This window comes from Hyperoodon ampullatus (assembly GCF_949752795.1).
Source record: "Hyperoodon ampullatus genome assembly, chromosome: 15".
Taxonomy (NCBI): Eukaryota; Metazoa; Chordata; class Mammalia; order Artiodactyla; family Ziphiidae; genus Hyperoodon; species Hyperoodon ampullatus.
Window position 1 is genome coordinate 84,201,166 of NC_136928.1, and position 72,089 is coordinate 84,273,254.

General features: G+C 43.8%; 2 protein-coding genes across 2 annotated transcripts; one reads left to right on the plus strand and one right to left on the minus strand.

Moving 5' to 3' along the window:
• Positions 1 to 5,396: 5,396 nt before the first annotated feature.
• RSAD2 (radical S-adenosyl methionine domain containing 2) lies at positions 5,397 to 18,581 on the minus strand (the record flags this gene model as incomplete). Its single annotated transcript, XM_079721539.1, has 6 exons — positions 5,397 to 5,561; positions 7,311 to 7,343; positions 10,091 to 10,240; positions 12,296 to 12,525; positions 14,015 to 14,176; positions 18,233 to 18,581. The coding sequence occupies 6 exons, from the start codon at positions 18,579 to 18,581 to the stop codon at positions 5,397 to 5,399; spliced, it is 1,089 nt and encodes a 362-aa protein (XP_079577665.1).
• Positions 18,582 to 27,401: 8,820 nt separating this feature from the next.
• CMPK2 (cytidine/uridine monophosphate kinase 2) lies at positions 27,402 to 40,666 on the plus strand (the record flags this gene model as incomplete). Its single annotated transcript, XM_079720698.1, has 5 exons — positions 27,402 to 28,076; positions 29,441 to 29,555; positions 30,509 to 30,710; positions 37,210 to 37,443; positions 40,549 to 40,666. The coding sequence occupies 5 exons, from the start codon at positions 27,402 to 27,404 to the stop codon at positions 40,664 to 40,666; spliced, it is 1,344 nt and encodes a 447-aa protein (XP_079576824.1).
• Between the last annotated feature and the right edge of the window lie 31,423 nt (positions 40,667 to 72,089).

Sequence of the window (72,089 nt, forward strand, 5' to 3'; positions counted from 1 at the left end):
TTCCCTGCTTTTGCTCCCAGCACCTCAGAAGTGGCAGTTGGGTTTTAGCCTTTTTGTATCTTGTTCATAATTTGCCCCAACTGTGCAAGTGCGCCGTTACTTTTAGTCCCTGTAGTTTCTTTTTATTCCACTGCTGTAGGAGACATTTGTCCAGGTGCAAGCATTTAGGTAAGGGGATCCCAGGTCCCAGGTCCCAGGTCCCAGCCTATCTCAATGACATCAATACGGATGGTTTTTGCTACGCTATTGAGGGGACTTTGGGAAAGCCCCTAGGCCATCTCTGATGGGGGGGTGATTGCCAGGGCACCAACCATGTGATTAGGGGGTTACAGCTTTCAGTCCCACCCCCAGACCTCCAGAGGGGGAGTTCAATCACCAGTGGCTAATGATTTAACCAGTCATGCTACGTAATGAATCCCCCATAAAAACCCAAAGGGATGGAGTTCAGAGAGCCTCCAGTTTGGTGAACATGTGGAGACTGGGAGAGACTGGTGCCCCTGGGGAGGGCATGGAAGCTCTGGGCCCTTTCCCCATACCTGGCCCCCTGCACCTCTTCCATTGGCTGTTCCTAAGCTATATCCCTTCACAGTAAACTGGTAATCTAATAAGTAAAATGTTTCTCTGAGTTCTGTGAGCTGGTCTAGCACATTGGTCCAATCCTAGGAGGGGGTCCTTGGAACCTTCAATATAGCTGGTCAGTCAGAAGCACAGGTGACAACCTGCAGTTGTGATTGGTGTCTGCATTGTGGGGAGGGGTGGGGAGGGACAGTCTTGTAGGACAGAGCCCTTAACCTGTAGAACCTGATGCTACCACCAGGTAGAGAGTGTCAGACTTGAGCTGAATTGTAGGACATCCAGCTGGTGTGGGAGCATTGCTTGGTGGTGTGGAAAAACTCACACATGGGAATTAGGAGCAGAATCAGACAAGGATGGGACCTCCCTGGTGGCCCAGTGGGTAAGACGCCATGCTCCCAATGCAGGGGGCCCGGGTTCGATCCCTGGTCAGAGAACTAGATTTTGCATGCATGCCTCACCTAAGAGTCCTCATGCCACAACTAAGAAGTCTGCGTGCCGCAACTGAAAGATCCCACATGCCGCAAGGAAGATCCTGGAGTGCCACAGCTAAGACCCAGTGCAGCCTAAAAAAAAAAAAAAGGAATCAGGAAAGGACAAGCCGAGATGGCCCCAGGTGAAAACATAAATCACTTTTGGGCAGTCCCCCAGATTCTCCAGGAATGAGCTTGCACAGAGAAGCTTTCTTTTCATTATTATATGTATATTTTCTAGATAAAGTGAATTCCCAGAGCACAGGTTGCACTCACATTCATAATCAAATACGTAAACAACTCAAAAATGAAATCCTGTGATTTTTTTTTTCAAATTAACTGCGGTTTTTAGAATATCATTGAATCTCTTCTCATCTTTTTGTGTGAATTGTTAAGAACTGGTTGTTCTCATTAAAGTGTCAGAATGCTAATTGGCTTTAAAACCCTTCATAAGATATTAGTGGAAAATAAAATTGAGTAAGAGCTCAATTCTATTAAAACTATGCATTACTGGACATATGCATGAAATTAATTAGCAGTTGCCTCTGGGTGATACAATTATGGGTACTTTTTATTTTCTTCATTTTGCTTTACTCTGTTTTTCAAATATTCTCCAAATGCATATTCTTTTTAGAATCATGGGGGAAAAATGTGGTTAAAGTCTTTCTGGTCTTTCAAACCCAGCTCAATGGCATCTGAGTTGAAATTGCTATGTGGGTTTTCTGCGTAATTTCCCATCCTTTTCCCCTGACTGGTATGACATGTGCCAGCAGTGGCTTGACACTGGGTTATGTACCCCACATGTGGCTGTCCGTGTCCCAGCCATGATGACAGAGGACCTTGGCTGCCCCTTGAGTCTCTTTCAGTGTCTTCAAGCCCCTGGATTTGACCTCTGTCCTGGGGGCTGGAGCCCAGGGTTGGCATGTATCCAGGATGGGAAAAGGTAGTGAGAACATATCCTTCCTGAAGAAGTGAGTGCTTGAAACAGGAGATCAAGTGCAAGGACATGTCTGAGAAATGCCGCATGTCCGAGGAGGACCAGTCCGCGTCTGGAGGATGTGAGGTGGGCATTGGAGCCAGGGATGTGGAACTCTTAGCTCCCAGAGCCAGGAAGCAGGCGGGAGGGAGAAACAGGCTGACAGGGGAAGCAGCGGCAGGGCCGGCCTGATGCATCTAAGGGGACTGAGTGGGCCGCTCGGAACTGGGTGCTCGGGGGGAGCTCTGCACATCCTTGGACTCCGGGGTGCCAGACGCCTGCCCTTTGGACTGCTGACCAGGTCACACTCAGAATGGTGGTTCTACGACCACTCGTACCCTGGGCTGGTGCTATTCCTGCTGCCTGTCTGCAGGAATTCATTCCTTCAGAAGGGATCAAGTTTTGGACACTGGGCCCCCAAGAGGCTGGCTTTCATTTTAGAACACAAGGAACTTTTTCCCCAGGGGCTCACCTCTGCTCTATCTTGTTGCCCAGTGGGATGGTTGAAATGTGCTTATTAATTATTGATAACCTTCTTGATTCTTAAAGTGTGCTTGCCTTTAGCGAGGGTGGTTTGTAAAAGCATGTAATTACTTTAAAACACACACCAAGGAGAGACTTCATTACATTGACCCACTGAGAGTGAAGGTAGTGTACAAAAAATACTTTAATGTATTATAACATCTTACAGTACAACAGACCAGTAGTCAAGAGCATCATATATGGAGAAAAAAATATACATATTTACATATATTTCCCTAAAATAAGAATGTCCTAAATATACTCAAGAAAAATCTTAAAATCTTATTGCATGATTAGTCTTCAACTAATCACAGTGAATGAAACAGTCCTTTCAACAGAAGAGCGGCCTACGGGATGAATTATTGCCTGATGGAGCCTCATTGAGAATTTGTCCGCCTGTTTTAGTATCATGATTCTCGCTACTGATCCAACAACTAGACTCCAAACTCCAGTTTGTCATAGAATAGGAGCTGACATTTCAGATGATTCAGCCAAATGATCTCATTCATCTTCAAACTTAAAACAGGCAACTTTCATAGCATTTATCACTAAATAACAGCGATGGCTCATCCTTTCTAAACCAGTACGCTGTTACTAATGTCTGATCTTTCTAGGTTTCTGAAGACAAAATTCTATTCATAGTATTACAAGCTAAACTAAGGAGTAATTGAAAGCACCACAAAATACTTGCCTTTAACACTTAAATTGAGATACCTCACTTAAATTACCTTTTATTTTCCTAATAAAAAAGAATATGTCTCACAAAACTGATACACATATTTAAAAACTGAAACTATAAAGCAAAATGTTATATAATCCAAGCTTGAATTTTACTCTAATGATAAAAGTCCTGACTTCTCCCACTTAAGAAAAATGAGCCTTTGAATATTTTAAACATGAAGGCTTTGAAAATTCTCTCAGTGCATAAGAAAGGGGGTTGTGGTGTAAAAACAGCTGGAAAGTGCATTTTAAATAGCTTATTTGTTTTTCTCTTTTTCTGATTTTTGTTCATTTTTTTATTTTATTTTTTTGTTTTTTTCTCTTTATATATATACATATATATATACATATATTTTTTTTTCTCAAGTGCACTGTTTTGTTTTATACTTCCCTTTGGGGAAAGAGAAATGCAGTTTCCCTCAGCTCGAGAGAAATTCACTTCAACTCAGAGGATTTGGGCTTCAGATTCAGATTTTGTTTCAGATTATAATGATTGAGCATCTACTGGATACCACACAATGTCTTCTGTGCTTTCACATACGTGTCCTTTCTCTGTGGAATAATGTAATGGTCAGCAAAGTAAACTCATGTTAAGTAAAAAACAAAAAAACCTGTTTTATGGTTATCTGATCATATTAAGGTCGTCATGGCTTAGATACTATCAAGACCCATAGAGGAAAAATACTTTCTAATTCTTTTGTTTTTTTCCTTAAAAACATAAAATAAAATGGAAAATACATGACAACCATTCTATCGCAGAAGACACACAAACGTATTTCAGTTGAATTACAGTGATTTAAAATTTGAAGTAGGAATATCTTTTCTGAGAAAAATAATCACATAAACCAAACTTTCAAAATCACCAAGTCTTGAAAAAAGATTCTGAAGCGGAATTTCTGCATGGTTGCATAACGGAATCAGGCAACATTTAAATGCCACCTAGTGGCCAACGCTGGAACGGCAGCCGGATTACAAGAGTTCTTTGATCAAAAAATTGTCCATGATTTTGCTTTTGTAAAACAATGATAGGAAATTATTTCCCAGGAAATGGGATACTGTCTAGGTTTCATGAACAAACTGCATGTGGTATTTCCAAGAGGAGAAGATTTTGTTCTTGACCCAATTCAAGTGACATTTTCCCTCAAGCTCTTTCTTAGCCTAGCAAAGGAAGGCTCTGGATCTTATACTGACCTAGATTACATTCTTATTTCAAGTGATTCAAGATTACATTCTTATTTCAAGTGATTCAAAGTTAAATGGGAAATATTATATTGTGCCACAGCTTCATTTACAGAAAATTCTGGTTCATCCTATGCTCTTGGCCACACCCTTTGCTCCACCTTTGCCTTATGCTTTTGCAGATGAGTTCATGCCAGTCCAGGAACGTGTCACTTTTCACGGACATGGGGACAACCAAGAAAATAAACTCATGTGCTGTTGCTTGACAGACTCAGCAGATTCACACAGCAACCCAAGCCCTGACCCCATGTCAGCTTCATCACTAAATTTAAAGCACACCTTGGTTTTGTTAAAATCTTGGAAGAGAAAGGGGAGCAGCAGAGATCACTCACATTCCTGGAATAGTCAGCGTGGGTAGGGGCCATGCAGAGCCCCGGGGAGATGAGTTATCTCCTTCTAGGTACTTATCAAAGCCTGGTAAGATGATCATTTCTTATTCTCTGAAACATGTATGGACTATTTCTAAACTTCTGGGTAAAAAGTCCAAGATTGCAGTGATATAAAGGCCAACAAAGAAAGAGCCTCACCACAAGCAGAAATAATCGGGGGAGATAATTTGTAATTTTTCCAGATGGGAAAATAACTATCAAATGAAAGGACTAGAAAAATGACTTCAAAATGGAAATATAGGAGTCACAGTAAACACTACTCAAAAATTAAATCCATAATAAGCTACTTAACTAAAGTTAATGGTCTTGCATGTTGTAAGGATTTCAATTTTCCCAGTTATTTCCCAGTTATTTATCTGTTCAGTTACCACAGGCAATCAGATTCCACGTGCGACTGAAATCGAAATTGGGGCCGCTGGCGGTGCCTACGGGAAGCAAGGCAGCCATGCGCTGAGTGCCAGGGCGGTCCACACAGATGGGCTGAAGGTTGTTCAGCCTTCAGCTTTACCAGTCCAGCTTCAGGTCCGCCTTGCTCCATACGTATTTCCCTCCTCGCTTGAGAAACATCTTTTCATCAAAGCCGCTGAATTTTATAGCTTCTTCTACGCCAACATCCAGGATGGACGTGGAAGGATCCTTCCGCCCGTTTCTGCAGTTCACGAAGCGCATCTAGGAAATTCATGACAGAAATTGGGATATTTCCTGTAAAACCCAATTCGGGGGATCAACTCCAAATGACTTTTGATGTTCCGCTCATTTCAACAGATGTTTGTGGACAGCTGTGAACCAGATGCTTCACTGGGGACGTTGAACTCTGGGGACACCATCTCTGTACTCAACCCCAGCTCCCATCACCCACGTGAACACCTGAGACCAGGTAAGGGCATGATAAACAGAATTATATACACGTGCCTGTCCCTCCACTGGGGGGCGGGGTAATCAGGAAAGGTTTCCAAAAAATGTTGCCATCTAGGTTATATTTTGAAATTGTAAGCTAGAGAGAACAATATCATAAAAGCCCAGAAGCGTGAAACAGTACGGTGAGTTTAGGAAATATCAGGTAGATGATATTGCTGGAGTGAAAACTGTGTGTGCAGGAAAAAAAAAAAGGAAAAAATTGTAAATTAAAAAAAAGTGTAAAAGCTTCTTTTAAGAAAGAGAGATAGCATGCTAAGAAAGGTGCTACAGAGGCGGGCAGGTCCCACATCAAGAAGAGTAGCACATGCCCTGCTAAGGGTCTTGGTTTTTATCCTAAATTAAACATCTTACAGACAGGAACCAGATCTACACACCTCTATGACCTACGATGGTACACAGCATTTTGTAGTAACACTTGTTGAATCAAAATGTTCTTAGATTGCCAAAAGTAAATTTTGTTCCCACTCTATTTATTCCAGCTATACAGAAACCAGAGAGTTTGTGGAGGAACATTGGTCAAAATCCCCAGCAAAAAAAAAAAAAAAAAAAAAAAAAAAATCCCCAGCCAGTCATGGTATTCCAAACATAAATTCCGTTTGACTTTTCCTCTCTACCTTGAACCCATGAACTGAACATTTGTGTTACCACCCTTTCCCCTCTTCTCCTTAAAGAAAGTACATATTGACAACAAATGAATGACTGTGAATCATCAATGATTAACTTGAAAATAATAAAATAACAAAAGTCACAGTAAGCATTTCTCGAAACACCAAATTCAGTTTAAATATGGAAAAGCCATGGTTCTTGTTGGAGCTCATTTCTTAAAAACAGATCTTTGAATGGAATTATTTGTCCAGTGCTAGAAATATTGGCAAAAGTTTATGAACTGGGACAGAAAAAGAAAAGAAAAAGAGACAAGGAAAGGGAGAAGTGATTTCTTTTTCAGTTTGGAGAATGATGGCGTATCTCTGCCTTTGGAAGGCAGTGGGGTAGGAAGGTACCAGTGGCTTTTGGAGAGGAACTGTAACCTCTTCTCTCCAAAGCCAAGAGCTGTCGGTCAGAGGACAAGCTGGCAGCATCTGAGGTATTAAAGGCAATAACGTCAAGTGTGACATGTCCTTCCTGCAAAGATCCCTGGGTGCCCCTTGACCAGAGAATCCAGCCGAAGATGGCATAACAAAGGACTCTGCTTTGTGTGATGTCAGCTCCGTGGGACAGCCATGGATCCATAGCCATAGGGAAAAGACCATCGAGTGTGGGTGTATGCAAACACTGGGATCAGATTCAAGCCAATGCCTGCCCAGCCCCTTAGCTCAGAGATGGACACAGCGAAGTAAGGGCTCTATAATATTAATGTTAGTCAGTGACAATAAAAATATGAAATGCTGGCCAAATAGAATGAATATGGACTAAATGGTTATGCTGATTATAACTCAACCCTGACCTTGCTGCTGAATGAATTTTTAAGGGGTCATTTTATAATGCATTAGACATACTCACATATTCATCCAGAATAAGGTAGGAATCTCTCATCTGCAAAGCAGAAATTACACACCAATTTAGTTTCAAGCATATTTTTCAGTATGTATGCTCAACTGTCTGTCTTACCATGTTTGTGCGTTTGTGCTTTATTATTTCTTAAATCTCTTGAGTGTCTTTAGATGCGTCCCTTACAAGGTGAACCATCTGCCAGTGCCCCATACCCACCTAACACTCATCTTCGAGCCATCTGTTTGTGTCCATTCAGATTCCAGCAGATTCTAGCAGGCTGGCTTCTGCCCCATGCTGGAAGGGTCACATGCCACTCTGAAAGCTCCGCTGACAGTGAAACCCCCAGGCTAACTTCCTCATTTCCTCCAGCTCTGGTGAACCCTGTCCTTCATTGTTCAATATTCCCTGTGTCTGCCATGCCTCTGATGGACCCCCTTTTCAGTGAATAAAGCAGAATCCCTTTAACGTTATTACCTGGGAGCTTATCTGAGGATTTTAATATTACTTACATTACTTGTAACTAGTTATGCCTTCTATAGGTATATAGAGAGTGTGCCTACACTCTCATAGGAAGGTATACCCTCTATACGTACCCCATATAGGTAGGAGTCTGCAAACATTTTTCTGTAAAGGGCCAGAGAGTAAATATTTTCAACCTCATAGACCATGTGGTCTCTGTGGCAACTAAAAGCCACTGTGGACAATGCTTAGAGAGCAAGCGTGGCTGTGTTCCACTGAAACCTTCCTTATCGACCTTGAAATTGCATTTCATATACTTTTCATGAGTCACAGATGTCATTCTTGTTTTGATTTTTTTTTTTCCAACCATTCTTGGCTTGCATTCTGGGTTTGTCCCACGGGCTGTAGTTTGCCAACTCCTGTACATGGCCAGTTCGGGACCTTGTTCCTGAATGTCTGGAGGTGGGCCAGGCATCAGCATCACCTGGGAGCTGGTTAAAGTGCTGAATCATGGGTCCACCTCAGACCTGCTTTCTGGTTTGCAAACTTGGGAGTTCCCTGGGTGAAACCCTACCCACGTCAGAGGTAAAGTGAGCTGACCTCACCAGTGCAAGGGAACCAACATACAAAGCTTGTCTTGGGTGACCTGCAAGAAAAGAAGACCTTAGCACCCTCTGCTAGTCTTAAAAGTTTATAGAGAAGCCTGAGCTGGGTTCAGTTACATGTACCATCCAGATGGCCTCACCGTGGGAGTGTACGTCCTGAAGGCAGAGGAGGGGTTAGGAGCCTCCAATTGTCCCAGTCCAGCTCTGGGTCAAATAGTGGTCACCTCGTCTCAATAACTTCCCCAACCCTGTTGACTCTAAATCTGTATTTTAGCAAGACCCTGCCTGGAGGGTTGTCTGTACAATGAAGTGTGAAATGAACTGACTAGTAAGCTTCTCAGGCTTTGGAGTTATCCAAACCCCAGTTTGACCCTTGCTGGGCTCTAAGGGAGGTGAGTTAACCCTGCCTCTGACATGGGTTAGGTCAGCTAACTCTACCTCTGTCACAGGTAAGGTCAGCTAACTTCACCTCTGACACAGATGATGTCAGTTAATATACCTCTGACATAGATGAGGTCAGTTAACTGTACCTCTGACACAGATGAGGTCAGCTAACCACGCCCCTCATGTAGGTGAGATCAGCTCACTTTACCTCTGACTTTAGTGAGGTCAGCTAACCCTTTCTGTCATGTAGGTGAGGTCAGTTAACCCTATGACTCAGCCTCAGAGTTTCTAAAATGGGGGTAATATTTCTGGCTCATGAAGGAAGCCTCTGTGAAGTGCTCAAAAAGCAGTAATTTGTGACATATTTTCTTTGATCTCATATTACCTATGTAATTAAGACAAATTTTAAAGAGTCAAATAAAATAGTGTATAGATATGAGTATCCTCCTCTGTTCTCTGTCTTCTTTTCAAAAGCTGCTCTGACCCCATTCAGGAATTTTCTTATTCGTACTCTGGTCAACATTACTCAGAAGTCTGAAGTATAAGGAATGAATCCTTGCTCTCAAATTTCTAATACGATGTAAGCATATGAGGGAGAGATTTTGCTGCATGTATATTCTTTGGTGGAAGATGGGGGAAAGCTTTTGATTTTTAAATACTTTAAAAATAATAAAACTACCTATTTTAGAAAAATTTAAAGTCCAAACAGTTATCAAGGTAAACAAAAATGACTGATAATCCCATTATCCCAAGATGACCATGGGATGTGTACATACACACCTTTTTTGCACATTAGGATTAAAGGTCAAATGGATTTTGCCTATAGTTCTTCATTTGTACCTAATATTATATCATGCAAATTTATCCTTGTTCCCTAATATTCTTTGAAATAGGTTATATAGTCAGTATAACATTCCATACAGGGAACATGAGCTTACCTGTTCTCTGTATGTTGAATATCAGGCTACCTTCAATTGTTTACTCCTGTCCCTAACGCTGCAGCAATGTAGCTTTGAATAAGTTCTTTTTTCTTTAGCTTCTGAGGACACACTGATTATTTACTCTGTCTCTGAGAACACCTGGAAGCTCCAAACTGTAGACATGCTTTGGCTGACACTGTTTAACTGACATGATACGTACATTTGGACTAACAGGGTGGATCCAATTTTTCACACTGGAAACCTAAAGATCTAGTGAACCTTCCACCTCAGCCCTGAGACTACTCGCATCTCTCCACGCAAACCCTCCGAAGCCACAGTGTGTGAAGCCCTTGGTGGAGACACTTTCCTGTTTGGAGCTAAATGTGTGATGGGGAACAAAATAACATTTGCTTCATACAACCTTCTGGTTAGACTCGGGCACCAGGCAGGGCACGTCTTTGTGGCGGTCCAAGAATGCTTCAAACTCTTCATCACTTATCACGAACGGTTCTGCTTCTCTCAGAGCATCTTCTCCAGAATTCTCACCTTCAATTATGAGGCATTGGAAGACCTGAAACACAAGTGTGGTGTTGACTTTGTGAAGAGCTTTGCATCTCTTTTTGCCCCAAATCTCATTTCTCCCTGAACCTCTCCTGAGCAAAGAAGACTCCTCCAACTAGGGAACATTCTAGAAAGACACTTCTCTGGGGAAATGAGAACATGCCCTGAAATTTAGGGATATGGTACTAGAAGCCCAAACATTCCCCAAATATAAATTTTTTAAAACTGGTCTAAATTACATTTGATCTAGTCTTATAACCTAATATTTTCAGACTACAAAATAATGGTTAACTGCAAGCCCAGGGCCTCCCGCGGAGGAGGCTGCCTGGGGGACCAGGTTCTGAACCACGTGAGCAATTGCATAACAGTTGACACCTGATCCAGGTTTACATCAGTGTGCATCCTGCAGACCTCAGTGATCTGATGCAAAAACTGTTTTCTAAACGGACAGCAGCTAATCCTCTCCCTCCAAAAAAGGTCAGAATTTTGAAAAGGCAATTCTGGAGTGAATCAGGCAAGTGGAAGCCAGAGTAGGAGTCGAAAGATTGGAGAAAAGAGATAGAGAAGAAGTGACAAGGAGCCATGAGCAAACCAAAGCTATGAGAAAAAATATATATAATACGTATTTATAATATATAAGTATAGCACATGAGTGCTGACTGGCAGGGGGCTCTAGAAGGGAAATCTAAGAGCTTGGAGCTTAGCCCTCTGGCTCTCCTCCGACGCCTCCACACAGTGGGTCATAGCCTGGGGTCCTCCCATCACCCCTGTTTCTGTAGCTGTTTTCAGTTCCTCCTGGACCTGGGAGAGTGGCTGATATTCCAGCTTACATACATATATAACCAAACCTCAAGTTCAACATACAAATTAAAACTTTTTAAAGTAAGAAACGTTTCTTGTTTCCCATAATCCACTTCCACATGTTACAGGATAACCTCAGGAAAATAACACATTAATCCCTTTCCCATCTCCACAACCCTTCTCTGAATGCTAACGTGGGATTAACAGCACGTCCCAGGCAGCTTTGATAGGAAAGGTTTTCTTGGTGCCTAGACAGGAATTCCTTCCCTACCTGTGGAAATTCTGTCCCTCTGTCCGAGCAGGAGCCAAATACCTCCTCCTACAGGAAGTCTTCCTGGCTCTTTGGCAGAAATAAACCTTGCCTGTTTCACCCTGCCACATTATCCCAGCATACATAGCTTTATATTGCAAGAGTTTTCTTTAAATCTTTTACTTGCTAGAATTGAATTCTACATCTTATCTTTAGTTGCATTAGTCTGGGGTCAGGCACAGACTTTGGATACCTGCATAGCAATCATCAGGGCAGCTTGTTAAGAATACATATTCACACAAACCCTCCTGCTAATCTGTTTCAGGATAGTGGGTATAGGATGAGGCCCAAGAAGCTGATTTGAAACAGTTCCCTGAGTTCATTCTGAAGAACAGCCAGGGGCAGAAACCTTCAGTTTATAATTCTTTGTAAGCATCTGTGCATGGTGGGTGCTGTAAGTCACTTTGAATTGGCTTACGCATATTTGAACCTTAGACTTTTTAGTAGCCGATAGTGGGGCTAAGTCTTAAAGCACACATCTGGGTGAATGAATCTTGGGAATGAATTTCACTACCACTTGGGGATGGCCTTTCTCCCAATAGCTTCTAATAATTCTATGAAAAATGAACTAAAAGAATTTATGAAGACCGCATACCCATTTATAAATAAGCCAAGAGTTTTTAAGACAAATCAGTCTTATTATTTTAATAAACACATACGAGTTAGACTTCCTATGAACATATTCTTCAGAATATCTCCAAGCACTTCTCATATTCTTTTATATTTACTTTCACAATTTCCCAGAAGGAAATCAGTTATAAGGGGGAAATTGAGGCAAAGAGAATGTAAGTAGTTAACGTTTAGCAGAGCTGAAAGAAGGACCAAGGGCCTGCTTTCCCAGCTGGCTCTCTGAGTCCATAGTTCTCTGTATCCTTATCATGTCTGGTTTTGCCGAAGCAAGTCTCTCCTGACCGTTCTCTTAATTACAACCAGCAAAAGCGACACAGTACGTACCTTCCAGCGGATGGGGTTCAGGGCTTTAATCTGTTCCTTCATGTCCTCGTCCACGTTGAATCGATTGATGACAGAATTTATCTTGAAGGCCACTCTGTAATCTTTGCACCACGTCCTCAGTTTTTGGAGATTTTCCACGTGGTTCTTGTTTCCTTGACCACGGCCAATAAGGACATTGACCTGCTCATCAAAGCTGTCGCAGGAGATGGCGAGAATGTCCAAATATTCCCCTGAGGGAAAACCATCACCATTAGGCTTTTCCATCCAAGGATGCAGACACAGGCCTTTAAGCCAGAGGTGGAGAATTGGAGCCTTATGGACCACATAGGTAGACATAAACATTTTGTTTGTTCCTCCAGACATCTAAAACTATTTCAAACTGTTTGCAACTATTTTTTGGGGGATAGATTTAACATAGAATGTAGATTTATGACGTATCTTTAAAAATTTGAGCATACGGCGACACTAACCTTGAACTCCCAAATAGGACAAAGATCAACGGAAGTTCATAAGTGGCTGTCCACGTGTCCACTATTAATAGTCCTTACACTTCCTTTTTGTCCCCCTACCACTAATGATCCTTTTTTTTTATGCACTTCCAAATTCACTAATTTGCACCACCTCTCCCGTACAACATTTGAGCTTTTGACCCAAAGGTGCAGCAACCCTCCTGGTCCCTACTCTTTATACCATATTGACAGCATGTGGAGCCCATCCTGCCCTAACCTTGTCTTATCTCTCTGAATCTGGTTCCCAAAGCTTACTTTTGAATTCTGACCCCCTCTTTCACTGAGTGACTCCCTTCACGGTCATTTTGATGTTGACCCATTGCCCTGTGGTCTTCCTGTTAACCTTCCTCAGGTGGGCTGTTCTACCCACATCCACACTCTGCAGATCCACATCCACTTCTTCATCTTGGAAGGAGGATTTTATCAGAGATCTCCTGTGCATGCCCTCAACAGATCGCAAATGCAACTACCCTTTGGATGATTTCAAGGCTCAAACAACTTACACAAAGCAAAGCACACTCTAAGAGTTCAGTTAGAACTGTTTCCCCAAATGATAGTAGTAAAAATAGCTAACATTTTTCAGGTGCCTCCTAAATTCCAGGTACTGCTCTCTGAATATTAACATCCATGTAAAACTTAGCTTCCCAGTCTTAGGACCAGGTGTTTGTAACCCTGGGTTGTAGAGTGGAATCCCTTGGAGCATCCCAAGTTGGCCTGTCCACATACCACGAGGCTCTGATATAATTAGTCTGCAGTCCAGTCCCAGTACAGATATTTATAAAGTTCCTCAGTAGCCAAATATGCAGCCAAAGGTGAGAACGACTGTTTTAGTCTAATCACTTAATTTGTACACGAGACTACTAAAATAGAGTTATTTCCGAAAATACTTTAAAAATTAAACAAGAATAGCAAACGATAAGGTCAGGGCTTGCAAAACTGTACAATGCGTTAATTCTCCCCACTAGCGGCTGAGCTAAAACTAGCTACACTGATAATGTATGTAAGAGTTCTGAGGCTAGTCTGTTCTGTTATCTGCCTTGCCATACTTGTTTACTTAGAGCCCTACCAGCTTGAAAAGAGATTAGAGTAAGCCCACTTGTTTCTTCCTCCCTTTGGATCCCCAGAGGCCTGGCCTAAAGTCCGGGATGGAGGGAAATAGAGCAACAGATAGTGACAGAGGCGGCAGTCACATGCCACGCGAGGCTCTCACCGTAGTTCTGGAACCACCTCTCCTGGATCAGGCTCCCGTTGCTCACTACGCTCACGCTGGGCAGTTGCAGCTCCTGTTTGCAGAACTTCACCAGCTGGCCAAGGTATCTGCCCCGGTCGTGGAGGAATGGCTCTCCGCCGGAGAAGTTGATCTTTTCCATACCTGGGACAGACAGAGCATGGCTTTTCCTTCTATTTTTCCACTTCACCAACATCCATTATTATTTTAATGGCAAAAGTAGTATTTTCTCAATGTAATAGAATGAGATGAGAGAAAAATGGAGCTAGGATGTCCACCCAAGCTCCAAAGCCTTTGACCTTTCTAAGTGTGCAGGGTCGCCCTCCATCCTAGCTTTCCCAGCACAGTCCCGGTTTACGGAGGACCAAATCTCATCAGTTGGTTTTTTCTAGCACCCTCTTTTACTCTCAGACGTTTCTAAAATGTGGCAGTGGTAAATGATAGTGTCTCACTATTTATAAGCTAACATGCTAGGAGGTGGCTTGTATGATGAACATTATTATCCAATAAAAATATGATTCCCCAAAAGTGTGGTTAAATAGGGACAGATAACTAGAGAAAGTGAAACAGTGTATTGGCCAGTGGTGTAGCCCGTGATGAGTCTGGGGATTAGGTTAGAGGGGATGAAAGAACGAGAAAACTGAAGGAACAGGATGTAGAGATGTTGCTAAGAGCTCAGATGAGGAACAATTGATTCACGGTGGTGCCAACATACAAGCCATCCTGTCACAGCACAGATCAATAGCTGATGCTCATGATGGCTGAGTTCTATTCAGTCTGCTCTGTTTAAAAGCCAAAGAAGTGGGCTTCCCTGGTGACGCAGCGGTTAAGAACCTACCTGCCAGTTCAGGGGACATGGGTTCGAGCCCTGGTCTGGGAAGATCCCAGATGCCGTGGAGCAACTAAGCCCGTGCACCACAACTACTGAGCCCGCACACCTAGAGCCTGTGCTCCACAACAAGAGAAGCCACTGCAATGAGAATCCCGCGCATCGCAACGAAGAGTAGCCCCCCTCACTGCAACTAGAGAAAGCCTGTGCACAGCAACAAAGACCCAACTCAGCCAAAAAAAAAAAAAAAAGAAAAAGCCAAAGAAGTAAATAATATATTTTAGAAGCATCTTCAGCCAGAGCAGTAATTTTAATTTTAAATGTAATGTACATTTATTGTTTAAATTTAAAAATAAATTTAAAATTTCAATAGTCACCAAAATAGATTTTCCTCTATTTGCCAGAAATCTTACTTACAGGACACATCACGCATACTATACCTTAGCCATTTTAACTAACTTTGGTTTTATTTACTTAAAATTGAGAGGTTATGATATAAAAGTATTAATTCTAACTGCAGTAGTTCATACTCTATTGAAAAACATATGAGCATTTATTTATTCGTGCCTTGTAACAACTTTTTAAGGTTGATATATGAGTTATCACTATTGTCTCTATTTTAAAGAATATTAAACTGATATTCAGAAAGTTAAATGTCTTGACACATTGTTTAAGTGATGGAGCAGGAACTCAAACCCTGGCCTTGTGAATCAAGACGCTAAGTTCATTCCATAACCCCAGACCTCTCTTCGTTTGTTCATTCATGCACTAATTCATCCATTCAAAAACATTCATTAGATTCCTATTACCTTCTAGATATTTTGCTAGGCAGAAGGATAAGCAGAATGGTAGGTTTCAACCTCGGAACTCAAACTCTTTGGGGACCCAGATATTAAAAACAAAACACAAGAGCACAATGTTAAATATGCTGCAGTAGACACTTAGGTTGCTTCCATACCTTGGCAATGTAAATAATGCTGCTATGAACATTGGGGTGCATGTATCTCTTCAAATTAGTGTTTTTACTTCTTTCTGATATATATCCATAACTGGAATTGTTGGGTCATATGGTAATTCTATTTTTAGTTTTTTAAGGAACCTCCATACTATTCTCCACAGTGTCTGTACCAATTCACGTTCCCACCAACAGTGTACGAGGTTTCCCTTGTCTCCACACCTTCTGCAGCATTTGTTATTTGTGGACTTTTTCATGATGGCCATTCTTACTGGTGTGAGGTGATACCTCATTGTGGTTTTGATTTGCATTTCCCGGATGATTAGTGGTGTTGAGCATCTTTTCAAGTGCCTGTTGGCCATCTGCATTTCCTCTTTGGAAAATTTCTATTCAGTTCTGCCCATTTTTTAACTGGGTTGTTTGGTTTTTGATGTTCAGTTGTCTCAGCTGTTTATGTATATTGGCTATTGACCCTCTATCGGTCATATTTGCAAATATCTTCTCCCACTCAATAGGTTGTCTTTTCATTTTGTCAGTGGTTTCCTTTGCTGTGCAAAAGCTTTTACGTTTTTTTAAAAGTGTCCATCAACAGATGAACGGATAAAGAAGATGTGGTATATATACACAACAGAATACTACTCAACCATAAAAAACAATGAAATTTTGCCATTTGCAGCAACGTGGATGGACTTGGAGGGCATTAGGCTAAGTGAAATAAGTCAGACGAATATTGTATAATATCATTTATGTGTGGAATCTAAAATAATACAACAAACTAGTGAATAAAACAAAAAGAATCAAACTCACAGATCTAGAGAACAAACTAGTGGTTACCAGTGGGGAGAGGGAAGGGGGAAGGGCAAGATAGGTCTCGGGAGAAAAGGGTGATAATTAGGATCATATGCAATCATGTGTGTGAAACGTTTGAAAACCGTAAAGCATTATGGGATTTAAAGAAGTTTTCATTCAAGTAAAAAAATAAACTAAATAACACATGCTATAATACACGCATTTGTAACAAATGCCATGGGATCACAAAGGAAGGTGAGAAGGCATTCATTCTGCATGACGAGGACCAGGAATAATTCTAAGGAGCTTTGAAAGTTCACCAACAGAGACTGAGGTGACAGGCATTCCAGGAAGAGAGAACAGTGCAATCACAGGCTCCATGATGCAGCAGTTGGGGGAGAACTGTGTCACGTGATGTGTTCACAGCTTGGGGCCCTCCAGGAATTGGGGTGAAGAATGCAACACTGAGCTTGAAGCCTGTGCTGACAAGTTTGGGCTTGGAAGCCATGCAAGAGAGCTAAGTAGGGGAGTTAGCCATCACAATATATATTTTAGTAAGATAAGGTGCTCTCAGAGGGGACCCAGAGACAATGAGATGAATTGCAACAGTCCTGGTGAGAAATAATGAGACCCTGAAACCAGACCCCAATGGGAACGGCAAGGTGGGTCAGGCATTGGATGAGCTGTGGATGACTGGGCAGGCGTGTGGAAAGCAAAATAAGTCAGATCCAGTAAAGTGCAAGCCTACGATCTCACTGTATCAAGCACAAAATCCAGCAAAACTAGTTTGTGTTAGAATAAGAGCTAGTAGTTATCCCGGGCAGGAAGGGAGCATGCGCTTTGGGTGCCCTGCTTCTTTCTGTCTAGATTTGTGTGCCGTTTACCTGGGTGTGTGCAGCTCTGTGCAAAGGCATGTTACATGTCTGTAAACAAGGCAAGCAAGTTGAGAAAAAAGTTGGCGATGTGGCCGAAGTTGCTCTAGGGAAGACAGGAGGACAAGAAGAGAAGGAGGACCGATCTGGAGCGGAAGACGTCACCGTAGAACTGGACAGGCTGGGGTCTCTCTGAGATGCCTTCGAGCTACTGACGTGGTGACACTGAATGAGAAAGTCTCCAGAGCAAAGTCATTGCCTTATTTGAGTTGCAAATCGTTTCCCTAAAGTTTCATAGTAAGAACACGTAAATAATCCAAAATAAAAGATTCAACTATTGCGTTTCTTAAGTCAAAGTGTTTGTATTTGTTTGCAACCTTCCTCTTTAACTGTTTCTGGGAAACCCCAAGTGCTGCGGGCCAACTCAGAGCGCAGCACGGCCTTCCCGACCTGCCTCGTTCCACGGGCTGGGCAGAACGGGACCCAGGAGGTGCAGGCGCGGCTCGCTTAGAAGCGTCAGGAGGATGGGTTTGCTCCACTTACCCCCAGGCCAGCCGACTCTGCGGGTTGGGAAGGCCTAGACACCCATCCCCAACTTCACCTCCGCATCCTCTGGCGGGTGGGCATCCTCCCTGTGCTGTGGGAACCGCTAGGGTTCCGGGGGAACCGTCCAGCCCATGCGCGCTCCCAGCCCCCTCCTGTCAGCCGGCCACGGACCAGCTGAGCCCCTGATCTCGTTCTGGATCCGGACTCACCCGCTTCCTTAAGCAGCAGCAAGCCTCTCTTGGCCTCCGCCAGCGGCAGCACGAAGGACGTTTTGGCCGTGTGGAAGCAGAAGCCACACTTGTAATTGCACTGGCGGGTGAAGTGATAATTAACGCTGGTGGGGGTGATGGGCAGATCGCAGTCCTCTTCGTCTTCCCTTCTGGGCTTCCTTGGTTTTCTCCTGCCCCGCTGCTGCTGGCTCTTCTTGCCCCCCGCCAGCCAGAATGCTGCCCTGAGCCGCGGGAACAGGGTCCCCAGGCTGCTCCACAGGGAGCCCAGGTGCTGCACGAAGGCGCTCAGCAGCTTGAGAGTGAATGACACGGGTACCAGCATCCACATGGTGACCAGGTGCCCTGAGGCTGCCCTGCAGCTGCAGGCTCACTTTATAGGTGCCTGGCAACCTGTCACATGGGGAGGAGGGACACACCTCCCTTGACTAACTCTCAGCTGTGCACAAGTTTCGATTTCTCTCTTCATGAAAATGAAAGTTGGAACAGGGCCAAGACTGAAGACTCAGACTAAGACTGACATCTGCTTTCCCCTGCCCGGCTGCTTCCCTCTGTCTGTAAATAATAGGGGTATAACTAACAGCCTCCTAACTGGATACAGATGGAGAAGGTATTGATATCTAATGTCTGTCTCGATCTAGCAGATAGCAGCAGAACTAGACAGAGACGTAGCCACGTCTGTAGCTGTTGTATTGCTTGTGCATGACATAACATGTAGAAGCTTCTACTCCAGCACCCTTCACCTGGGGGCACTCAGCAAGAGTTTGTTAGGAGAGCCAAATAGTGAAAAGAATGAATGACCCTTGGAGGATGAGACCCTACTCCATGAGCCTCAGCATCCCCTTTCAGATCACAGTCAAAACGCATAGGCACATTATGACACTGATGCCTGAATCTTTCTTTAGTAATTTATCTTAATGTATGCAGTTTTACATGTTCAAATTTAGACATTGTATTTCCCTGCATGTCTATGCATTTCTATACCATTTTTAATAGACAATAGGAAAATCAGATGCTTTTCTAAGATGCTTCCTTTTTTAAAAAATTGAAGTCTAGTTGATTTACAGCGTGTGTTAGTTTTAGGTGTCCGCAAAGTGATTCACTTATACATATCTATCTGCTCTTTTTCAGATTCTTTTCCATTATAGGCTATTACAAGATATTGAATATAGTTCCCTGTGCTATACAGTAGATCCTTGTTGATTGTCTATTTTATATATAGTAGTGTGTATTTGCTAATCCCAAACTCCAATTTATCCCTCCCTGCCTTTCCCCCTTTTAAAACCATACGTTTTTTCTTCTATGTCTGTGAGTCTATTTCTGTTTTGTAAATAAGTTCATTTGTATCATATTTTAGATTATACATATAAGTGATATCATATGATATTTATCTTTCTCTGTCTGACTTATTTCACTTAGTATGATAATATATAGGTCCATCCATGTTGCTGCAAATGGCATTATTTCATTCTTTTTTATGGTTGAGTAGTATTCCACTGTATGTATATACCACATCTTTTTTGTGTGTGTCTTAGACATTCATTTATTTATTTTATTTTTTATATATTTTTAAAAATTTTTATTGGAGTATAGTTGCTTTACAATGTTGTGTTAGTTTCTACTGTACAGCCAGGTGAATCAGCTATATGTATACATATATCCCCTCTCTTTTGGATTTCCTTCCCACTTAGGTCATCACAGAGCACTGAGTAGAGTTCCCTGTGCTATACAGTAGGTTCTCATTAGTTATCTATTTTATACATAGTATCAGTAGTGTATACATGTCAGTCCCAATCTCCCAATTCATCCCACCCACCTCCATTTTCCATTCATCTGTAGGTTGCTTCCATGTCTTGGCTCTTGTAAATAGTGCTGATATGAACATTGGGGTGCCTGTGTCTTTTTGAATTGGGGTTTTCTCCAGATATATGCCCAGGAGTGGAATTGCTAGATCATATGGTCATATCCTAGATCATATCTATTTTTAGTTTTTTGAGGAATCTCCATGCTGTTTTCCATAGTGGCTACACTATCCAATGTTTCTTTATGCAAATACAAGTATGAATGTATAAAAAGTTTACACAACATTCAGTATATAATATCCACGTTCTATACTCTAGTTTTTTTAAGGAACCTCCATACTGTTCTCCATACTGGCTGTATCAATTTACATTCCCACCAACAGTGCAGGAGGGTTCCCTTGTCTCCACACCCTCTCCAGCATTTATTATTTGTAGACTTTTTGATGACAGCCATTCTGACTGGTGTGAGGTGATTCCTCCTGTAGTTTTGACCTGCATTTCTCTAATAACCAAGATTCTTCTTAGTTGGCAGGAATTACTGTGGTTTTTTATTATCTATTTTCACAGTTTTCCTAGAAAGTGTTGAGCTTTGTACTGAAATTTTCTTTCCTTTAGCCCTCTTTAATGGGAATTGGGTTTGATCTTGAGTGTGTGGTTTTATGTTTTCATGAGACTTGTAGGAAGTTGGGATAGTCCTAGTGGTTAAGTTTACGAAACCAGAAGCCTAGCTTGTCACTTACTAGCTAGGTGACTAAGTCACTTTATTTCTCTGGATCTTCAATTCCCATCTGTAAGACCAGGTATCTCAAGGGATATTTGTGAAGAGTGAAAATGCTAATTTATGTGAATTACTTAAAACAGTTCCTGGAAAATCATTCAGTTAGAGTCAGCTTTTGTTATTCTACTTGTGTTATGTTTTGAACAGAAGCAAAGATGACTTTTGTTTCACTGAGAAGGAAACTGAAAGCAAATTCAGCACAATAGCCAGTGTATGATTAATGATTACCAAGCCTGCAATGAGAAACGTGATCCAAGTTCTTGGAATCTTAGCCAAAAGGGTTTTAAAACCTTACCATGGCCTGGTTCAATTAAGAAATACTTTTTTTTTTTTTTCTAGATCACGTGTATATGAAGAAACGAAAACCAAATCAGTTTCCACTTCAAATCAAATATCAAATATGATTATGACAAATATGTCATAAAGGGTAACCACACAGACTTTTGAAGCCAAACATTTTAAGGTTTGAATCTTAGTTCAGCCAGTATTGTTTAATTCGGGGTAACTTTCTTTACTTGCCTGATTTTGCTAACACACCTGGGAAACATGGGTATTAATGTCTATTTCACCCAGGGCATTTTAAGGATTAAATGACATGAAGTTTATTAAGCACTGAAAGTAGAGTTCGACATAATCGATTAGAAATATCTAGCATGTATATAACATTATGCACCGGGCACTGGGCTATATTTTGTAGGCACTAACTTATTTTACAGCTGGGGAAACTTACATCACACAGGGAGTGAGAATTTGAACCAGGACTTAAACACTTGCAGTACTGCTCAATAATTGATAATTACTATCACATTATTTTATTATTACTTCTTAAGTCTGTTCTATCCAGGCCAGTTTCTTTTATATTCATTCATTTGTTTATTCATTCACTTATTCACTCATTCATTCAGGGATTTCTTTCTTTCCTTCCTTTCTTCTTTTCCTCAACAATGGTTTATTGAGAAGCTCCTATGTATCAGATAAAATGTTAATAAATATGAATAAAATACATAAGTCCAAGTCCCTTCTGGCAAAGAGCTCACAAAAGTCAACGTCACTTTGATATCCTTTGAACATATGCTTATTCACTCAGAACCTGTCTTTCTCCACGCATCCAAGAGTAAGGCTCAAGAGAAGTAGCCTTTCATATTCAAAGTCATGGCTGACAAAGGCCAGGGAGGGATTTCTTCTCCCAACTGCTCAAGATGGGTGTGGGCTGGAGGGAGGTCAAGGCAGCCCCTTCTTTCTCTCTACCTCTCGGGAGTCAGCCATCTCTAAAGACATCTAAATGCAACCAGGTAACAGCCAAATGTCACTACCATTTTTCATTAGCCAGGGACTTTTTTCTTTAAAGACTTGTACATCCCCAGGGTACTCCCTGCTCCCTGATGTGGACCATCCTGCAGTAACATCAAACAGCGGCTGCCACACATTAGCAGATTGTAGAATCGATTCAGTTAGTTGCAATCTTCATATTATTACTTTGGTAAGTCTTTTCCTGAAGCATCTTGTGCATAAAGAAAAGGGCACAATTCATACACATACAGCAGAACAAATTTTGGACCGAATAAGCACACATGTGTAACAACCATCTTGATCAAGAAACAGAACTTTGCTCAGACCTTCCTGTGTCCAGTACCTTCCCCCAGGCCCTAAACCCTACCTCTGCCCCAAAGATAACCATGTTTCTAAAACCCTCCTCTAGGTTTGCCTGCTTTTGAAGTTCCTGTGGATATAATCACACCTTATGTACTGTTTTCTGTATAGCTTCTTTCACTCAATGTTATATTTGTAGATTTATCCATTTTGTTGTGTCTACCAGTACTTTGTTCATTTTCATAGCCATCTAGGATTTTATTGTTGGAATATACCACAATCCATTTAATCGTTCAATTATAATGAGCATTTGGGCTGTTTTGGTATTACGCTATGAATTTTCTTGTACATGTCATTTGGTCAACATAAGTATGCATCTGTGTTGGGTATACACCCAGCAACGGGATCACTGGTTCCTAAAAAGTATACACATAGGGCTTCCCTGGTGGCGCAGTGGTTGAGAGTCCGCCTGCCGATGCAGGGGACACGGGTTCGTGCCCCGGTCCGGGAAGATCCCACATGCCGTGGAGCGGCTGGGCCTGAGAGCCATGGCCACTGAGCCTGCGCGTCCAGAGCCTGTGCTCTGCAACAGGAGAGGCCACAGCGGTGAAAGGCCCGCGTACCACAAAAAAAAAGAAAAAAATATATATATATATATATATACACATATATACTCCCCTTTAGTACATAACTCCATAGAGTTTTCCAGTGTGCTGGCCCGATTTACACTCCAACCAGAATAATGTAAGTATTGCTCCACATCTTCTCACTTGGTGTTGCCACTGTAAGATGTTTGTTTTGTCTGGTTTAATTTTAGTCATCTCAGTGGGTGTGGAGTGGTGTCTTGTGGTTTTACTTTCCAGTTTCCTGATGACTAATGATGTTAAGTGTCTTTTTAATATATTTATTAGCTATTTGGATATTCTCGTTTGTGATGTGCCTATTCAAATCCCTTGCCCCTTTTTGTATTGGATTTTCTGCATTTTTATGATTGATTTGTAAGAATTCATCGTATAGATGTACTTTCTTAGTTATATGTTTTGCATATATCTTCTTTAACTCTTTGTCTTTCCTGTTCACCCATTTACTGGTTGTAATTTAATTCATCCAACGAGTGCCATTTCACTAATTTACAGAGTTGTAATTATGTGTGTGAGTGTGTGTATTTAAATAAATACAATGTAATATCAAAGCACTTCAAAATAAGAGGTCCTTGAACTTTTAATTTAATTTCCATGTGTGTGTGTGTGTGTATTGGGTTGTGTTTTAGGAGTCCTAAGACCACCCACGTATTTGCTAATCGGCTATAAGGACTCCTGGGACAGGAACAGGTCACACTCACAGGTGGGCTTTATTCCAGGGAAGAGATGCAGAGCAAGGATAACAAGAAAAAGATGACCATCAGAGGAGTCTGGAGAGACGGGCACAGCTTCTGAGTCCTTCGCCATCTGGGTTGCATAGATAGATGTGCTTTCTTTCTAGCAGCACTCCCACCCTGGGTACAGGAGTGAGATAGCTGGTCAGGGAAGCCCGCTTGGGTCTCAGGTCTGCCATTACGTGGTGGGCTGGACACGCAGGCACATCCTGCTGTGACCAGTCTTGGTCACCTCATCTCAGGACCCCATCTGTGAATGAGGTGCCATCACCCATCTTGATGTCTGTGCGAAGCAACCCTGACAAGTTGCTGCGGCGTGTCCATTGTTCCCGGCGCAAACACAGAACCATCAGTGACTGATATAAAGAAGCTTTTGAGGGCATGTGTCTAGGATTTGGCCACGATGAATCGTGGTTCCAGGCTCCCCAGGAGAGATGCCGGGAGTAAGTATCTGCACTGCTGTGTTAAGTCTCTTCTCACAGGGAGCTGTATAAACTATATTTCTTCGTGAGAAAATCAACTCCACAATGTGACAGTGTACCCTTCAAATCAGAAGCCCACAACCCAGGGGTCTGGCCCCCAGAGCGGTTTTATGCGGTGCCAGCTGGTCTCTGCAGGCCAGAGCCTGGCCATGGAAGGGATCCCTTAGCCCGCTGGGCTAAATCAGGCGGGCAGAGACAGTTGGACTCAGGGCAGACTGGCGGGCCCCCCAGTGGGGAGAGACCCTGGGCCGCAGGCGGCGCCAGAGGGGATGTGGAGGGGCCTCCCTGGACCCCAGACTCCCGGCAGGAGCCCCTTGGCTACTCAGTGGGGTTGGATGTGCTGCTTTGACAGGATCCCGGCCTCGGTGAGAGGGGCGGGGTGTGGGGCCCACCGCCGGGGGGCGGGGCGTTCCCCGTCAGGCAGTACGTGTGCATGCGGGGTGGCGTGGAACTGAAACTGTTCACGGTGATGCCTCCTGGGGGCGGGCTGGAGGAGAGTCACGGGGCTCAACCCCTCTGGTCACGGGGTGGGGGGGGACGACACGTGGCAAGGTCCAGTGATGGCCTGGCATCCTCAGCAAAGAGAGTTGGTGAGGTTGGGTCCTTTTCTGTTGCGTTTGGTGAGGGACAGGGCGGTCCTGAGTCAGCAGACTTTGTGGTCTGTGAGAGTTTGGGATCTGGGCCCAGGTCCCTGGCAGCTCCCCTGCTTTGCCGAGCGTTGGGAAAGCAGCAGACTGCAGACGTGCCAATACAGTGATGTGCAAAACAGGACAGTGGACAGTGGCAGGGTCTGACTCACAGGCCGGAGTTTGCCAGGCCCTGGTCTAGAGCAGCAGTTTCCAAACTTACCGGTCTTGTGATGCTAAAGAGCTTTTGTTTTATCTATTAGTTTTTCCTATGTTAGTAATTAAATGCAGAAGCACTTACTTGTTGAAAAATAATAATAAGCTTGTTACAGGTTAATAATATTTATGCAAGAAATAACTTTTCTGTATCAAAAAAGTTCAGTGGAAAAAAAAATCAGAAGCCCACAAACATGCCCAAAAGAACTTTTATGAACCAGAAACTGATGGCTTATGTAATGGGGGTTTACCTGTTTCTTGATAAAGCAATTACTTATAAAACTTGTACAGTGCTTCTCAGAACCTTCATCAACTACCTTCCTGGGATTTGGATTACAGAATCATCACTCTTTCCTGGATTTATTTTGATAAATCTTATTTTCCAAGTTCATTATTTATTTTGTGATGTTTGGACTTACTGATATAGAATTGTATGTAAAAGTCCCTTTATTTGTGTCCTTTGTAACCTGTGGTTCTTTCCTCTTTTGTATTACTATTATGCTGACTTCATTTTCTTTTTATCCACTTGAATGGTCTACCTAGAAGCGTATCTGTTTAAGTACGTTTTCAAAAACCAATCTTTCAAAATTAATGTTTTGTCATTTTATTATTTATTAATTACAACATTTATATTAGTTAATTCTCCCTTTCTGCTTTTTTTTTTCCCTAGGAGCAGAATGACTGGAATATTTAATGTTTTCCTGGTTGATGTTGTTGGTGTTGAAGACTCCGGCTTTTTAAGTGAGTAAAGTCCTGCTATTCATTCACTCAAGGACCTCTTTCAAGTGTCTTTCCAGGCCCAGCTTCTTTCCTCCACACCCATTGGATAGGTTACTACAGGCAAGTTTATTCAATCTAAACCTGCACCCAAGCTGGGTCCATCAGATTCTCTGTCCTAGGAATTTGAAATTGGAGCTCAAAAATATGACAGAGATTTTTTTCCCTTCATGAATGAAGACATTGTATCTTCAGTCTTCGACTCCCAGTTAACATTGAGCGAGACCAGATCCTGCAGTGTCGCTAATTTCACAGTCTCCTGGTAGGGAGGAGGGTGAGTGAAAATGGAGAGGAAAACTTAAATTAAGAGCAGATATGATTCGGGGGGGGGTCATGGAAAAAAGGTCAAGAAAGGCTCACAGGAGGATGCAATCCCGCCCTAAGGAACAAAAAGGACTTTGCTCTTTTCCTGTTTTCTTATGTCCCACACAGGTGACAACATCTCTGCCCCCTAAATGCCCAAAAGTCAAATTGCTCATAGAGATTAAAAATGATCCTGTTCTCAAAGGGCTAAAAACATCTTCATCTCAGAATCATTCCTTTTGCCTATTAACCATACTTCAACCACATATCTGTACTAGTTCATGTCTATCAAAAAGGGTTTTTCTTTCAGAATTAAACGTAATCCCACGTGAAATGCACATAATTAATAATTGATTAAATCATACCTATATGCTTTCAGTTCATCTAATGTTTTCCATCTTTGTTTCAATTCTAACTTTTGGGTCTGCTGGACAATCATTTTCAAAGATATAAGTCAATGAGTAAAAACAAAATAAAACATCCAAATAATCTTGTCAATGCTGCTTTACTATACAAAGGCAGCAATACATCGACGCCGGCTGCTGGCTGATAAGGCGGTTCCAGGCCATCAGGCTGCTGTCTCATTGGACCTGCGTGCACGACTTTAATTTGGCGTAAGGCAACTTAGAGGTGCCATTCTGGGGACACTTCTCAGTTTGAGAGTCAGCAAAAGGAGGGGTTAATTCCAAAAGAGGGGAAAGCGTGTGCAAAGCGGGGTGAAAACGCCCCAGCGGCTTCCAGGCCTGGAGTCCGGACGCGGGCGGGGCGGGCGCTCGGGGCGCAGGGCTGGGGTCGCAAGCGGCCGCGTCTGCGAGGCCCGCAAGGTGAGCCCAGGTGAGGCGTCGGCGGTACCCGAGAGTGAGCAAGAGCCGGTGAGCGTGGTGGCGCAGGGGAGACAGACAGACACACACACACACACATACACACACACACACAGGCTCCGAGGAATTATTCAAACGGGGCCTGGCACCCCCTGCCCGCTTCCCATCAATCGCAGCGCGGGTCCCCATCGGCGGCTGCCTGCTCCCGGTGCGACCGCGCGGCGAGGCGGAGGCGGAAGCGGAGGCCGGGGAGGGCGCCCCATCCAGGGCCCCGCCCGCTTCCCGCCGCCGCCGCCGCTTCGCTTTCGTTTTTCCCCGCAGCGCCGCCCGCCGAGTCCCGGGTTTCGTTTAAGACGCGCGGGGCGGGACCGGGAGGCGCCCATGGTCTTCGGCCGCCGCCCGCGCGCCCCACTGCTGCTCGCGCGTCTCTCGGGGCTGCGGCGCGGGGCCTGCGGTCGGGCCATGGCGCCGCCGCGCTGCTTCGCGCTGGAGCTGCCCGGCTGCACCCTGGCTCACTTCGCAGTGGGCGACGAGGCCCCAAGCGCGCGCCCCGACCCCGACGTGGCCGCGCTCCTGGGCCCCCCGGGCCGCAGCTACTCTCTGAGCGTGCCGGTGGCCGGGGGCGCGGGCTGCGCGGCCCAGGTGCGCGCGGCCCGGCTGCACCAGCGCTTGCTGCACCAGCTGCGGCGCGGCCCCTTCCGGCGGTGCCAGCTGCGCCGCCTGCTGTGCTACTGCCCGGGCGGCGGGGAGGGGGGCCTGCAGCACGGCTTCCTTGTCCGCGACCCCCGCGACAGCCCCGACACCCGGAGCGCGCTGCTGGCGCTGCTGGACGCCTGCCCGGAGGCCCCGCGCCCGCGCCTGGCCGAGTTCTCCGGCGATCCGCTCTGCCGGCTGTGGCAGCTGCCGTGGGAACGGCGGGACGGCCAGGGGTGGCAGCAGCTGGGCCGCGAGCGCGTCGTGCCCGTGCCGGAGCCCGCGCTGCACCCGGTGGTGCCGGAACTGCCTAGCTCTGGGGTCTTCCCCCGCCGGGAGGCCGCCCGCGCCGTTCTGGAGGCGGTAAGAGTTGGATCCCTTCCCAGCGCTCAGGGTGGATTCCCCAGGCCAGGGAAGCAGACACCATGCGCTCTCCGCGCGGCTGGCCTGTCCAGACCTCCCTTTGCCAGGGAGTTGCTTTACTCCCGAGCGCAAATCTGGTGGTGAAGGTCGCCGGTGGGCCAGCCTCTGTTTAGACACCGTGGCTCTTTCCAGATTCTTGCTCTCCAGGGACCCCCAACCCCATGGGGGAAACTGACATCCCAACAGGATCGGTACGGCTTCCGCGCTGGCGGTGCCCGAGGTGGGGTGTGCCGCTGGGTACGGGGAAAGCAATGCCATCTTGGAAGTGATGACCCTGTTCTGGGAGGTCGGGGTGTAGAGAAAGGGCATGAGCTTGGGGGTTTAAGAAGCTTAGATTAAGCGGTGCCTGCTTGCTTACTGGCTGCCACCCAGACACTCGGCTACTCCGTGTTGCTTTGTGCCTTTTCATCTGTAAAATACCTGCCTTGAAGTGTTAGGACAGGGAAACATCTGACACACAAGAGGTGCTCGGTGCGGGACAGCTAAGATTCTGCCTGAGCGCAGCCTGGGCAGGTCCCTAGGCTGGACTATGGATCTTAGATACCTTGTATGAGCCTTGGGATAGTATTTCCGAGTGGTTAAGATTGCAAGACCTGGGTTTGAATCCAAACTCTGGCATTTATTACCTGTGTTGCTTTCAGTAAGTTTATTAAACATTCTTCTTTGCCTTGGTTTCCCTGATCCGTAGATGGGGTTAATAACAGTAACCCACTCACAGGGTTATCTTCAGCAGTGGCCAAGTTAATACCGTGAAAGCACTTAGACTATTGCCTTGCTCAGAGTAAGCACGTGAGAAGAAAATACATGTCTGGACCTCTCTGTAGAGGTGCTGTGAGTACACATGAGGTCAAAACCTGGAATCCCCCGGAGACCCTGCCCTACCCGCTTGGTGACTGCAGTGCTTGGCACTCTTCTGAGCCCCCAAGAGCTTAGGAAAGGACAGGATGCTGATTGCTTTCTTTGGAGCCTACAGTGCGGCTGATTTCCCACATTTGTGACACACAGGGCCCATGGTTCCACTGTCGCTACGTGACACTGCTTTGCAATTATACATCTTTTCTGTCCTTCCTCCTCTGGGGGAAGCTGGTCAATGAGAGTTGCAGGCTGGCTGGTCCCGACAGTTACGGCCTTTTTGAGCCTCAGCTACGCAGGACAAAATAAAGCAATCCAGCCCTTGCTCAGGTTCAAAATACTTCACATTTTTATGCCTTATTAGCATTGTGCAGTCTTCTTCTCAGCAATTAGATATAGCTTCCGCCAAGGCCCCATTGCTTTGCTGCTGACGCACGGACATTGTTTTACAGTGTACATCCTTCATTCCTGAAGCCCGGGCTGTGCTGGACCTGGTTGACCAGTGCGCAGAGCAGGTCCAGAAGGGAAAGTTCCCTGTTATTGTCATTGAAGGCCTGGATGCCACAGGTAAGAGAATATTACCTGCTAGTTACAGGCAATGAGTTGTAGGAATAGACAATTCTTGACACACAAAACATTATACAGGGTTCAATTCATAAGCCTCCTGTGAGCCTCTGTCATGTGCCAGGCATGGAGCAAGGCTGGCCTGGGACACAAAGATGGATAACTTCTGTTATCCATCCCCGTAAGGTGGGGGGAGCCTCAGGTGCTCCGGTGAACATGGGAGGGCACTGGGTACAGCCTCGACGTGGACGATGAGGGGCAGTCATGGTCCAGGAGACCTTGGAAGGATGGATCCTGGACTGGGCTTTCGGTAGGACAGGAGTTGGTCGGGTGAGGAAGGCGGGAGAGAGCCTCCAGACAGAAGAAACAGCAGGGTGAAGCTGGGGACTCGAACCGGCCTGGTGTGTCCAGGAACTGCAGGCAGTTCAGAGGCCCCTGTGCAAACAAAGTGTGGAAGAACGAGGGAGTGGAGGGCAGAGCCTTTGGAGCTGCCAAATAGGCGTCAGAATACAGTGGACGTGCCCACACTTAGTCCAACACACGTCAGCAGGAAAAGGGTGGCTCCAAAGGCCACAGGGAATACCCAAGGACAGGGTGGATCTGGGAGAACCACAGGGTCACGAGGTTCCCTGTGAGTCTCCTTCCTGTGTCAGGTGAGGCGTGATAGGAGGAGTGAGTTCCTGGAAGCTGAGTGAGTTCCTGGAAGCTGATAGCAGAGCTTATCATTAGTTTGTAAACGAGATGACCATTTGTTTTTTTCTTTCAAGCATTCTCACACCTAATAGGAATCCTGAATTCCCAAGGGTTGGCCACTTTTTGTAAAGAAATGTATTATTTAATTAACTCCTTCTGGTAACAGGTAGAAAGAATGTCTTTGCTCTGACATTAATGTTAACTTCTGGGAGTGATGCCATGGCTGTGGTTAAGATGTGCTGCATTTTGTATCCGACCTGCAGGTAAAACTACTGTGACCCAGTCAGTTTCAGATTCACTCAAGGCTGTTCTCTTGAAGTCACCACCCTCTTGCATCAGCCAGTGGAGGAAAATCTTTGATGATGAACCAACTATCATTAGAAGAGCTTTTTACTCTTTGGGCAATTATATTGTGGCTTCTGAAATAGCTAAAGAATCTACCAAATCGCCTGTGATTGTAGACAGGTGGGTATAAAGATGCATTGAATTCGGCATTTTCTTCCTAACATATGAGTAGTGTGTATGTGTGTGTGTACATATACATGCAAGTACACAATAGTGTTTAAGACAAAGTGTATTATGACAATAACAGGAATAATGTCTATGATTTATTAATCACTTACACCACTGGCTGGCATTTTGCTAAAGACGTTATACATACTATACTAACATCTGGAACAACTACTACATGGCTACGAAAATTACTGATGAGAAACACAGGTCTTAGAAAATTTAGGTAACTTGCCAAAGTGACAGAGCTAGAAATAGCATATGGGGGATATTAACAAAAGTCTCTGCTTCACAGATCAAGCTTTCAGTGGTTCATTTGCTTATTGGCTTATTCAACAAACATATATTGGGCATCTACCATTTGCCAAAGACGGTTCTCAGTGTAGAGGATTCGGTGGCAAATGAGCTAGGCAGTGCCCTGCTTTCATGGAGCAAACATTCTGTTGAAGGAGAAGGTAATAATCAAGCATATAGATACATAAGGTAATATCAGAGAGTGATAAATACTATAAAGGGGAGAGATCAAGGTCGTGTGGTGGAGGATGGCCAACCCCGCACTAGATGTGACTTAGGAAGGCCTGTGTGAGGGGGCACCAGTGGTCTGAGCTCTGAATGGCCAAAGAGAGACACACCTGAAACTCCTGGAGTAAAAGCTTTGTGGGAGAGGGGTTGGCAAAAGCAAAGTGTAGAGACGGGAAGGTGCGAACACATTCCAGGGCTAGAAACAGGCCATCGTGAGGAAACCGTGTGGACGAGGGGCTGCCGTCTGGATGGATAAAAAGGCAGAGACAGGTCAGCAGGGTCTGTGGCTGTGATAAAAGAGTGTGGCTTTTAGTCTGAGTGCAGAGGGGGGCCTTTGGGGGGTTTCTGATAATGGAGTGACAGAAGCTGAGTTATATTATGAAATTTCATATATAAGAAATAGCTTAAAAGTGCTACAAAAATGGACAAAGGGAACGGCAGGCAAGTCCTACTAGGAATGGAAATTCAAACGACGATGAGAGCCCATTTTACTCTCATCAGGTTGGTGAGAACTCATTAGAAAAGTCTGATAGCCCAGAGTTGGAGATGATGTGGATTGATAGAAACTCACATGGCGCTAGTGGGAGCGGGCACCTGGAGGGTGACTTGGGGAGCAATTTGAGAAGGTTGCTTCCACTTCCTGAAGAAATACTCACAGAGTTTGTTTCAGCTTTGTTCATAATATTGAAAAACTTGAAAAACCAAAGGCATCAGCAGAAGCATAAATTAATACTGGCATATATTTATAAAATGGAGCACCGAACAGCCATATGCAGTCGTAGGATGCATCAATGTGCCTAAGTTACAATACAAAACTAAACTAAACTAGTTACTAACTACCTACCAACTAAAGGGCTTCAGTTGCAGCTGAATTTGTCCTTAACATTACTCCAGTGTACATCTTGTTCTTGCTGCGATTTTACTTATTTTTGGAAAGATGAGCAGTTGCATTGAAGTCGGACAAGTGTTCAGGGAAGAGCACTAATTATAAATGGAAATCTCAAGGAATTGTAAAAAGTGAACACAACCTGCACCCAGATCGTGACTTAGAACCTTACTCCACCCTGTGAGTTCCTTCCCTCCCAGTCACGACCCATCCTTCCGCCAGTGGGAACCACGACCCTGACTCCGTCACCGTAGATTCGTTCTGCTTGTTCCTGAACTGTCTGTACAGGCAGATGGACATTGACCGCTGTTTGCATCTGCCTTCCTTCACGCCACCCGTGAGAATCGTCCCTGTTGCCGAGACCATTCTTTTTTTTTTTTTTTTTTTTAAAGGGCTTCAAAATGCTTGGCTTTATTTATTTATTTATTTATTTATTCATTCGTTTATTTATTTATTTATTTATTTATTTATTTATTTATTTACGGCTGTGTTGGGTCTTCGTTTCTGTGCCAGGGCTTTCTCTAGTTGTGGCAAGCGGGGGCCACTCTTCATCGCGGTGCGCGGGCCTCTCACTATCGCGGCCTCCCTTGTTGCAGAGCACAGGCTTCAGACGCGCAGGCTCAGTAGTTGTGGCTCATGGGCCTAGTTGCTCCACAGCATGTGGGGTCTTCCCAGACCAGGGCTCGAACCCATGTCCCCTGCATTAGCAGGCAGATTCTCCACCACTGCGCCACCAGGGAAGCCCGTGACCGTTCTTTTACACAACTTTGGTGCCCATGTGTGTTACCAAACCAGGTTCGACGTTCCCCAAGCCAAGCACTGAGACTCTTGTTTGCAGCAGAGAAAGGGTTCATTCATAAGGCCGCCAAGCAAGGAGATGGCAGAACACATCTCAGGTCTGCCTTCCGCAAAGCAAGGGGCTTGATATTTATGGGACGAAGAAGCAGAGTGGTCTGAGGCGTGGGAAGCCTGGGGAAAGGTGACTGGACCTAAGAAAACGTGTGTGGTGGTGAGTGGTGGTGGGGAAGATGAAAACCGTAAAAATTAGTTAGAAGGCATTTGCTATCATCTAAGCTATAATGCCAGCGGGTACTCTTAACCTTGGGGATGTCAAGATAGTGATTTCAAAGTTGGCAAGTTACAAGGAATCCTAGACAAGGGTAAGACAATGCTTTCCTTTGTGGGACTTCTTCACCTGTGGGATGTTTCCACCCTATTGTTAAAGTCCTTGGATTTACCATATTGATATATATATATATTTTTGTTAGTGTCTCTTTATTTCAAGGAGGTAGACTAGGCTTTTCCTAATAAAGTGTGACTTCATAAGGCACATTACTTCCTAAGATGTCCAAAAATCCTGGAGCAGCACTGGCTTCTGCATGTAGGTAGACACTTATTCTCTGCATCCTGTTTCCCAGTCTGTTCAATGATGATATTCTTTATCCCTTTCCTGCTGACCAGAATTTGAAAAAGAATAGATACATGTATATGTATAACTGAATCACCATGCTGTACACCTGAAACTAACACAACGTTGTTCATCAACTATACTCCAATACAGAATAAAAATTAAAAGACTTGTGGTGAATATCCAGTGAGTTGATGCAGCTGGACGTGCTTTGAAAACAGCAAATTGCTATAAAAATATAAAGCATTATTATATAAGTGATGTATAATGTGTCGACAAATTGCATTTGATTTGAACTAATGTGGTTTCCCTGATGGCAGGAATGGAGAATACTAAATAATGAGTTTGAAATTGATGGCCAGAGGGTATGATTATTTAAAATGAGCAGCAGTGTCGTCAGTGAGAGAACTCTGGCTTTGCAGAACAGGGCTCCCATTCTTCCCCGATTTTTCTTCTTTATGTCTGTGAATTGTCTGCAATTTTGTTTCTTTAAAGAGATAATGCTAGATCACCTTGTCAGATGAGAAGAAAAGAGCAGTTATTTGTTGTCTGGGTGGGTTTTGTTCATGTTTAAAGATTTTAAGGAAATCCATTTTAGACAACACCATCATCTAGCTGAAAAAAGAAGGGAGACGGAGTAATTTTTGATGGTGACTGTGGTTAAGGTTGGCAACTTAATCACCCTCATTACCTTTAAAAATCTATTCTTGCTGATGGTTTTTCTACAATAAAGAAGGCTTTTTACATTTAGATGATACCAGCCTCTGTATTCATAGCTAAGTATTTAATTCAGTGAACAGGGAGCATGTGCAAAATGCAGTGCAAATTGTAGTTTTGTTGCCAAGAAGAAGAAAACCTGGACCTGCTTGGGTTTATTCAGCTTGGGAGACAAGATGTATCTGGTGGAGAAGGTGAAAGGACAAGTTTGTAAGTGATTAAAAGTCTGGTAAGTGATACATAGGAATGGCCCCAGGCAGAATTCAAGGCGCTAGCAGCTACACTGGCCACGCTTTTGGAGGTGGAAAGGGCTTTGAAGAATGAAAGATATTAGAATTGATCAGCCCCCAAATTAATTTTTTACCTTTGTTCTTTTTAGTATTCTCTGTATTGTATTATCATAATTTGAAATGATGCAGCTTTAGTGTCCAATAAGAATTAAAAATTGCCTTATAATGACAGTGTGATACATTTCTTTTTTCAATTTTATTTTATTTTTTTATACAGCAGGTTCTTATTAGTTATCCATTTTATACATATTAGTGTATATATGTCAATCCCAATCTCCCAATTCAAGTGTGATACATTTTTAAAAAGCACTTGACTATTTTTGTAAAAACTATGGGAGGAAAACAAAGCTTTCATGATCTTCATTTTCCAGAAGAGGAATTTGAGACTTACAAATGTACACAAAGCAAGTGGGTGGCAGAGAGTAAAACAGTACACAGCTTGGATAACACTCTGCATTTATTTTGTAGATAAAGGACCAGTATGTCCTTTTCACTGTGAAAAGCAGTTCAAATCTAAAGTGATTAAGAATTTAGGATTTTAAAACAGTACAGGCAGTAAATTGAAAATACAGACAAGGATGGGGCCATGGGTGCCTCTCGACATTGGGATGTTTATAATTGTTTCATAAATGTTTTTGTAGGTGATAGTCCTTTGATGCTGGATTTGGAGTTTTGCATTTCGTCACTTAAAATTGGAATATGACATGAACAAGGCAAGAGTATAATAAACTATGCCAATCAATAAAATAATTCTAATTTATTTATTCCTACATCCAAAAAACATTATTAGTTGCATACCTACTGTGTGCCAGATGCTGGTTTCAGATTTTGGAATACAGAGATGACTAAAAACTGAATTATCTAATGGAGGAGGTGAAAGAGAGAAACTTGTACACAACTGGCTCTAATTTAGAATAAGTCCTTCAGGAGAGCTGAGCATGAAGGGCACTGAGAGCCCAGAGGAGGAAACAGTGAATTCTGCTGGGGGCTCCCTCTGTGTGTGCTGCCGAAGGAAGAGGAGGCACTTCGCTGCCTGAGACCCTCACTCCAGCTGGAGGAAAAGTGTGAAGACAGACCCCCATGGAAGAGCGTGCCTGGGTCCACGCTGGGAAGATGCTTGTGTCTTAGATGGAGGCTGAATGTTTTCTGGCAGGTGGTAGAAAGCCATTGAGGTTTTTTTTTTTTTTTTTTTTTTTTTTTTGCGGTACGCGGGCCTCTCACTGTTGTGGCCTCTCCCGTTGCGGAGCACAGGCTCCGGACGCGCAGGCTCAGCGGCCATGGCTCACGGGCCCAGCCGCTCTGCGGCATGTGGGATCTTCCCGGACCGGGGCACGAACCCGTGTCCCCTGCATCGGCAGGCGGACTCTCAACCACTGCGCCACCAGGGAAGCCCCAATGGGCTTTTTGAAAGAGCGGGCTGATTTGATTTTCTTTGATGGTTGTGATTTTCTTTTCCTCTCCTCAAAGCATTTTTTAAGATCAGCCGGTCAACAGTGACCGCAGTCACCCAGGGAGGACATTCACAGAGTTTCAGAGATTTTATCTGGGTTTATTTCTCTTTCTGATCCATACAGTTGCAATTGGATGACTGGAGAGCTGGGAAAGACAAAGGCCTCCTATCCAGGGTTCCTAGGATGCAGATTTCATCAGCAAGTCCAATTTTTTAATTTTTCATTTATTTATTTTTAAAATTGAAGTCAATTTACAAGGTTGTGTTAATTTCTGCTGTACAGCAAAGTGATTCAGTTATACACATATATACATTCTGTTTCTATTATGGTTTATCACAGGATATTGAATATAGTCCCCTGTGCTCTACAGTAGGATCTTGTTGTCTATCCATCCTGTATATACTAGTTTGCATCTGCTAATCCCAAACTCCCAGTCCATCCCACCCCAACTCTGCCCCCTTGGCAACCACTAGTCAGTTCTCTGTGTCTGTGAGTCTGTTTCTGTTTCATAGACAGGTTCATTTGTGTCATATTTTAGATTCCACGTGTAAGTGATGTCGTATGGTATTTGTCTTTCTCTTTCTGACTTACTTCACTTAGTATGATAATCTCTAGTTGCATCCATGTTGCTGCAAATGGCATTATTCCATTCCTTTTTATGGCTGAGTAGTATTCCATTGTATATATGTACCACATCTTCTTTATCCATTCCTCTGTTGTTGGACATTTAGGTTGTTTCCATGTCTTGTCAGCAAGTTCAGTTTTAAAACATTGTAGGAGCTGAATGGGCCTTCAGATTTTTGTTTGGCCAAGATACAACATTAAATACCAGTGGACTACCGAACAAATCTACCATCCCATGCCAACCTGCCATCACAAAAGAAAGCATCCTGCAAGGCCAAGGCAACAGAGTAGTCTCACAATACATGCAGTTTTAACTGAGTAAATGGAGCTCTGGGTGGTGTGCACTAGATTCTTATTGTGGTTGTTGATTTTAACTTATTTTTACATTTTATAAATACTTTAAAAAATAAGATTTAGTTTTACCTCTTTAATGTGTATAGTACTAGGACAAGTTCAGCAGAGCCATTCCTGGTTTCAACATCCTCAGCAGCTGGTTTTCAGGTGCTCCCTTGACTTCCTCTGTGGACGGGGAGCTCACTACCCCTCTCCTTCTCAGGTACTGGCACAGCACGGCCACCTACGCCATAGCCACTGAGGTAAGTGGGGGCCTCCAGCACCTGCCCCCTGCCCATCACCCTATATACCAGTGGCCCAGGGACCTGCTCAAACCCGACCTGGTCCTGTTGCTCACCGTGAGTCCCGAGGAGAGGATGCAGAGGCTCCAGGGCCGGGGCATGGAGAAGACCAAGGAGGAGGCTGAACTGGAGGCCAACAGCGTATTTCGTCAGAAGTAGGTGTCCCGATGCCATGTGAGGGGCAGGGGTCCCTGGCTGGGGTGACGATCCAGAAACAGCACTGACTCTGGTAAAGTGGAGGACGTGACATGGTTCCCATTTTCCAAACCTGAGAGGCAGTATCCTCCAAGTTAGATTCACTCCTTTCAATGGGATTGTTCCATGGGGCCACTGCGTGGTGGTGTTATAGCCACAGGATATGTGACTGGGGATCATATCTCCTTCTTAGTCTTTCTAGTCCTGGCTGTGCCGGCACCAGCATGAACCTGAGTGAGACAATACACTTTTCTGGGTCATCGTAACAGAATGGTCACAAGCACTGTCTGACGGCCTCACAGTGACTTTTACCTGTTAGGGGCTCACTGTGTGTCAGGCATTTTACTTCTGATGCTCTGTAACCCTTGCAAGGACAATGTTAGCTGTACTTCACAGTTTATAAAACTGAGGCTCAAAGGATTAAGTGATTTGTCTACAACTTGCATATCTACTGAGTAATAGAACTGGGATTAAACTCAAGACCTTTCTGATTTTAAGGCAGTGCTTTCATTTTCATTAGAAAGCTATGAACACAATAGCGGGAGTGTCTGGACCATCTTACTGCTTCACAGCTGACTAAATCACTTCTGTAGGACTGGTTTGAAAAGCCAAAACAGAATTGTTTATATAAATAAACAGTGATAGCACTGTTATCCTAACTTAATGCTGTTATAACGTAAATAATTAACCACCTAACTGTGTGCAGAGAAACCATGTCAAAGAATTGACTGGTTGGTATTAATTCAGTTAAACTTCATGACAGACTTGCAGGGAAGGCATTATTTCCGTCCTCGCTTCACAGATGAGGAAACTGAGGCACAGTTGGGAAAGAAATGTGGCGTCTTCTCCTAGCTGGTAGGTGGTGAGGCAGGGCTATGGCTCCAGACCATTGTCGACTAAAAAAATATTCACAGCCTAAAAGTTGAGAGTTATGTTTTATTTGGCAGGAATTTTTAGGACTTCAAGCCCGAGAGGCAGCATCTCAAGTAACCCTGAGAGAACTGCTCCGAGGAGGTGACAGGAGAGCTAGGACACATAAGAGTTTTGCAACAAAGGACAGGTAGTCTGAACGTCAGAAGATTATTGTTAATTAAAGAAAACCAGATAAGTCAAGTTAAGGAATTTAGCATTTTTCTGTCTATGGGAAGATGCAAGAGTCTGGGCTTGCTGAGATCAATCCTTCGATCTGCACCTCAGCTACCTGGGACCAGTATTCTGTGCTTCCCCATCCTGAGTTTCCTCAGGGCTCACCTTAGGGAGTGGCTGCAGTCTGAGGGCTGCTAGATGGCAGGTATTCTTCGTTTCCTTCCCGAGTTCCCTCAGGGCTCACCAGCTCACCAGCTGTGGTGGCTGCAATCTCTGATGACTGTGACATCCTTTGTTTACTGATAATGGCAGGAAATATTGCATTTCTCACCATCTACTCTGATCACTTTTTTAAAAAATTATTTTTATTGGAGTATAGTTGATTTACAATGTTGTGTTAGTTTCAGGTGCACAGCAAACTGAATCAGTTATACGTATACATATATCCACTCTTTTTTAGATTCTGTTCCCATATAGGTCATTACAGAGCATTGCGTAGAGTTCCCTGTGCTCTACAGTAGGTCCTTATTAGTTATCTATTTTATATATAGTAGTGTGTATATGTCACTCCCAATCTCCCAGTTTATCCCTCCCACCCCTTACCCACTGGTAACTGTAAGTTTCTTTTCTACATCTGTGAGTCTATTTCTGTTTTGTAAATAGGTTCATTTGTACCATTTTTTTTAAGATTCCACATAGAAGCGATATCATATGGTATTTGTCTTTCTCTGTCTGACTTACTTCCCTCAGTGTAACAATCTCTAGGTCCATCCGTGTCGCTGCAGATGGCATTATTTCGTTCTTTTATATGGCTGAGTCCGGGTGCTTGTTTTAACCACAAAGCTCTAAAGCTTTAGTCATATAATCTGAAACCGTGCACCTCAGATTGGGATTTGAACCCAAGAGGCCAGGACTCAAACCTGGCCAAAACCCACAGTCTCCAACTGAGATCACACACCTGGTTTCAGGACTTAATGAAGCTCAGGTTCTTGACATCTCATCACAGAAAGAATTCAGTGACAGACAAAGTGATAAGTAAGAAGTGGATTGTTTTAGAGAGAAACACACTCCACAGTCAAACTGTGGGCCATCTCAGAAGGTGAGAAAGGCACCAGGATATGGGGTTGACAGTTTTTATAGGGGTGGGTAATTTCATAGGCTGAGTGGGAGGATTATTGCACCTATTTCAGGAGGGGGCAGGGATTTCCAGGAGTTGGGCCACCACCCGCTTTTTGATCCTTATGGTAGACTTTGGAACTATCATATGGCCTGTGGGTGTGTCATTTAGCCTGATGATTTGTCACAGTGAGGTATATGGAGGTCTAGTGGAAGTTGACTTGTCTTGTCCGCCATCTTGGGCCCATTTGGTTCTAATCGGTTTATGTCGTGTCCTCGGGCTCTGTCATTCTTTCAAAGGCTGTGCCCTGCCCAGTTCCCTCCTGTTTCAAATCAGCCCCAGCTATTCTGTACACACCAAGGCTAGCTAACACTGGAAGGAGAGGTAAAATTCTACTGCGATTGTAGAAGACTCCTAAGTGAAAACAATGTATATGCCAAGGACCTCTGGCTTGTGTGAAATCCTTCAGGGCGCAGACTCTTGAGAAATTTGCCATTGGGCAATTTAGTTAATCTCTTTGAGCCGTTGCTCCTTTCTCTGCAAAATGGGGGTGGATGACATTGATTCTCTTCCTGAAGTAGCTCTGAATATGAAATGAGAAGACCATGCAGGATGCTAATGCTTGGCAGATAAAAGGTTTTGAATAAATGCAAGCTATTAAACATTATTATTAATTTCTCATTTATTAAACTAAATGTATTGAATGTCTCCTGTATGCAAAGCGAGTTGCCTGGGGGGCGGAAGTGCGATAAACCAGTTGGGGACCTGGCTTCAAGCTGTCTATACTTTGGTAGGAAAATAACATTTGCGTAAAGAGCCGTATTAACAAATGGCCAACTCTTTTCATTCTGCCTGTCTCCAGGGTAGAAGTGTCCTACCAGCGGATGGAGAATCCTGGCTGCCACGTGGTTGATGCCAGCCCTTCAAGAGAAAGGGTCCTCCAGATGGTGTTAAGCGAGATCCAAAATAATTGCAATTAATTGTAGTTCCTCTGGGCCAGGAGACACATTTGACTAGATTTGATGTTGTTTGATACATCTAAGCCCATGACTGGTTATGCAGTTTTCCCAGATTTCAGTTGCATGAGCTTGTCGTGTGGCGGAAGGTGGGACATTTCAACTGTACCTGAACCACTGTTCTCACTTCTGCCCGATGGACCCATCGGGACTGAGACTGGGCACATTCCAGTGAGAGACGGTGATCGCTTTCTGCCAAGTGTAACAAACGTTTTCTTGGAACAGGTTTTCAACTACACCCCTACCAAATGCTTCCAAGGTTTGTCTCCCCTAGAAAGCATGAGGTGGACAGAAGCAACCAAGAAGAGCTTCCAGATCAACAGAAGCTCCTCCAGCCTCTCCTGCGCCTGCACTGCCAGCTCCCGGGTGAGATCTTGAGGATGTGCTCGGAGCTGGTTTCCTCCCAGTCCAGCCACACTCCGTCTTTGTGAGCTCAGCCCCGATTCTTAGAGCCAACCACTCCCGAAGAACGTGTCTGTGTGTCCCGGCTGTCAGAAGACCCTCCCACAGACCCATCTTGTGGGTGGAGGACACTGACCAAGAAGACATCTGACTTGTGTCTGAGGCTAACAGCCCCTGAGAGGCCAACCCAAGATGCTCTGAATACAAATACACCAACAGTCCTTGGAATCTATTCTGCTTATTTACTTTCCTCTTCTTTCCTCTGAAAACATGGCTTTGGATAGAATGAGTGTTTTGCACTGAAGTAGATGCATTAAACTTAACGAATCCAGCAACATACTTATACTGCTGTTTACGTCTTGTTTGTCCTCAGTGTAGGGGCTGTGGTTTACTAATCAGAACTGAAGCCAAGAAGCTGAACACAATGCTTGTGTATTTTCATCAGACAAGTTTACTTTATCTTACTGAGTAAGCACAGTGGATCCTGGAATGGGATTTCTCAGTGAATTATCTTGCACTTGAATGTCTTATGATTACACATGAAATCAGCATTGAGATCTGTTTGGCTAGAAAAAAAAAAGAGCTGAGAAAAGAGGAAACAATAGTTATGGGGGCTTGGATGAGTCATTTAGCATCATGTAATTTGATCTAAAAAGTGATAGTGATTCTTCATTTGTCTTAAGGAGTTGACTGAACCAGGTGATTACTTAAAATTCCTTCCAGTTCTAAGATAAATTGAATCTGTGAATTATTTTAGGGGAATGTCTAAAGAAGACATTTCCCCCAAATAATTAAATTTATGGCATTAACAGGTTTATCACATGGACTCAAATTATAATAAAGTTTACATTAACTCTATCATAGTATTTTTCAAAACAACTATAGGTAGTTTATACATAATATATGTACCTATGTAAAGATGTAATTTCAGTTGAAAATATTTTTTAAAGCTGATAAATTGCGTTTGGGTTCTTTAAGATGTGATATCTAATTATGCTATTGGTGTTATTCACTTTAAACACTTTGAAAACTTTATGCTGGCAGCCTAGAAACACAAACATTTAATGCTTTCTTTATGTCTCTTGCCAATGAATAAACTTGCTGTGATTTTCTAACCTATGCTGTTGTTACTGTGTGTGTTGGTTTTTCTGAAGGGGGTCCCCCAATGAGGCTTTTGTACATGAGGGGATTTGGGGTTAAAGAAGTGAAAAGGTGTGAATTTGTGGTCAAAGTGCTTTCAGAGGAAGAGGAGGGTATTTTTGTTTTGTTTTAAACGTCATTTCAAGAAAGTGCAATTCCTTCCTCATTGCAGGTATTAAAGGGATTTTCTTCCCTAATCCAATAAGAAATAATTCTTCATACACTTGCGCTCTCTACACACTGTAATAGGTATAAGATTACTGAGTATGAGAACAAGCAGTGCCTCCTACCCAGAAACCGACGACAAGGCATCATTTGCTTGGCTTTGTTTCATTACCAGGTTTGTTTCCGTTCCTGTAATAGACCTTTAGTGTCCCGAATGTTTATTCTTCATCTTTTCCACAGCAATAGAACTATGAGCCCGACACGTGGCTGCCAAGAATTATGAATACATTTCCAAGGCTCCCTTACAGCTGGAGTGGCCAAGTGACCACTTACAGGTTCTTCCTGTGAGCAGAAGGGACATCAGGAATGTCAGGGGGAGGGTGTCCCTCTCTCCTTTTAACCTGCTTGTTATTCAGCGATGGTGGTGAGGCATTTGGGGACCGAGTGATGAGGGTGACACTATGCAGATGGAGAACGGGGACGGCCTTCACTTAGGAAAAGTCCATAAGGAATCGGTATGGAAGTGTCTGGAGTTCCATCCTAGAGGGCGTGTCCACCTGGGGACACAGCTTCTGTGCACAAAGCTCAATATCCACCTTCTCCATTTGCTTCCCCTTTCAGTGGCAGGTGTCTGAGATTTTTGCTCATTTTGTTTGCTCCATTTTCTACAGTAGAATCCCCCTTTTGGCTGCCTCTTCTCTCTGTGAAAGGTCTCTCTTTTCTAGAAGCAGTTGTGAAGCATCTTAAAAATGTTTTGACCCTGGTATCTTTTCGGAATATATACCGAGGAAATGATCAGTGATGCACATAGAAATGTTTTTATCATATCTGCATAATGTACTTCATAATGTGCAGACAGATACACCTTGTTTTGTTGCCCTTTGCCTTACTGAGCTTCACAGTACAATTATTTAAAAACTGAAAGTTGGAGGCAACCCTGTGTTGAGCAAATGCATCAGCACCATTTTTCCAACAGAATTTGCTCACTTTGTGTCTCTGTGTCACGTTTTGGTAATTCTCACAGTCTGTCATACTTTTTCATTATTATATTTGTTTTGGTGATCTGTAATCAGTGATCTTTGAGGTTATTGTTGTCATTGTTTTGGGATGCCACAAACCACACCCACATAAGACAGTGAACTTAATCAGTAAATGTTGTGTCTGATGTGATTACTCCACTCACTCGCCTTTCCCTCATCTCTCTCCCTTTCCTTGGGCCTCCCTATTGCCTGAGACACAAAATTATTGAAATCAGGACAATTAATAACCTTGCAATGGCTTCTAAGTGTTCAAGTGAAAGGAAGAGTTGCATGTCTCACTTTAAATCAAAATTTAGAAAGGATTAAACTTAGTGAGGAAGCCATGTCAAAAGGCCAAGATAGGTCAAAAACTAGGCCTCTTGTACCAAACAGCCAAGTTGTGAATGCAAAAAAAGAAAAGTTCTTGAAGGAACTTAAAAGTGCTACTCCAGTGAGCACAAGAAGGAGAAGAAAGCAAAACAGCTGTCTTGCTGATATGGAGACAGTGTGAGTGGTCTGGATGGAAGATCAAACCAGCCACAACATTCTCTTGAACCGAAGCCTAATCCAGAGCAAGGCCCTAACGCTCTTCAATTCTATGAAGGCTGAGAGAGATGAAGAAGCTGCGGAAGAACATTTTGAAGCTAGCAGAGGTTGGTTCATGAGGTTTAAGGAAAGAAGCCATGTCTCCATAACAACAAAGTGCAAAGTGAAGCAGCAAGTGCTGATGTAGAAGCTGCAGCAAGTTATCCAGAAGATCTAACTAAGATAATTAATGACAGTGGCTATATGAAACAACAGATCTTCAGTGTAGATGAAACAGCCTTATATTGAAAGAAGACGTCATCTAGGACTTTCATAGCTGGAGAGGAGAAGTCAATGACTGACTTCAAAACTCCAAAGGACAGGCTGACTCTTTTTAGGGGCTAATGCAGTTGGTGACTTGAAGTTGAAGCCAATGTTTATTTACCATTCTGAACATCCCAGGGCCCTAAAAAATTATGCTAAATCTACTCTGTACTCTGTAAATGGAACAACAAAGCCTAGATAACAGATCATCTGTTTACTGAATATTTTAAGCCTACTGTTGAGATCTACTACTCAGGAAAAAAAAAAATCTTTCAAAATATTACTGCTGGGAATTCCCTGGCAGTCCAGTGGTTAAGACTCGGTGCTTTCACTGCTGTGGGCCCAGGTTCAGTCCCTGGTCGGGGAACTACGATCCCATAAGCCACGTGGCTTGGCCAAAAAAATAAAATAAAATTTCTGTTCATTGACAGTAAATCTGGTTATCCAAAGAGCTCTGATGGAGCTGTACAATGAGATGAATGTTGCTCTCATGCCTGCTAACACAACATCCATTCTGCAGCCCATGGATCAAGGAGACTTTCAGGTCTTATTATTTATTTATTTATTAACATCTTTATTGGAGTATAATTGCTTTACAATGGTGTGTTAGTTTCTGCTTTATAACAAAGTGAATCAGTTATACATACACATATGTCCCCATATCTCTTCCCTCTTGTGTCTCCCTCCCTCCCACCCTCCCTATCCCACCCATCTAGGTGGTCACAAAGCACCGAGCTGATCTCCCTGTGCTATGCAGCTGCTTCCCACTAGCTATCTATTTTACGTTTGGTAGTGTGTATATGTCCATGCCACTCTCTCACTTTGTCCCAGCTTACCTTTCCCTCTCCCCGTATCCTCAAGTCCATTCTCTAGTAGGTCTGCCACTTTATTCCCGTCTTGCCCCTAGGTTCTTCATGACCTTTTTTTTTTAGATTCCATATATATGTGTTAGCATATTTGTTTTTCTCTTTCTGACTTACTTCACTCTGTATGACAGACTCTAGGTCCATCGACCTGACTACAAATAACTCAATTTTGTTTCTTTTTATGGCTGAGTAATATTCCATTGTATATATGTGCCACATCAAAAATGTGGAACGCTTCACGAATTTCCATGTCATCCTTGTGCAGGGGCCATGCTAATCTTCTCTGTATGATTCCAATTTTAGTATATGTGCTGCCAAAGCAAGCACAAGCCTTATTATTTAAGGAATACATTTCATAAGGCTATAGCTGCCATAGACAGTGATTTCTCTGATGGATCTGGGCAAAGTAAACTGAAAACCTTCTGGAAAGAACTCACCATTCTAAATGCCATTAAGAACATTCATGAGTAACGGGAAGAGGCCAAAACACCCACATTCACAGGGGTTTGGAAGAAGTTGGTTCCAACCTGCATGGATGTCTTTGAGGGGTTTAGAACTTCAGGGGAGGAAGCATCTTAGGATGTGGTGGAAACAGCAAGAGAACTAGGATTAGAAGTTGGGCCTGAGGATGGGACTGAATTGCTTCAGTCTCATGGTAAAACTTGAATGGATGAAGAGCTACTTCTATTGGTGGGCAAAGAAAGTGGTTTTTTGAGATGGACTCTACTCCTGGTGAAGATGCTGTGAAGACTGTTGAAACTACAACAAAGAATTTAGAATATTACATGAGCTTAGCTGATAAAGCAGTGGCAGCATTGGAGAGCATTGACTCCAATCTTGAAAGAAGTTCTATTGTGGGTATAATGCTATTGAACAGAATTGCATGCTACAGAGAAATGGTTCATGAAAGGAAGAGTCAATCCATGCAGCAAACTTCATTCTTGTCTCATTTTAAGAAATTTCTGCAGCCGCCCCAGCCTTCAGCAAACACCACTCTGATCATTCAGCACCACCAACATGGAGGTAGAACCTTCCACCAGCAAAAAATTAGACTCGCTGAAGGCTCAGATGAGGGTTAGCATTTTTAGCAATAAACCTCTTTAAAATTAAGGTCTGTATACTGCTTTTCCAGACAGAATTCTATTGCACACTTAACAAACTACAGTATAGTGTAAACATACTTTTATATGTACTGGGAAACCGAACAATTTATGTGACTGGCTTTATTGTGATACTCATTTTATTGAGTCTGCAATATCTCCGAGGTGTGCATGTATGCATAATGTGTGCTTAGGTATAATATGTACTGATTAAATACATTTGGGTAAATCCTTTTAATGAAATGCTAAGCAGAATGCACCTGAGAAGGTGTAAATTATCAAAAATACTTTTCTCTCATAGCCAGTGATTTAAATTTCAGCAACAACTGAGGATATAGCTAAAACCCTTTTAACCAACACAAGTTTGGCTGATTCAGAATGGAAACTCCACGTAGAGCAGAAGTATGGCTTCAGGTATGCTGAGAGACAGGGTCTTTTATGTCTTTGGTTTGTTTCACATTCAAGCTGTTCTTTTTCTTTGAATTTTGAACGCAGAGGTCAGGCACTAAACTATGCCTCACGTGGGCACATATATCCACTAGCAGACTCATTTAATCTTCAGGCTTCTGTAAAGGCAGCTTTGTTCATATACTTATTTTCTTAGTAAGAACAGGGAGAGGAGAAATCGATGTTGGCCTTTTTTTTTTCTTCCTCCAGGAAGGTTTTGTTTTATTTTTTCTCTCACTTTAAAAGCATTGGAATTTCATGAAATTCATTCAGCCTACAGCTGCAATCTACAACTAGGAAGAAACACTGTCCCTTTATATTGCCTATAAATAATCTGGTCTTTCTCATGAGCAGCCTAACTGGTCAGTGGACACAAAAATATTTAGTCCTATGAGGTTTAAACCTTAATATCATTTGATCCTTTAACAGGCCCTTTAGGTGATGCATGCTCTTTTTTAGAGAGAAGATCAGGATCTCAGATTTCTCAGTCTTCAAAGGCCATGCTGGCCTCTCCCCAGAATGGCATCTGCCTGGGGCCAAAAGTGTCATTTAGGCAACATTGGGGCTGAGGGGAGGTTGGGTCTATGGTCACATGATCCTCTCTCTAACTGGACATGGATTGCCCCGCCCACGTAGGCAATTGAAATTTGTTTCTTGTGGTTGTTTCTGTCTAACTTGGCCTCGGCTTGGGTCTCCTTGGTGCTGGGATCTCTGGGGTGTCATCCTTCCATGCAGGCCTACCCACAGTCCCCCTCCAACTCTAGTTTCATGGGCACTGGACCCACTCCACCTCCCGCCCCCAGGGGCCACATACTCTGAGGGCGTATTCAAATGTCTGGGAACAGAGAACAGTCAAGACAGTAGATGTTAAGACCTCCTTTGCTTAATCATTCTGCCCAGTCTGGTTTAACCTGACCTTGTTCCAGGTTAGTTCAGAGGACCTCAAAACGGAGATGGATGATCTCCATGTCCCCCTCACTGAGCTGTGGCTCTGTGTTAAAGCCTGGAGACAGGAAACTGGGGGACATACACCTCACCATCTCACACTTCATTTTTTTCCCCTTAGAAAGCAAATGGAATCTTCCATCTGCCCACTGGGTTCTGAATTTCACAACAGTGTACTTTGATGTGGGTCTGTTTTCATCCATTTTTGCTGGACCCTTGATGGGTCCTTTCAGTCTGGTAACTCAAGTCCTTGAATTCTTGGAAATTTTCTTGTCTTGTTTCTTTGATGAATTCCACTCCTCACTTTTTTTCTTTTCTCTCTTTCTGTATTGTCTGCTATTCAGATGTTGGACATATTGGACTGGTTTTCCAATTTTCTTGTCTTTTCTCTCACATATTTCCTTTTTATACCTTTACTACATTTTATAATATTTTTTCAACTTTGTGTTTTCAACTTGTTTTTCTTTTACGAAGACATTCATTTCTGCTCTCAAGTTTCTAAGTTCTAAAAGCTTCCACTCTCTCCCATTTTTTCTTTCTTCCTTTCTTTCTCTTGTTATCTAAATATTCTTTTTTTTTTTTTTTTTTTTTTTGCAGTACGCGGGCCTCTCACTGTTGTGGTCTCTCCCGCTGCGGAGCACAGGCTCCAGATGTGCAGGCTCAGCGGCCATGGCTCACAGGCCTAGCCGCTTCGCGGCACGTGGGATCTTCCCTGACTGGGGCATGAACCCGTGTCCCCTGCATCAGCAGGTGGACTCTCAACCACTGTGCCACCAGGGAAGCCCTAAATATTCTTTTTAAAATAATATCTTTTCTTTTTTATTGGATGCAGTGTCTTTACTTACTATTCTGAGACTTTAGTGATGGCTTTGTTTAAAGTTCCTCAGGCAAAATCTCCATTTCCTCTTAGGTGAGTTTTTATTTATTTGTTTTTCTGGAATTTTTAAAATTAAAGTTTAGTTGATTTACAATGTTTCAGGTGTACAACAAAGTGATTCAGTCATATATATGTATATGTGTGTGTATGTATATATATTCTTTTTCAGTTTCTTTTCCACTATAGGTTATTACAGATATTGAGTATAGTTCCCTGTGCTATACAGTAGGTCCTTGTTGGTTATCTACTTTATATATAGTAGTGAGTATCTGTTAATCCCACACTCCTGATTTATCCCTCCCCCCTTCCCCTTCAGTAACCATAAATTTGTCTTCAGTGTCTTTGAGTCTATTTCTGTTTTGTAAAAAAGTTCATTGTATCATTTTTTAAAGATTCCACATATAAGTGCTATCATACGGTATTCATCTTTCTCTGACTTACTTTCCTTAGTAATGGTCATCCCTAGGAGCATCCATGTTGCTGCAAATGACATTATTTCATTCTTTCTTATGGCTGAGTAATATTCCATTGTCTATACAGACCACATCTTCTTTATCCATTCATCTGTTGATGGACATTTAGGTTGCTTTGTTTGTTTTATTTGCACCTTCCAGGTAGGATGCTCCCCTCAGATTCTGGTGATGCTTGGCAGTGGCTCATGATTGGTGTGGAAGATTAGCTACACATGATTGGTGCGTAGATTTAGATCTCACTGAGTGAAGCTCTCATCTTCTGAATTACTGTTGTGGACATCCAGCTGACCTCCTTAGTGATTGTCCTTTACCTTGTTCACTCTTTAGGGTGTGTAGATCTTATTACAACTCTTACTTGGGAAGGAGGACCAACCAGGGCTCTGGTTGGATTGGCTAGCAGGCTGAATGGAGCCAGCACAGTGTTATTTGATTTTATCTTAAAGAAAAAATAACTTTCAGCACAGTGATTTTGAGACAATTGAATGTGAGTGCCTTTGAAGTCACAGTCTCTCCAGCTGTGTCACTCAATTCGATTCTTCTCCAACTGGAAGAGAAACACAAGGAGGGTGAGAAGCTCCCTGTAAGGGGCTCACTGTCCAGATGGGGTGGTGGACATGCATGCACACCGTTGTCGCCATACTTTCTGTGGCTGGAGGTGGTGTTTAGGACAAGTCAGGGTACAATTTACTTTGCCTGGGGAGTCAAGAAAGGTTTCAGAGAGATGGAATCAGAAGATACATAAAATAAGTACCTACAGGTAAACTGGATTGAAATGGACATTTCTTGCCCCAAAGCCCTGTCTTTAGCTCTCCTGCCTTAGGGTTTGCTTCACTTGTCCCATTCAGTGACTGCTTTGACTCAGTAATTTTCATAAGTGGACTGATTTTAGCATTCTTGGGGGCATAAATTAAATACAAAATATCTAATTTGGACCCATGTATTTCATTTGCAGACCCTGGGTGGGTCTAAATCTACTTTGTAGGCTTTCATTGTTAATCCTGAATTTTCTGAAACAAGTAAAATATTTAAGACATTTGTGTGGGACAACACTGTAGCAAATTGTGTTTGTTTGATCCCATATTAGGAGTCAGTCATGCTAGCTCTTTTTCTCTGTTTTGTTTGATGAAAACAAATCAATTTCGTTTAGAGTAAGTACATCGCATTTCCACTAGAGGGAGGAGAAGTGCTAATTTTAAACATTGAGGGAGGAGCTGTTCTTTCTGCCGAGATAATCACTCCCCTCATTACACACACACTGTGCTTGGAAAAACAACGGTGGTTCCTATTTTTTTTTTCCTTTCATTTTTATTTAAATGTCTGCTCTAATGGGAGAACAAAGGACAAACCGTGGAACATGTCTAGGTCAAAGTAGCAAGTATTGAAAAGTGGCTAATTTCTTGTTTCAAGAATTCTAAACACAGCCCTGGGGTCAGAAACATTTTCAAAAGAAGACCTTAGTGATCAGAGAACTCCATCTCTTTCTTTAATAGTTCTGGAAAATGAGGCCCAGAGAGAGACCTGCCCTGCCCAGGGTTGGAGAATTTGCTAGTAGCAGATGCAAAAATAGAAATGTTGCCCAGTTCTTTTTCTAGTGCTCTTTATAATGCAATAGATTTGGTCAGCATATCTGATGTCATAAGTATTATAGACACATACCTACATATATGTTTTTGTACATGTCTATGTATGCATATATTTTCCTCCCTCTGATGTTTATGATTTGAGATCTGGCATTAAGAAATATTCTGGGGCTTTTATGTGTCCTTGTTTTCTTGCTCTTAAAACCTCCCCATCCCAATCCCCTCCTTGTATTACTCTAGATGCAAAAAGCAGTGCTTATGTAGGGTATGGCTAATGGATTCAGCATGGTCCAAGAGCTGGTAATTACTGACCAATCACCAAAATGCCATGGTTTAAAAAACACACTATAAACTTTCCTGTGAAGTCTCCAAAATTTTTATTAACATGCATGACATTAGTGGCTGTACTTATTTTGCCATAATTGAGGGTGTGTCCCATTTCTCTAGAATAATAAGGCATTTGAGGGAGTTCTCATATTTCACTTCTGGCTGAACCCGGTCTGTAAGCTCTTACAAACGTAATGCATTTTTTGCTCATCTTTGAGGTAGGAAAGATTATTTTCCGAGTTTTAACTGAAAAAACAACCATACACACACACCCAAATTTTCTATTCTGAAGTTTAAAAAAAAAAACAAAAAAAACCAAAGCGAGGCCATTAACCAATGAGTGCTTTTTGAAGCCATAAATGATTTTTCAACACTTTCTCTAGTCAGAACTTTCAATAAGGAGTTTTCCCCTTACCCCTGAATAGTCTGACTAGCAGTTCTGGTCTATTTCTACCCGAGGAGAGCTTCATTAAAAGTGAGTGTTAGGCTTAGTGTTGGGGAATGTGGAGATGCATGTATAAAGACTGTGGTCATTCTTTTTTTTCCCTTCCATTTTTATTGAGGTATAATTGACACACAGCGCTGTGTATGTTTAAAGTATACAGCATAATGATTTGACTTAATACATCATGAAATGATTATCACAGGCAGTTTAGTGAACATCCATTATCTCTCTTTTTAAAATTAATTTATGTATTATTTATGTTTTGGCTGCATTGGGTCTTCATTGCTGTGCGTGGGCTTTTCTCTAGTTGTGGCGAGCGGGGGCTACTCTTCTTTGTGGTGCACGGGATTTTCATTGCGGTGGCTTCTCTTGTTGCGGAGCACGGACTCTTGTTGCGGAGCATGGGCTCTAGTTGTGCAGGCTTCAGTAGTTGTGGCACGCGGGCTCTAGAGTGCAGGCTCAGTAGTTGTGACGCACGGGCTTAGTTGCTCCGCGGAATGTGGGATCTTCCCGGACCAGGGCTCGAACCCGTGCATTGGCAGGCGGATTCTTAACTACTGCGCCACCAGGGAAGTCCCATCCATCATCTCTTATAGATATAAAATTAAATAAATAGAAAAAATTTTTCCTTGTGTTAAGAACTCCTAGGATTTGCTCTCTGGACAACTTTCATTTATAATGTACAGAAGTGTTAATTATATTTATCGTGTTGTACGTCACATCCCTAGTACTTACGTATCTTACAGCTGGGAGTTTGTACCTTTTTACCACTTTTATCCTATTCCCCTCCCCCCTCCCCTGCCTCTGGTAACCACAAATCTGTTGGTGGCCACTCTTTTAATGAAAAGATGCATCATCTTCCACTTTTATGTGCATAAATATAAGTGAAGTAATGAGTGAAAGCACTTCTGCCTGAAGCGGACGTAGGTGTCATTCCCAACTGGGTGGATCTGTGACCGTAAGTTACTCTCTCTGTTTGCAAAGCAAAACCATCAGGCTGGAAGAGGACCAAGGGCCCTCCACCTCCATTGGCCATAGTCTCATAATTGCATAATGAATGGAATTCACCTATGACCCTAAATCCCTTATAATTTTTAACAGGATTGTAACACAGGGTTTGTTGTTTTTATACCATTTTGTTACTGTTTTAATAACTTGGGAAAGCCTGGTGTTGGTATGTAATGTGTTACATTGGGTGTTGGTTCCCACAAATGTCTAGGGAAATTAGTCTTCTGTAAAAATTACCTTTAAATCCCTTAGGGGAGTCTCGTGTGACTTACAGTGTGACTAACGAGGATGTAGCTGTCACTCCCGCTCAGTGGAACCTCTGCTTTCCTCCTAGGAACTGCGGCGGTAACCTCGATCCTGGTGTTTCTGCTGACACTCTGCTGCCCCCTATAGCCTGCACTTTGTGCAGCACCCAGTGAGATCCTTAAAAGTCACCTTGTTCATCACACTCAGGGGTCTTCCTTTAAGTCTCTTTTTGGTATTTCTCCTAAAAGGCCTTCCACATTACTTGATCTGAAATACCTTTCATCATCCTCTTCCGCTTAGCACTAACTCATGACTACCCGTGTGTCTCCATGTCTGTGTCCGTGCCTGTGTATTTGTCTACACCTATCACACTTATATCCATATCCATAACTATATATCTCTACTCATAACCATATCTCTATCTATGTCCACATCCACACTTACAGCTATATCTCTGTCTATAGTATGTGCATGTTTATCTGTACTTCTGCACTAGAATATGCCCTCTATGAAGGCAGAGGCTTTCTTTTTCTTATTGCTTTAATCCCAGTGCCTGTCATATATATAAGAGATGCAAAATAAGTATTTGTCAAACCGAGGAACAAATCTCCCGCTTGTCAGGATTTGGGTTTTGGCTTTTATTAGCTCTGTGGACAAGTTACTTAAGTTCAGTGTGACTTTATTTTCTCATTTCTCCATCAAGGACGTCATCATTTCCCTCAAAGATCTGATGTGAGAATGAAATGAGATGCTACAAGGAAGAGGAGCTGCTGGTCCTGGCCCAGAAAAGGCACCAAGTTAAGGTTAATTCTCTTCCTCCTCCTTCTGTCTTGCTGAGCACATTCTGACTTCCACAAATCTGTGGGCTCAAAGGGAAACACACCTATTAGTATTCACTGCTGAGTCATTTCCAGAGCTGGCAACCTGAGCCTTTCCAGCTCTGGAAGATTATAAACATAAACACTCTTTTCCACAGGAGAGACTGCCAAAACACAGAGCTGATTTGCCCACGAATTTAAGCATGGCACTGGTAAATATATATACATATATATATATATATATATATGTATATAAAGTCAATAACAATGGCAGCTTATTATTTAATTTTATTAATAGACAAAAATTAAGAGTTAAGAGCTATACTTTTGCTATCTAGGTGACATGAGCTTAAGCATTTACCCCATCACCCAACACAAGAGATCATGTTTGAAAAATGAAAAACTTTCAGGAAGGCCTCTTTCCATTTGTATTTAAAAACCAAATGTTTCCAACAGAGAATTATCTCCCTTAGAAAGAGAAACCACTTTAGTCAATAAAAATATTAACCCTAAACATCTGCTAAGAGTCCCACATGCATTATTGCACATATTGTTCACATTAAATCTATGAATCATAATCCTGTTATAATCTTATATCTATTTTGAAGTGATTTAACCAGCCCGAGGTCACAGGGCTAGTTAACGGTGGAGCCAGGAATCATGCTATGTTTGCCTGACCCTGGAACCAGTGAGGGCCCCTAAGCACTGTACTTGAAGGCCTCAGGTGACAGCAAAGCCAGTCCCAGTGACCGTTCAATCTAAATATATAATTAAATCAAAACCAAAGATGAAAACTGAAAAACAAATATACCCAGATTTGTATAGCTTCGTATTTGTATAGCTCTTTGTTAGTTACAAATGGTCCCTTTATAAGTCATCTCAGGGACTTCCCTGGTGGCACAGTGGTTAAGAATCCGCCTGCCAGTGCAGGGGACATGGGTTCGAGTCCTGATCTGGGAAGATCCCACATGCTGCGGAGCAACTAAGCCCGTGCATCACAACTACTGAGCCTGCGTGCCTAGAGCCCATGCTCTGCAACAAGAGAAGCCACTGCAAAAAGAAGCCCACGCACTGCAGTGAAGAGTAGCCCCTGCTCACCTTAACTAGTGAAAGCCCCTGCGCAACAAAGACCCAACGCAGCCAAAAATAAATAAATAAATAAATAAATTTACACCCAAAAAAACCCCCAAAACTGTGATGAAGGACCAATTAAAAAAAAAACAACAATTTCCAATAAGTCATCTCAGTCCATCTTATGTAGGATTGGGTGAGGCTTTATATCACTTTATAGCTGAAGGAGGAGAGGTTATACGACTTCACTGAATGTCCCCAGGTAATAACGGGTAGAGCCTGGACTCCACCTTCTGACTGTAGATCCCTGTTCTGTCCCCGGCTCTCCTTGACTTTCTAGGAGAGAACCTCCTCTTCCATAGTTAGAGACTTGTTACCCATTGACAGAGTATCTTCTAAGTGTCTGGTAGCTGTTGTGAGCACACAGGTCTTAGATAAACACAGACACTATCCCTCCTCTCTGGAGGAGAGACACAGATAAAAAACAAATAAATACATACGATGTTAGTGCCCTGGTGGTGTTCGTGCCACAGACAAAATTAAAATATGTGAAGTAGACAGGGAGAACCAGGCTGGGGAGAGGATTGACGTTTTAACTCGGGTGGTGTGAGGAGATTGCTCCGCTAAAGAGATACTTGAATCCCTGGAAGAAGTGAGAAGGCCAGCCGTGTGGTTATCAGGAGTGATGTGGCTCCAGACAGATGCGACTGCACGTGCCAAGGCCCTGAGGTGATGGGAGGATGCTTGATGTGTATGAGGAGTAGGAAGGAGGCCATGGGAGCTGCATCAAGCAGGCAGCAGATGAGTCTACAACTCCGAGGATTGTGTCTTCTACCGTGGAGGGCAAGGACCGGTAAGTTCAGTGGATCCGAGGCTTTGGTGCTGACAGACAGGCACGTGGGGGAACCGCCCTCAGCAGGTAGAGAAGGGGCCCTGAAGTAGCGGGAAATCAAAAGTGATTCAGGCACAGATTATGTTCAGCCTCTCCTTAAAGGAGCGAATTCTGTATCGTAAACGTGATGAGCAGTCCCTGAGGACAGCGAAGCCCAACTGGATGAGCACCAGTTACGAGCATTAGAGGAAAAGCCCTCAGCAGGAAATGGCCATCTCTCTCCACAGACTGAAACCTTCCTGGCAGAGACCACGCGTTTTTATCCTATTTCCCAGAAGAGCTCGGGTTCTCTGGGTCCGCGTATATGAATTATCTAGAGTGAAGTCAAATGGGGCAAAGTCACGCGAGTCTTTTTAATTAATAGGATTCATAAGTGCTCCCTGGAAGGCAGCACTACGGATCCCATTTTTTCCCTATGTGACATTTATGTAGCCCTCTTTACCATGTAAAATATCTTATCCCTTTTTATGGTCACAGAAAAACTGTGACCAGGGGAGTACGAGCGATATCGTCTTTCTCTCTTTCCCTCCCTCCCTCCCTCCCTTGAGGAAATGGAAAGTGAAATGGTATTTGATATGGTGGGAAGTGCTGGAACTCAAGAGACCTCAGTGGCTTCCTCTGTGTGGCCTGGTCAGACCCCTCCAGCAGGGGACACGGTGCCAGGTCAGGCTGTGACAGTGTGGGGTGGGCCAACGGGGTCCCTTCCGGAATCTGCAGGCCCTCTGTGCGGCCCTGTCGGCTCCCCGGCCACGTGGGTGGTGGACGGAGCATCTGGAGACCAGGGTCCATGACCCGGAGAACACTGAGCATCCGAACAAACTTGGGGAAATCACACTCCCGCTTCAGCCTGCCTTTCTCTCCTCTGTAAAGGGGGGAGTGAATGTTTCATTTATTTAAGTAATATTTCTATAGCCCTTATTTCCGACCGGTTGTGGTTATAAGCACTCTACAGACATTAACTTGTTTAATTCTGCAGGCGGCCCCCTGAGGTAGGTCATGCTATTGTCCGCATTTTACGGATGGGGAAAGGAAGCCACGGGAAGGTGAAGCAGCTTGCTCAGGGTCGCAAGCTAGTGCCTGGTAGGGCCGGAATTCAAATCCGAGCAGGCTGGTTCCATCGTCTGGCTTTAAGCTCTCACTGTGCCGCCTCCCAGTGCAAGATCTGTACGTTCCCTCCTAGCCCTCTCATCTGACGAGGGTAATTTTATGAGCTGAGATTTCAGCCCATACGGGGAACTCTTGCTCCAATCCATTCCATCAAACTGCACCCTCTGATCTGATCAGCCGGCCTTCCCTTGAGGCAGTGTTGCCGTCGGAAACGTCCACTGTGTGAGTTGGCCGGGATGCTGACTTACACAGAGGTGAGAACTCAGGGCCTCTGTGTACACTGGTATCACCAGTGATTTCTATTTTTAAACTAGGAGACTGTAGGTGCTGATGTAGGTGAGGTGCCTGGCCCTGGGACCCCCTCTGCTTTCTCATGAGCTCCCTTGCTCCCCTGTTGGTTTCACTCACCTCTGCTGGGATGACCCCAAACTGTGTCGTTAGCGCTCACTCCCCTCAAGGTTAAGTTAGGTTAAGAAGGAACCACAAGCACACCTCCTCTCCTGCTGCCCGCTGGTCCTCTCTCCTCCCCTGGAAGCTGGAACACGCTCACAGCGCCCCACAAAGAAGTAGAGCCCCCTGCACGTAAGTCTGCAACCCACACTGAGGCCGGACCTGCCGGGGGTTCCTTTCCAGCCCCTACTTCAATTCACCTCTCGAGGGGCCCACGGGAAGCTCCACCCCTCCTCTGGGGGACCTCTGGAGACAGTTCTTGGGGTTCTAAGGTTCCTTTTTTTCTTTTTGCAGACAAAAATACATCTTATTCCTGAACCGTAGCTGCAGATTTGAATTTCCTTTGTGCTGCCGGCCTCTTTCACCTGCAGCTCTGACACAGCTGAATCTCAACCTCACCTCCTGTCAGGTCGACTCAGGTCCATGTGGTCAACGGCCCCTCCGTCCTTGGAGTCCGGGATGCTTTGCCCCTGCGGTCCTGGATGTCCGTGATCATGGCCCCTGACCATGATCCTCCTCTGAAGTGACTCCGTGTTTCTCTCTCACTCTCTGTCCCCTTGTCCTCTTTCCCGTGTTTTCCACGGGAAAACAAAGCCACTGTAGCCTCTCCCCAGTTACAGGAGTAATCTCTCTGAAAACAGCCTCACTAGTTAAGAGCTCTCATCAAAGTCCTTTTCTTTTTCCATGCATAAAGTAGCTACACAGGGGTATGTATTCTGTTTTATGTTCGTTTTGCTAAAACACATGGCATCTTATGATGCATATTTTTTTACACCTTGTTTTTCACAAGGTGAAAAATACATCTTGTAATTTTTTCACATGAGAACACAGATATCTACATGGTTCATTTTCACATCTGTATAGTGTTTTATTGTATACATAAATCATAATTTATTTAATGGATTCTTGATTGATGGACAATTGCTTCCAGTCATTAGCTATATTAATTGATGCTGCAAATGAACATGAGTGTGTGTGTGTTTGCATATGTGTATATGCGTGTATGCATGTGTATGTGTGAATATATGTGTATACCTACCTATATTTGTGCAACTCTGTGAGTATATCTGTGCAATAAATGCATAACAAAGTAAACACTGAGTCAAAGAATACATTCATTTAATCCACTTTTAATTTGCTCAACATCGATTCATTTGGCATCCAAAAAAGTTGCATCAGTTTAGTCACCCAACAATGTTTAATATTCCCTCATTTTGTTTTTCAAGTTGCATAGGTAAACAAGCTTATCACATTGTTTTAATTTGTACTTTTTTAAATATAAGTGAGTCTGAGGGTCAATTTATATTTCTAAGTCTTTTGTCTTGCTTTTTCTGTCTGTTTGCATACACTGCTGAGTACTCTGTTGGGTCTTTGTCTTTTTAGAATATTGATTTGTAAGATTTCTTTATATATTTAGGTGCTAGTCCTCGGTTATATGTATTGTCTTACGCTATTTTTTTTTCTGAAAATGTGTTAAAATTTTAGTGCATTGAAATCTGGTCCTTAATAGCTTCTGTCTTTGTTTTTTTTCTTAAAGACATTATATTTTCAGAGAAGTTTTTGGTTCACAGCGATATTGAAAGGTGGGCACGGAGGCTGCTCACATAATCCTCCTGCCTCCACACAGGCACAGCCTCCACCATCATCAGCATCCCCCACCAGAATGGCCCATTGGTGACAACCAAGGGGCCTCCGTCGACCATCATGATCACATCAAGTGCACAGTTTACGTCAGGCTCCGTCCTTGGAGTTATACATTCCCTGGCTTTGGACAAATGTATGATGACACATACACACCGTCACAGTATCAATCGGAAGCTTCACTGCCATAAAAATCCTCTGTGTTCTACTTCTTCATCTCCCCACCCGCCTCTATCCTGACTCGCGACAACTCCTGATATTTTTTTCTGTCTCTACAGTTTTGCCTTTTCTAGAATGTCATATAGTTGGAATCATACAGTAGGTAGTCTTTTCATATTGGCTTCTTTCACTTGGTAATATGCGTTTAAGTTTCCTTCATGTATTTTCATGGCTTGATAGATTATATCTCTTTAGTGTTGAAGAATATTTCATTGTGTGAATGCACCACAGTTTATTTCTCCACTCACTGACTGCAGGACATCTTGGTTGCTTCCAAGTTTTTGCAATTATGGGTAAAGCTGCTATAAACATCTGTGTGCTTCTGCCTTTCTTGTTTTGCTTTGAAACTTTTTCTCATTTCCGAGAAAAATTTAAAAAAATTAATATCCTAATTTTCTTCTGACTTGTGATTTTACTCTTTGCTTCTATTTTATAATCCATTTGAAATTATTTTAGTGTTAGAATATATATTAATGTTTCTCTTCAGCTGTCTTTTGAGTTATTTTGATAGCAAGAGTTACATTTTGCACTTCTTTGAAATTTATGTAAGATGTACCAAAACGCTTGGCATGTACATAGCACTAAATACTTATTAGCTGTGATGATACATATTTGCTTTAATAAATATTAAGGAGTGCCACTAACATGTAAAGGCTGCTAATATAGTAGTAATAGCTACCATTTATCGAGCAGTTGTTATGTGCTAGGTAGATTCTATAAACTTTACCCATTTTAAATCCAACAACCTGGCAAAGTATGTATTATTGTCTCTATTTTATACATAAGAGAACGGATGATCTTGAGATCACACATCTTAAAAGTAGCAAAGCTGGGGCTTGAACACAAGTTGATGTATCTTCAAAACACCAAGATTTTCCAACACCTATTGCTGTCGATAACAGTGGAGAGAGGAGGTGAGTGATGTATGGAAATAGAGAGTAACCTCTTTCTGGTCCACTAACTGGAATTTATAGTCCTAAAGATTCAGTCTTAACATCAAATATTTTATTGAATTGGATTTAAACCTCTTTACCATCTACTGAGCCCAATGAGGTAATACTTAGTAAATGCTACATGTTGGCTTCTGGCCCAGTGCAGAGGATACGAGCACTTCACAGTGATAATTTTCTCCTAATTGGTTGTAACTAATGCACTGCCATTCTGGAATTTGTCAGTTACCTAAATGTACCTTAGCAAATGGATCATGGTCTCCACCTAGATGCACATTTACACCCACTAGAAACAGCTTGGTGAGAAGCAAGCGGGATGAAGAAGGATGTGCCTGAGTGGGCAGTAGGTGAACTGGTGGACCGCCACCTTCTACGAAATCTCTTTTGGATGAGGGAGGATGGCTGGAAGAACAGGAATTGGGACTCGAGAGGCCAATGGAGAGGCAAGGCTGAGCCAAAGTCACTGTGTCTTCTGGGCTGGTCTTCCTTCTTCAGAGGCTTATTTTCTCATTAGTAAAATGGAGAAGCTTGGTTAGATCTGCCACTTCAAGCTGTGCTCTGTGGAGGTTACTTGGGGACATCGTAAGTAAGAAACGAGAGCCAGAGGGATCTGAGTCCTCAGCTCCCACTCAGCCCCATAGCTCTCTGCTTTGCCCATCTTACGGTTTCTGTGGTGAACAACATGCAAACCACTGTAAGTGAGCCTGCCCCAGAATGGCTCCAGGGAGGACATTCTGAGAGCTTACAGCTTTTCTCCCGTCTCCAAGAGCCCCCGGCGCATGTGCTCTGATGAAGGTTGGCATGACGAGCACAGAAGATGCTGCCTGTGTGGCTTCCCAGGAACTCCCACCAGCCAGTGCACAACAGAAGGCAGGGAGGGTGGCAAAAAAGAGAAGCCGGTGAAAGTAACCTGGGTTAGTCTCGGCCCCCATGGGAGGAGGTAGACAAATACCAGGAGTCATCTGGTCCCCTGTGAAAAGAACTAATGTAGTAGAGGGTGGCCAGGGCGTCTGTGTCCCCATGAGGAGCTCCCAGGGCTGGCAGGGGCTGAGGACATGTGGAGTGCCCACCCACCTGCCCAGCTGACCCTCTTCAGGCAGTGCCAACTGCAGCCAGGGGCAGCTGTCCGGGGCCAGGGGGACATCTGATTCCTGGAAGGGCAGACCAGGAGCCTCAAAGGGAAGGCATACGAGACAGATCCAGGAATTGAGGTGACATGAAACTTTCAGAGGGAGAGGCACCTTCAGCTTTCTTTTTGTTACAATATCAATGAACTCATCTCTCTGCATATCTAAGTCTCCCCCTTTCTTTCTCTGTCTCTGTCTGTCTCTGTCTCTCTGTCTCTCATCTATATTCTATTGAGCTGTGGTTTTCAGTACTCCAGAGATCTTAAAGTTTCCACACCAACTGTAGTAAAATTGCATAAGACGTCTCGATGGTAGTGTGAATTCTCACTGCCTTGGGACCAGGCTGAAACCCACAAGCTTGAAAGATCTGGACTTTGTAGGAGAAGCAGAATTGGAGAGAGAGAGAGAGAGAGAGAGAGAGAGAGAGAGAGAGAGAGAGAGAGAGAGAGAGAGAGAACAAATGAATTCAGGAAGATCCACAAGGAACCTCATTTCTGTCTTTCTCGAGCTGGTGGGGGTAGCAAATGACTTAACCTGAGTGTCATGTTCCACATCTGTTAAAAGAGGATTTAGATTAATTTTAGATTGCTAAAGCTAATAGTAACATCTACCTTCCAAATGTATTTTGAGAATTATCAGGAAAGAGCTTGCGTAGTCTAATATTTCCAAACTGAGCTCTGTAGATGGCAGCTGTAATTGTACACAGGTTAACACCAGCTCTGATGGCTGTCTTTGCCTGTGTGGCCCTGTGATCATGATTGTATTGTATTCTATTCCTTCTAGGCAGACGGAACCCACCATGCACATGTGGTATTGTGTCAGCATGTCGCTTTCTTGGACTTGTTGAAAAGGGCAAAGAACACAAATTTGGAGAAAAAGTTAAAAGGTTTAGCTCAGTCTGAAAAAGCAGTTGTCTACCTTCCAATTCTTATCTTTCCTCATTGCCTTTTCCACCAAAATTCCAGCCTTTCCAGGAAACATTTCCAAATCCAGCAGAAGTCAGAAGTGTGCACTGGCATCCCCAGAATGTGAGCTCCAGAACCATCATTCATCTCTTGACTGGTTTTGGGCACCACTTCCGGTCTGGACTGGCCACTTTCCTGTTCTGGAAATCCAGCCTATTGGACTTCATGGTTTTGAAGTCCATTCAACCTGGGTTAAGTTCTGCGATTCTCTCCCTCTTCATCCTGAGACCATGGTTTCTACACTCAAATTCAGAGACCTGGTCTGATAACTCCACAACTTATGATGGAGAAATTAAAAGAATATTTTAATTTTAAAATATTGAATATTTTAATATTTGAAATTGTAGTTGGCCTCTTCTCAGAATCTTTCTGATGAAATTTGATTATGTAAATCCAGCATTTTATCAAAATTGAGGAATATTTTCTATTTTTAGTTGGAAGCCCTTTGGCTCTAAGCATCGGAGGAAATGAAGAAGGGACGTGAAGCTGTTACCAGGATGGACTGCAGGAAATCTCATTGACTGAGAACACAAGGGACAAGACAAAACAGATTTTGAATTAATTAGTTTGCAGTTTGTGAAAGCATTGCTGAGAAATATAGGACGTTTTATTGGCTAAGAAATTCCCATTCATTATATTACCCGACGCAATGTTAGGTCAAATGATAAATGGGGATGATGTTTCTTATATTTTTGGGCAAATGACAGGTGGTTTGGGAAATACCTTATTCGGTTCTCTGTTAACTGGATGAAATTTATCAGATTCTTGCTTATTGTCATAATTTTAGGTTGTATCCTGACAGCTCTCAAGTTCTGTTCTTTAATATTTTTTTTTCCCTTCCCATGTGAATCCCGAGTGATCTAATGGATAACCAGACATCCCATGTTTTGTTTTATTTATTTTTTAAAATATTTATTTATTTATTTATTTTGGCTGCGCCAGGTCTTAGTTGCGGCACATGGGGTCTAGTTCCCTGACCAAGGATCGAACCCGGACCCCCTGCATTGGGGAGTGCAGAGCCTTACCCAGTGGACCACTGGGGAAGTCCTCCCATGTTTTGTTTTAAATTTATTGATTCCTAAAGATTCAATACTATTTTTTCACTTTAAGATCTTTCTTTTTTCTTCAAACGTGGCTCGTGGTCATCAGAGAGAAGCTTGGCTTCTTCACCTTGTGTTTGGAGGCGCTTGTGCTTTGCACTCCATTTCCAGCTCCGAGGTTCCCGGACACTGGGCTGCCTCTGGCTGTGCTCTGGCCACCTCAGCAGCGCAGCTCACAGTGCGTTTTGCTTGCTGTCTCCTGACTCACGGCGTGTGTGGTGAGGTCTATGAGGAATTTTCACGTCTGTGCTTATTAACCTTTCCTCCTTGTGTTAGAGTCGGCTTAACCCAGGGCCTTGAGAAGATTAGGCTGTAATGAAATACTCCACGTAACAGGGAGGAAAGCGTAGCCCGGCTGAGCGTGGAGCAATGGGGCTGAGCGAACGGGTAGAGTGTGATGGGGATGCTTGGGGTGAGCGGATGCGTGTTCCCCCCAACTTCTGTAAAGTCCTCTCCCTCCCTCTTGGTCGGAGCTTCCTCTCTTCCCTGCTCACCCTCCTCCACGTGGTCTGGGACTGAGCTGAGGCTTGGCTCAGGCTGCCGCCCTGCTCCGCCCAGCACGGGGCTTGGCTTGCCGGCCGGATATCTGTCTGTCTCCCCACGTGAACCCCTGCTTCCCAGTTCCACAGCCCCTGGCCCCAGCTCCAGGCTTGGTGGAGCCGAGGCGCTTGAAAAGCACCTGCCAGGGGCTTCCCTGGTGTGGCAAAGTGGTTGAGAGTCCGCCTGCTGATGCAGGGGACCCGGGTTCGTGCCCCGGTCTGGGAAGATCCCACATGCCGCGGAGCCGCTGGGCCCGTGAGCCATGGCCGCTGAGCCTGCACGTCTGGAGCCTGTGCTCCGCGACGGGAGAGGCCACAACAGTGAGAGGCCCGCGTACCGCAAAACAAAACAAAACAAAACAAAACACCTGCTGAATCCCACCTGTGACCAGATGGGTATGGAGGGGCATGGTGCTATCTCAGCAAGGAGGCGTGTAGACACAGACTCCCTTCTCTCCTTGACGGGACCTGACTGTGTCCGCCCCCTCTTCACATCTGTTTCTTCCGGCCACGTGCCCCACACCTGGCTGTCTCTCCAAATGTGGAGGAAGCCCTGAGAGGAGCAGCCGGGCCTCAGTCACCAGGACACGCTGTCCGCAGAGCAGGTGAAGCTGGCTCTGGGGACCCGGCTGCCCCCGGGGCCTGGCCTCCGGGCCCGGCCGGATCTCTGGGCTCCGGCCTCGCTGCCTGGGCTGCCACTGATCTTCCCTCCTGTGACTGTCTTTCTAGAATGAGAAGGAAGGAGGGAGAATGGAAGGTGGTTGAGCTCCTTTTTTTTTTTTTAGATGTTGGAGGTAGGAGTTTATTAATTAATTTATTTATTTTTGCTGTGTTGGGTCTTCGTTTCTGCACGAGGGCTTCCTCCAGTTGCGGCGAGTGGGAGCCACTCTTCATCGCGCTGCGCGGGCCTCTCACTTCTGTGGCCTCTCCCGTTGCGGAGCACAGGCTCCGGACGCGCAGGCTCAGCGGCCATGGCTCACGGGCTCATCCACTCCGCGGCATGTGGTATCCTCCCGGACCGGGGCACGAACCCGTGTCCCTGCATCGGCAGGTGGACTCTCAACCACTGCACCACCAGGGAAGCCCTGAGCTCCTGTTTTTTTTTTTTTTTTTTTTTTTTAGTTTCTGCTTTATAACAAAGTGAATCAGTCATACATATACATCTGTTCCCACATCCCTTCCCTCATGCATCTCCCTCCCTCCCACCCTCCCCATCCCACCCCTCCAGGCGGTCACAAAGCACCCAGCTGATCTCCCTGTGCTATGCGGCTGCTTCCCACTATCTATCTACCTTACGTTTGGTAGTGTATATATGTCCATGCCTCTCTTTCGCTTTGTCACAGCTTACCCTTCACCCTCCCCATATCCTCAAGTCCATTCTCAAGTAGGTCTGTGTCTTTATTCCCGTTTTACCCCTAGGTTCTTCATGACATTTTTTTTTAATTCCATATATATGTGTTAGCATACGGTATTTGTCTTTCTCTTTCTGACTTACTTCACTCTGTATGACAGACTCTAGGTCTATCCACCTCATTACAAATAGCTCAGTTTCGTTTCTCTTTATGGCTGAGTAATATTCCATTGTATATATGTGCCACATCTTCTTTATCCATTCATCCGATGATGGACACTTAGGTTGTTTCCAGCTCCGGGCTATTGTGAATAGAGCTGCAATGAACATTTTGGTACATGTCTCTTTTTGAATTATGGTTTTCTCAGGGTATATGCCTAGTAGTGGGATTGCTGGGTCATATGGTAGTTCTATTTTTAGTTTTTTAAGGAACCTCCATACTGTTCTCCATAGTGGCTGTACCAATTCACATTCCCACCATGAGCTCCTGTTTTTTTAAAAAAATAACCCATGGATTGGAGAAATCTGAATAAGTTTGTAGGGCCAGGGCAAAGGAACCAAGGGAAGGAACAAGATGGGAGGCGTAAGGGAAGAGCAGAGCTGAAGCAGAGTCCTGAAAGTGGTTGAGACGGGGTGGGATTGTTATAGTGAATGGGGGAGGGACTCGGCTGGACAAGGAAAACAGCTACTGTGTTCCGTTGTGTCAGGAGAGAAGGGACCAAAAAAAATCATTATTCGGAGAAAATTTGTGTCAGGGCTTATGTTTCTTTATCTTATTTTAAAATGCAGGCCAGTTTATCATTTTATCAATTTCTCACTCACTCTCTTTTGAATACTTAAAGTTATGTAAATTTTTGATTATTTCCTTGTTTTGGGTTAATGGCTCTCAACAACAGGTCATATGACCTGCCCTAGGACACCTTCTCACTGCTTTACACTGGGCTGGAGAGGGAGGGGATTTTCCCTCTAAATCTTCAGTGGGTGCTGCGTGACCCAGTGGATTCGGAAATGGGAAAACTGATTGGCATCTTAGCCTGAATGAGCAGGTTGTTTGATGCTGTTGCTAAAGAATACTGTATATTTAAATGCAAATTACCTGTGATTTTTCACAGCCTAGAAATAATGTCTTCTGAAAGCAGAGAAAGAAAATCTATTAAGCTTTCTGAAAGATAATGATTAAATGGGCACATGCTCCAGCCCTCCCGGGCGGCAGGGGCAGGGAGGGCACTGAGGTCTTCTGGAAACTGCAGAGCAGGGGTTTACTTTGGACGATGTCATCACTATATGTTGTGCCTCAGTTTCCCTCCTTTGTCAAGGGAGAGATGTACGTTCCGGGTGGGCTTGAATGGACAATGCTGTTTGCATGTCATTAACTGGATCATCTTAAGCCTCCTTACTGGCTCGAATTTAGTCTGTGTAGAACAAATAATCCTGAAATTTTCCAGAGCCCATGGCCACTGGATGGACAGGGACCCTCCCTCTGTGACACTGAGACATCCTGTGCTCTTCGTCACCAATCCTCCACCTCCTCCGTGTCATTCTCGTCCCTGGCATCTTCAACTCCATCAGCCTGTGACTGCAGTCACGACTCCCTGAAGTGGCCCCAGTGGTTGAGCAAACCACTCCAGCTACTAGAAAACTGTGTCTCTCTCACCTGCTCACCTCACACTGTCAATACCTGTTTCCATGGAGCTGTCTGAAGGAGCCTTACTGCTGTCTTAGCATCAAGTCCTTGTGGAAAGAAGTCCAGCATTTGTGCAGATGTGCCAGTAACAAGATGTGCACAAGCCATCAGAAGGAGGGTGTGCCAGGGAGGTGCTGGAACTGGCCCAAAGCAAAAGAATGACCACTGTCCCAACGCAGCACCAATCCTGGTTAACTGGGACTCTAATTAGTTTTTGCTTGTGTCTAGACTCACAAAGTTTCTAGCAAAGACCTCTGTCTTTCCCTGGCTCTACCTCTGACCACACTGGGGATCAGATATGCTCTGCCATATCTCAGCTACGTCACCTTCACTCCCAGCTCTCAGTTCAACCAAGACTCCTCTCTCTCTTTCCCATTTCTACACAAATTCTCCCCTCGGCATCAGTGCCTGCCAGCAGTCCCCAGTGGTGTTGCACTGTCTATACTAGCAGCATCCTGGAGGCTCTGGAGGCCTCTTCTGTACAAAGTCCTCTGGGCTCCTTGAATACGAACAAGTTGTTTTCTGAACGAACAATCAGGAAACCGGGGCAAACAAATTTACTGATGGGACAAAGGGACAGACAGTTTGTAATTAGGAGTCTCCAGAGAAATCCTGAAATCTGGGCTGATGCAGCTGAAAATTCTGCCCTCAGGAGGGAAATGGGTTAAAGTACGTTCGGAAAACAGGCTAAGCTTGGTCACAGGAAGCCCTCAGACTATGCCAATGACATGGACAAAATGCAAGCATCCCACTATGCGCCAGATGCTGTAAGAGGGGCTCATGTATGTTACCTGATCTTCATAAAACCACAACACAGGCAGGATCATCTTCACGTGGGGATGATAACATTGCATCTCCCCGAGGTGACTTGCCCAAACACACACAGCCAGCAAAGGGTGCCAACATAGCTCTAACCCAGTTGAGACAGGTTATGAAGCCAGATCTTGTCACATTGCCATGTGCCAGGGACACATCCAGTCATCCTGATCCCTTTTCTTGTCCAGGTCATCCCTTCCAAAGACCACATGGTCTGTATCCCATAAGAATCAGATTCAGATATATCAGCCCTCTTCATAGCAAGACTGCTGATTGCTCTTGCCTTTTTAACTTGGGATCTCATCTTGAGTTTCATTTCCAGATTTCCCTCACTTTGGATTTGTGCTTTACCCTCTTCCTCAACCCTCTTACTCTTATACAAGAGGACACATTTGTTTTCTTTGATCTGATGTTCCCTGATCCACCTCAATGAAGGTCTGAGCTCACCCTGGAGGCCTCTGGCTCTGACTGACCCAGCTCAGTCCTGGGACCTAACCTGTCATGGGACATCTTGACCCCCCCTGCCCCGTCTGCATTCTCTGCCATCCTCCAATGTCAGGTGTCAGTCAAGTGCGAGGTAGGATTCCTCCAAGAGGCACCTAGAAGAGGGAGAAAATGGGCACAGAGCAGCTAGAGCTGTGCTCAGAGACCCCGAGGTGATGTGCTTGGCCACGGGGGTGAGAGGAGAGGAGGTCTGTCACACAGTGCATCCCCGGCAGCCATCAAAGGGGAGCTCTACCCTTACTGGGACAGAGCCTGAGACATCTGGGCTGCAGATATGCCTTTATTGACTGCTTGACCCACGGTTCCACATGGCCACCCACTGTCCTAGTCAGAGGCTTGTGGTATCTTGACCGGCCCTCGTGGGCTGACTGTCCTGGCATAGCCTGTGACGTTATGAATGGCTCATGTCAAATCTGACCTCTTAAATGCTTCCAGCTTTTGTGATTTGCCTAATGGAAGCAGAGAAGACCAGCTATTTCAGAATATGCCAATAAAATTGCTCATGGATTGAAAGAACCACTGGACCTTTTAATTTATATCAACACACAGTGCTGTTCGTCAAATATGCTTGGAGGTTCTCTTCTTGAAATTTCAAGCTATAAATAAGATAAGCATATTTGCCTGGGGAGTACCTGCCTCCATACACCCATTTTGATAATTAGTATAATAAAATCAATATGGTGGAAACTGATAGCCTGACAAGAGGGAGGAATATTGTGGCTGGTGCTTTGAATTAAACCTGGCATATGCTGGATCGGGAGCTCTTAGATGGTGTGGTGGAGGCATTTTGATAGCTATTTGTAAAGAGCTGATAGATTATTATTTTAAGAAAAATTCAGGGAATGCCCATGCTCTTTGTGGCTCCAAAGGGAAGAACTAAACCTTATTTTTGGGCAGTGGAGGGTACAAATTTCAGCTCACTATAAGCTTCATTCAACGATGGAGAGTTCTATTTTGAAATGAGTTAACCATCACTGGACTGTCGTGTCCTAAGTATATCGTCGGTTGTTGTGTTTGGATAAGATGACCTCAAATGTCACTTTGAACTCTGAGATCCTGTGATTGTTTTCTAGACACATTCAACAGAAGAGAAGAAGACAAAAGGCAAGGTGTGAGGAGGTATATTTCATTTTGGTTTCCCACAATTTTTATCAAGGAAAGTAGAACCACTCTGAGTAAGGAGAAAACAAAAATGTTGAAATGTATATAGTTAATAATTCACCCCATAAATAAAAATTTCAACATCTCCCATAATCTCACCATCCACACATAACAACTATTTTCACTGCTTTGTATTCACAGAAAACATACAATTTTCAGGGTTTGGGATTATTGTGCAGTTGTAATCATGGCACAAAGAAGACTGGGTAAAAATCAAGTTTTTTGAGCTTCCCTTCAGATAATTAGGAATAGAATCATTCCTTAGTCTCATTTTATGTGGGAACGAATAATATTACAAATCATAATATTTATTAATAAATGTATATCAATAATGGAATTGTGTACACAGTTATGAATAAATCATATTCCTCTTTAGGTATGTCTATTTCCTGCTAGCAATTGTTTTTGGTCTTCTGTTATCTACAGCATATTTTTATAGACTAGGGGTCCCTGGCTGGGCTTCAGAGGGACTGCAAACCCCTTGAAGTTATATATAAGATTTGGCAAGAGTGTCTGTATGCTATTTTTTCCCCTGGAGGAGAGTTCGGCATGTTTTCCTCAGTTTTCCCAAGGTGTGTGTGGCCCCTTAAGCACCACTGCGTCCAGAATGAAGTCCAGACTTCTTAGTGCCTTTTAGGAAGGACACACCCCCAAGCACTCCACACACTGAGACCCTTCCTCTCATCCGCTTTGCATTCCTTTTAGGAAGGACACACCCCCAAGCACTCCACACGCTGAGACCCTTCCTCTCATCCGCTTTGCATTCCTCATCTTCCCTCCCCTCCTCTGGCACCTTGGTCTACAGCCTTGTCAAACTTCTCTGTTCCCCTGAAAGGTTAATATTTTTACAGAAGGTATGCTTTATGCCCTCGAAAAAGCTGCTGCCTTTGCCTTGGACAAATACTTCCTCTGCTGAGATGCCTTTTCAGCATCCTTAGGCAGAGGGTGTATCTGCCCCAGTGCCTCTTAGAGGACCTATCTGTGATGCTTGGTTGGACTCTGATCTACCACAGGACCACCCCCTTATCTATCATGGTGCATTATGGGCTCCAGCTGCATAATCAACACTGTGGAAGAGAGAGAGGGAGCCATGGATGCAGTCACAGCCACCATCCTCTAAGTGCTCATATTGAAATATGTATCTCTTTACCTTGCCTATTACTAAACTACATAAGTAAGACTGACCTGTATTTTTGGAGAGTGAGGGAGGCCAAGAGGAAAGCCTTCTCCCTTCTGTGAGTCTAAACCAGCAGTCCCCAACCTTTTTGGCCCCAGGGACTGGTTTTGTGGAAGACAGTGTTTCCACGGCCGGGGGTCGGGGTGACGGCTCAGGCAGTAATGCAAGCGATGGGGAGCGATGGGAGAGGCAGATGAAGCTCCGCCTGCCCACCCGCCACTCGCCTCCTGCTGTGAGACCTGGTTCCTAACAGGATGTGGACCGCCACCTGTCCGCGGGCTGGGGGTCAGGGACCCCAGGTCTAAACGACATTCTATCTCCCAATCTCTCTGTTTTCTATTTCGAAGTTTCATGAAGATGCTTTGATCAATCATTTAACAAGTTGATGTGTGCTATTTTCCATGATTTTGTACACCCTCAATCTGCTTTCTATTTATCATTTGTTCACATATATTCTATTGATTAGTAGGATTCAGAGCTCATCGTCATGCTTCTTGAGAATAAGATATTACTTAACCATCGCACGATGACACCCATCTTGATGGAATCCGTTTGTTTGAGGACTGTGGTGTTTTGATCTGGCATCCACAGGACATCCCTGTTTCTTAATCTGGCAGAAACAGTTGACACGTTTTCTGCATGTACTCTTCTTTTTCTTTTTTTTTAAATTTAATTTAATTTATTTTTTATGCAGCAGGTTCTTATTAGTTATCTATTTTATACATATTATGCATGTACTCTTGATCTGGACTTGACAAGTATTCTCTGGGGATTGGATTTTTGGAAAAGAAAAAATAAGTTTGACAGTGGGGAACTGGGCTTGCAGATGGCTGGTGTGCAAAGTACAGCTTTAGAGAAACAGATGAGGTCAAGTTTGCAAGATGAACCTACATATAAAACAAGGGCACTGTGATGAATGAGCGTGTGTGTGTGTGCATGCGTGTGCACTTGTGCACACTGGTGGTAGAGTTGTGTGGAAGGGGATGAAAAATCAGAGAAAGATCGGGAGAATGCAATGGCTGTGTTTCAACTTTGGGTTTACCAGGACAGCAGCAATTTGCCTGACACATATTCCTGTGTAAAAAGTTTGCTGAATTGATTTCATAGGTATAAACAAAATTCATAGGAGAGAAATTAAAATCTAAAAACCTAATAGAAGAATTAAGGGAGATCACAGGTAAAGCACTTCCTGGAGTGTTGACCACATGTCAGAGCTCACGTCCCCAAGTTCCCCACTCTTCTTGGTGGTGCTGACAGTTCAAAAAGGCCTTATCTTAGGTAGGGTGTTTGTGGCTCTTTTTTCTTGGTGCCTAGTGCCTTTAAAAGGGCATTTCCTGTCCACAAAACCCCGTTTAAGGAGCACATGGAACCCAGCGGGGAGCTCACCACTGTGGCACAATTCTGGGTTTTGAAGTGAAAAGACCTGGGTGTCAGTTCCAGCTCTACCATCTACAAGGGGGTACCTCAGTGCCTTCTCCCCGTCTTTGCACAGGGATAATACTCACTGCTTCATGAGGCCATCCTGAGGATTGTATGAGATGCTGTGATCTGCGTACTAAAGTGGAAGTGAAGTAGTTTTCTTGTTCAAATGCCTCAGGAACTTCCTTATGGTGAGAGTTTGGGCAAACGCATCATTCCAAGCCAGAGTTTGCTCATCTGTAAAATGGGGATGATTTTATTCCCCCTTGTCTCCCAAAGTGGTGATGATTAAACAGAATAACTCATGTAAAGTGCATTAGGCAGAGGAAGCTCTTAATAAGCAGCTGCTATTAGACTTGCTGAGAGACAGGGACCAGTTTAGTCACGTGACCTGGTATAGGATCATGATTTCAGGACCAGAAAAGCACCAAAAAACGGGAGCTGACTTCTCTACTGCCTGTGTCCCTAGAGCCTTCCCAGTGCACTTACTAAATCAACCAAAATATA